Here is a 72,089-nt window from a genome sequence, read left to right as displayed (position 1 = left end):
ATTGTCCATTTTTACCCACTGGGATGGCATAACATTTTGTGTCAGCCCAGGGAATAATGAAAAATTCATTTCTGCTTGTTTACAGACTCGTTTACAAGCTGGCAAAGGATACAAGAATACTCTGCACTGTGTTCTAACAATCTATAAAAAGGAAAATGTAAGACTTTATATCTTTATAAAGTTACTGACAAACATTTTTTTTTTTTTTATAACCATTTCACAATTGCTCCAAAAGGCCAGAGAGCCTTGTATTTGTTGAGCCATTCTTGTTTTGCTGTACCTTCAGGCTCATAAACTTTAAGCATACAGTATGAAAACTTATTTACAGAATGAAAAGATGCATGACAGCATGGATCCAGATGAAAATAAAGATTTAAAGTTAACCATTGTTCAGAGATTGGAGAGTTAACTTGGAGTTATGGTAATTTAGGTTTATTTAATTTAGAATAGTTGTGTATTTTAGATCATTTAGCTTAGTCATATATAGTTTTTTCATCCTTTGAAATGTTGTTAATGATGATGTCACTTCTTAGAGTATTATTGAAGACACAATAAAACAAGTATTACAGCAATAAAATAAACAATAATCCCAAAGAAAATAGTGGTTAAATCCTTCTAATTGGAAAAAAAAAAAAAAAATACATCTGAAATATTTCCTAATAAATTGCTTTTTCATGTAAAATATTGCAGCATCTTGGGCAACACACACTCAAACACAAGTAGTAAAATGATTAAAAACAACCTATTTTTCTTAATTGTAAATAATTATGTATGATATATTAATACTGACCAAGTCCACCATTAAAATTCACAGTGTACAGGACAAAACTTGTGTAAATGGGCCCCCTCACCCCAAGCCCAATAAGTAGGTTATACCCTCATCACAGGGCCTGGGACTATGTTCCTAGTTGTCCCTGGGTGGGACTACATATCAAAAATCACCCCATTTATGTTATGAATAGGTACGTCCTTTTCTTGGAAGCAAAAGTAGACAATCTATGACAAAGACATCTCTCCCTTTTGTGTTGTCTTAGGTTACAGGCTTTTTCAAAGGACTGTCCTTTCCACTGGCTAGCATCACCCTCTATAACTCTCTGGTGTTCGGCTTCTTCAGCAACACACAACGCCTCATTAGCAGATATCGTTATGGTGACGGTAGACACCCTTGCAGCATGCTTGACTTGACCGTAGCGAGTATGTTGACCGGTCTGGTTTCAGTGGGGGTGGGCGCCCCTGTTGACCTTGTCAAAATTAGACTGCAGTTGCAAACCCAACCTGTTCTTGCAGGTAAGTTAGATTCTTGACATTTTAGCACCCTGGAGTCATGCATGGTGTAGGACTGAACATATTCATGTTAACCCTTTCATGCAGATGTCGACTTGAGTAGACAAGATGCGTTTATGTTTTTAACTGAAGAGATGCTGTATTAAACATGATACAGTAATAGCACAGTAATACTCTGTGTATTTAACAAACCAAGGAATAAAATGATATAAAATCATGTGAAAACTTCAATTATTTAAACGTAACTGGGTTTGTTCCCGTTCAACTACCAGGCAGAGAAGAACTTCATACAAATTGCTACTACTAGCAATCAGGTGTTTTCAAATCTCATCTGAAATGAGCAGTGTTGGGAGTAACACATTACAAGTAACGTGCATTACGTGATCAGGTTACTTTTTAAGTAATGAGTGAAATAATGAATTACAAGTAACATGCATCATGTTATCAGATTACTTTTTTTAAGCAATAAGTAATGAATTACAAGTAAAGTCCATTACGTGATCAGATTACTTTTTAAGTAATAAGTAATGAATTACAAGTAACGTCCATTATGTGATCAGATTACTTTTTTGATGTAATAAGTAAAGTATTGAATTACAAGTAATGTGCATTACATGATCAGATTACTTTGATGTAGCGAGTAATGAAATGCATTACAATTAACATGCATTACTTAATCAGATTACTTTTTGATGTAACGAGTAAAGTATTGAATTACAAGTATTGTGCATTACGTGATCAATTACGTTTTTGATGTTACGAGTAAAGTAACACATAAGACGCATTACGTAATCAGATTAGTTTTTTGTTGTAATGAGCAAAGTATTGAATTACAAGTAATTCTTACGTGATCAGAGTACTTTTTTGATGAAGTGAGTACTGTAATGCATTATGTAATGTGCATTATGTGATAAGATTACCTTTGTTGATGTTACAAGTAAAGTAACGCATTACAAGTAACATGCATTACGTAATCAGATTACTTTTTTGATGTAGCGAGTAATGTAATGCTTTACATGTAACATGCATTACTTAATCAGATTACTTTTTTGATGTAATGAGTAAAGTAACAAATTACAAGTAACATGCATTATACGATCAGATTACTTTTTTAAATAATATGTAATGCATTGCAATTAACATGCATTACTTAATCAGATTGTTTTGATGTAATGAGTAAAGTATTGAATTACAAGTAATGTGCATTACGTGATCAAATTACTTTTTTGATGTTACGAGTAAAGTAACACATTATAAGTAACATGCATTACGTAATCAGATTAGTTTTTTGATGTAATTAGTAAAGTATTGAATTACAAGTAATGTGCTTTATGTGATCAGAGTACTTTTTTGATGTAGTGAGTACTGTAATACATTATGTAATATGCATTACGTGATCAGATAACATTTTTGATGTTACAAGTAAAGTAACGCATTACAAGTAACACATTACGTAATCAGATTACTTTTTTGATGTAGCGAGTAATGTAATGCATTATACGTAACATGCATTACGTGATCAGATTAGTTTTTTGATGTAATGAGTAAAGTATTAAATTACAAGTAATGTGCTTTACATGATCAGAGTACTTTTTTGATGTTACGAGCAAAGTAATGCATTACAAGTAACATGCATTATGTAATCAGAAAACGTTTACTTTTACTTAAAACTGCAAATTACGATCTAATAACACAAATACACTTATTTACAGACAAAACAGCCACAACAGAACAACAGCCACAGTAATAGTATGAATTGTAGCTGAAATATAGCTAGTGATGCATAATGTCCAATTTAATGGACAGATGATTAGTCAGAATTTTATCCCAATCTAAAATCAATATTTGGAAATTTAACTCCTTAGATGTTACTTTTTTCTTTTCTTTTCATTTTTTATCTGTCTTTTTTAACTTGGCTTTTCTGACTGGCCGTTAGCCATCTTGGGAGGAAACAAAAATTCCACATACAAGGGTTTCCATTTGGTGGCAGTGTATAGGATGATTAACTAGTATTCACTGTAGTGGTTGATGTGCAACTATGCCATCAAAACCCATGCATAAGCAAGGAAATGGCTCTTTAATTAGCTGTCTACTGTAGTAACCTCTATGCTTGAAAGGGTTAAAGAAAAAAAAATCCTATGTAATGATTACTGAAAGCTAATCATTTACAAGGAAATTAACAATTGTGGAAAAAAATGTCTATAAAAAGACAAAAATACACACACACAGTATTGCTCATGTACTGTTTTGTGTGTTTTCAGAGAACTTTAACCTTGCTGGGAATGGGAGTGTCCCTCTTCGGTCAATGGGGATTCAGTCCCAGTTTATGTACAGAGGGCCACTGCACTGCATTAGTACTGTCCTGCAGAATGAGGGCATTCAAGGACTCTACCGAGGAGCAGGAGCCATGATATTGCGGGATGTACCTGGTTACACATTGTACTTCATACCCTACACATTATTCTGCAACTGGCTGAATCCTGCTGGCAGTGGCACACCTCATCCCTGCTGCGTATGGCTAGCAGGAGGTTTAGCAGGTAAATGACACATGAGATCTGTTCCAAAACCTGGCTTCTAACTAAAGTGGAACCTAATAAGTGACTGATTCAAAGCACTCAAACACAGTAGATTTCAATAGAATTTGATAGTAGCATGTTGCTAAGCTAACAACAATAGTCCAACAATAGTCAATTTAAAATATAATGAACTATTGTTTTATGAATTAAATTATTTCATGAATTATATCTATAATCAACATTTTCTTGTTTGGTCTGCCATCTTAGATGGGTTTTATGAACTTGTCGCAATACATTATAGGATTGCCTTCTCTCCAAAAGATACATGTAATGCTGCCTTGAAATGCATGATCCCCCCACATGCATTGTCACAGTCAGCACTGTGATTGACACAACCAATGAAATCTTCAGAATTGGCTGCGGGGCAGAGTTTGCTAGTTTAAGGGGAAAAAAATCATGCCATTAAAATGTGGCCAGATAGTATCTTAGAAAGGAAACTTTAAAATGCTCTCTACAGAGTTAGTTCACTAGGTTTAAGAGAGATGTTCTTTTCATGCCTACTCTCTTAAAAATAAAGGTTCCTTATTGGCATCAATGGTTTCATGGAGAGCCTTTAAAATCCATAGAAACTTTCCATTGGAAATAAGTTTCTTTATCATGAAAAAAAAAAAAAAAAGCTCTGTCAGAACCTCTGGATGACACCACACTATTTCTCAGCAGTCAGATTATTAAGTTTACTGTTGGCTGAGGAGAGTCCGAGGGTGGATTGTTTTGAGATTTCTCATTGTATTTCCCATGAATTTCTCTCCTATGGTTCTGGGAAGGGCCTGGTTTAACCTAAATATGACACTAGTGGGAGTCAAGCATTTTAAGGATACTCCACATGAGATTTCACTTATGCTGTTGTTCCACAGGATCCATCTCGTGGGTCACCGCCACACCTGCTGACGTGGTGAAAAGCAGGTTGCAAGCAGATGCAATGCAGCAGAGGAAATACAAGGGCATTGTGCATTGCATCATGCAAAGTTACAAAACAGAGGGAATACATGTAAGTTGCTGCGGATGTTACACAACTTTTAAGTAGGGTTCAAAACAAAGTTTTAATGCAGCAGCTGCAGGACTAGTTACAGTAGCTGCTTAATAGTTACATAAGTACAAGTAGGAGATACAAGTACACTGTCAAACAAGTTTGGTCAGGTAACCTGTGCTTCATGTGATCACATCTAAATATTTAAGTCAATAATCTTTGGAGTGCATCGATTTTGAGTATTACCTTTCATGTCGTGTACAATATAGCTGTTTGTGAATGTAAAAGCTCTGTAAAGATCAAAGTGCACGATAAATGAAAAGAGTAATTAAATAAAAAAATTATCGTGATAAATAAAATAGTTATAGTCTCTTAAAAGAAAGAATCTTTGAACAAAAACTGTTTTCACAAAGGTGTAATTTAAGAAATGTGGTTATGTGCAATGTATATTATGAAAAAAAAATATTTTTGAACTTGGAGGCATCAAACCTATTGTAGGAGACCCTCAAAATAAAATTAGGAACCTTTAAAATAACATAATAGTGGCACTTTAATATGAGCAAATCAACTTGACTATATTCATATATGCACTATATATTACACCAATAATTTGTATACTATATATTACAACTTAAGTAATTTTAAGGGTCAGATCAGATAAAATGAATAATAGAGCGCTTATAAAGGTCTGGTGTAAGTTAATTACTGTAAATGTTTAAACATGCTGATTCAGAGTTTTGTGAAATATGAATATAACACTGTTGCTTTTAATTTTTTTTTTTTTTTTTTTTTTGTCAATGCAGGTTTTCTTTCGTGGGGCGACTGTGAATGCTATCAGGGGATTTCCAATGTCTGCAACAATGTTTCTTGGTTACGAGCTTTCACTCCAGTTTTTCCGCAGTTTCTAAAAGACTCAAGCTGAAACAAGCTAATGCACATTACATTCTCCTGGAAATGATTTTAGAGCATTTGTGATTTTAATGGCAAGTAGACTTACATGTGGCATTTATTGCCATATATATAGTGAGTTCATTGTTGGTACAATGAAGAGCAGGGAAGTTTTTAGGTGTTTCTTATATTAAGAAAATAATGAAAATATATATATTTGGTCATATTTGGTTTGCTCAGATATTTTAATATATGATTATGCATTATCTGCATGTGAATGATTTTTAAAAATTTATTTTGCTAAAAATACCTGTCCTGTATATGTACTTTAAAGTGGTCACTATCATGCATTATCAGCTAACAAATCATTAGCCTGGGCTTAAATGTTTTTATCTGCTTTTTTCCATGTGCCTTTAAGATGATCTGCTAATGTAATATCATGCAAATGGGAATAAATCAAATTATATAGTGAACCTGTAATATAACGTGTCTGCCTACTTGTTTGTATGAATCACTTTCAAACTTATATGTATTCTACTTGTGTGTTTAAATGGGATTTTTTTTTTTTTTTTTAGAATAACCTCTTAAGATATGAAGTTTGATCTCAACTGTTTACACTCTGCTGGGTAAAAAACAACCCAAATTATAGCAGTTGGGTTAAATGTTTGCCCAACCTGCTGGGTAGTTTTATTTATCTCAACTATTGTTTAAACATTGCTGTGTTGTTTGCTTAAAATGAACCCAAAATAGGTTGGAAATCAACATATATTAATAAATTTAATGAATTAAGATGTCACCAGTATGGTGAAAAGCTTTAGTTGGGCTCTTGACCTTGACTTTTAATGTTAGTGTTTCTCTGGCAGCTGTAATGTTTATAGGACAGTTGTTATCGAGAGAAAAAAAAAAAAAAAAAAAAAAAAAAAAGTCAAGAGAAATACTGGGAATGATCTGTATTGATGAAATAATCATCAAAATTTTAATTCATAGATTTCATCTCAAGGTTTGTGACTGATAATTAGTGTTAACTAAATTAAATATTGTTTTATAAACACTGAAACTAGAGCAAGAGGCTGAACACTGTTGAGGTAATATTTTTCAAACACATCATGCAAAAAACATTTTGAACTACTACCATGTCTAGACACACAGAGACCTCAAGAATCAGCTAGATTTATACACTGATTCTTGATGTCTCAAGACATGGTAGTAGTTCAAAATGTTTTTTTGCACAATGTGTTTCAAAAATATTACCTTAAAAGGGCTCAGCCTCTTGCTCTAGTTTCAATGTTTATAAAACAATATTTTATTAGGTTTAATGATAAGCCATACTTATAAACCATGGAATGAGATCTGTGAATTAGGATTTTTGATGATGATGATATGGCGTTTTTTTTTTTTTTTTTTTTTTTTTTTTTTACCATAACAACTGTGTTTTATAAAGAGAAACAATTAAAAGTCAAGGTCAAGAGCCCAACTAAAGCAAACACTATTCACCATAATGGTGACATCAAACTTTATTATTTTCAATAAATCATCCATAAATATCTGTTAATTCTCAAAAAGAACTTTTGTGCACTTATGAAAATAATCTGGTTAGTAATAAGTGAAACTGATAATGCTCTATTTGTTTCTTAATCCTCCTCGTCACAGTATGATCTGTTGAGTTTCAGTTCTCATGGACATTCAGTTTGTTTTCACATGTCACATGCTTTCCTTTGTATGTAATTCCCACCACTCCTTGATTACCATCATCACTGCTTTCTGTTCAGCTGTGTTGTTCAGTTACCTTGTTTGTCCATATTAGTCCTTCCTTTTCAGTCACTCCTTTTCATATTGGATTTATTATCTTTGTCTGTGTCTGAGAAGACCTAGAGAAATTGTTGAAATCATGCATTGCTTTATGAAAAAGTTAGTAACTGTATTGCTTTCTTTTACATAATGTGTTATGTTTTTTTTTTGTTTTTTTTTACTACGTAAAGTAGATGTTTTTCTTAATTCAGCTAGATTTAAAAAAATTATAAAGTATTTTAACAGTATCTGCAGTTTAATAAATACAAATAAATTCACGGTCCAGCACTTTTTGTATGTTTTTGTATTAAAAACGTACAACTTTTGAGTAAAACATAGGCAAGAAGGCAAAAGCTTGTTAGGAAAACTTCAGTTCAGTTTACTGAAATCTTTAAGTTGACTGCACTAAGTAAGTTAGTTACCAATACTCAAGTTTTCCAAGTAACTTCTATGTACCTTTAATAAGTGGTAATACGTTTTATTAACTCAAAATGATGAGTTAATTTACTTGCTAATTTTAAGTATTATGTTTTACAGTGAGTAATATTTAAACAATAGTTGGGTTAAATAAAACCGCCCAGTATGTTGGGCAAACATTTAACCCAACCGCAAGGTTAAAACAACCCAATCCCAATAAACTTGGGATGTTTTTAACCCAGAATTGTTTCGAGTGTATCAGAGCTTGTTTGAGTTCATGTCCTTGAAAACACTTTTGATACTTCATATCCTTTTTTACTCAACCTCCACTATCCTCTTATCATCTAAATTGTTACGCACTAAAAATTATTCTTTTCTTCCCAAGTCCTGAGTTGAGCCTTCTTGGTCATTTTTTATTTCTTATTTTTTTGGGTAGTTTTTGTTTTACCCAGATCCTGGGTCAGATGTAACATGATCCCAGGGGTTATATTTATTATATTTACCCAGCCCTAAATAATGTAAATAATACAATTATAAAAAAATATATAAATTGTCATTATTATAAATCGTGGTGTTGCTTCTGATTCACTAGGTGGCGCTGTTTCATCATGTCAGAAAAGTCAGTAGTTGCATGGAAATGTAAAGAAAACATGTTTCCACCAGATGGTGACACTGTATCTAAAACAAACCTGGAGAGCAGTAAACCTTTTCTAGGAAATTTTAGGTTTGAATAATTATAAACCTTATACAGAAACAAAAAGATTTCCTCTGAAAATATTCTGCAATGTCTATGGCACTGCAGGGAAAATATTCTCATTTACATAGCTACAGGAAATATCAGTAACATGTAAATTTATTATTTATAAAATATATTGACATGAATGATGTTTCAGTCACATTTAAACAGCTTGTTTTAAACATGACCCAACCTTTTTTCCTTTTTTTCTTTTTAGCACAGTCCCAGATTTCTCGTAGATGGAGTTATAGCGGTCTCCTTTTGTGTACAGCCAGTGGAGTGATAGATGAGGTTTAAGTGAAAACAGCTGAGGACACAGGCGGCGTCTAAAGCACCGGCCTGCATTGTGTCAACCTCACACAGCTGAATGGCCTCTGCCAAACTCCACCTCCACTGAAAACCAATGCTGCTTTTCCCTAGAAGCCACAAGCAAAACAACATAAGCCCAAGTCAATTAAGGCATAAAGATGCTGCCAAAAACCCTGTTAGTAGTGCTTCAGTAATTATATGCTATAGACTGCATTAATAAACCTCAAATGACATTCTGATTGTATATTGTGTCTGTTTAAAATCCATCCATGTTCATCTAATGCATCATTGTTTGGCTTTAGCTGTGTACATCCTAAAGTTTAATGTACCAAAGGTAATACTTAAGTGTTACTATTCTGAGAACTTCAAAAAAACAAATGGAATAATGATAACGGCAGCAATTAAAAATAGCTCTAGACAGACAGCGTCCTATGTTTTGAAATATTTCTATCTTCGGATTAAGGGATGACTCAGATGTGGGGGCTCAATATGCAGCAGAGATTTAAACTATTATTGTTGTTTATCTTATTAACTTGTTTGCCTGCATGAATATCGACAACTTCACATGTCACTGAATTCCGGAATGTGTGAAACAGCCTAATGATGATGGATCACCTGCTTATCACAATCAGCTGCGTAATGCCTATTCTTTTCCAGGCTTCAGTACAAAGAGGTGATGTGTGTGTGCTTGAGATATCAGACCATCATGTCATAAAAAAAATATTATTTTCTATTGGGACTGATTCATATATAGTGAGCACACAAAGTCGAGCTCTAAAGCAATACATTGCATGTTTCTTACAGGTTCCCTGGTGAGATCTGCTGCTTGTGGTTGTTTGGGCTGTTCATGCACATCATTAATAATGTGTTATTGCCCATTTGTTGTTGAGTGAAAAGAGATGTGCATAAGCCTGTAACAACATATAACGTCTCGGTTACATAGGTAACCCTCGTTCCCTGAAGGAGGGAACGGAGACGTACGTCGGACAGACCGACGAATAGGAATCTCGCTAGAGAGGCCAATCTACTTCGAGTGTAACTAAATGAGCCAATGCACATTGGCATGCAATCATATGCATCAGCTGCTTACCTCGCAGCGCGGGTATATAATGAGCAGCAGGTGCGTTGCATCTTCAGGTTTTCGCTGAGGAGCCGAACCGAGCAGGCGGCAGCATCAGCAGGACAACGCCTGTGGCGACGGGACGTACGTCTCCGTTCCCTCCTTCAGGGAACGAGGGTTACCTATGTAACCGAGACGTTCCCATTCAGTCGGTCACGTTCGACGTACGTCGGACAGACCGACGAATAGGAATCCCTACCAAAGCGCCACAGGAGCTGCCCTCTTCCAGCGCTCTGTCGTGAGCCACCTGAACCCCCTTGCCTAAGGACGGTGGGACCAGGCTCACGCAGAGAGGGTCGATCACTGTTGTTCCCAAAACCCACTCAGTGCGACAATTGGATAACGCTGGGAAAGCGTAGCCTTACATGCGATAAGGAACGCTGCGGAAGCCATATCCTTCCCCGAAGGAGTTATATGGATAAGAACATATGGACTAACCTTGTAGGTTGTACAACATATGGAAGAACTGGGGTGACTCCACTCGATGAGAGATGGGTTCTCCCAGAGGGAAAGACACGGGCTTCGTTTAGGAGCAGCCGTGGAAAAAGCCATATGGGATCCCCGTAGGGTCACACATATGGAACCCAGCCTAAATCCGGTTCTCAAGGATACAACGGAGTATAGGCCTGGCGCCAGACGCTCCGCCATGTCGGCTGCTGAAGGGTAACCGGAGGACTCAACAGGGTCTGCCCGTAGGGACTCTCTGGAGAATAGAATGCGCATGTAGCGCAGCAAGCCGACACTAAGCCGGGGCCTCTCCGTGCCTCTGACCTGAGGCGAGAACACGGGAGGAGACAGGCTCGACACGAAGGCTATAGTATCTAGCGAACGTGTTAGGTGTCGCCCAGCCCGCAGCTCTACAAATGTCTGTTAGCGAGGCGCCACGAGCCAGCGCCCAGGAGGATGCCACACCTCTCGTGGAGTGGGCATGCAACCTGAGCGGGCAGGGCACGCCCTGAGCTTGGTAAGCCAGGGCGATGGCATCCACTATCCAGTGGGCCATCCTCTGCTTGGAGACAGCCTTTCCCTTCTGCTGGCCTCCGTAACAGACAAAGAGCTGGTCTGAGGTCCTGAAGCTTCGAGTTCTGTCTAAGTACAGTCGCAAGGCGCGAACTGGACAGAGCAAAGCCAGGGCTGGGTCTGCCTCCTCCGAGGGCAGCGCTTGCAGGCTCACTACCTGGTCCCTGAAGGGAGTGGTAGGAACCTTGGGCACATAGCCAGGCCGGGGTCTCAGTACCACGTGGCTATCACCAGGCCCGAACTCCAGGCACGATTCGTCGACCGAAAATGACTGCAGGTCCCCTACCCTCTTGATGGAGGCCAATGCCACCAGCAGCAAAGTCTTCATAGAGAGAATCTTTAAGTCTGCTGACAGCAAAGGCTCAAAGGGAGCAATCTGGAGTGCTCTGAGCACCAGAGTAAGGTCCCAAGAGGGTATGGAGGGGGGACGAGGAGGATTTAACCGTCTCGCCCCCCTAAGGAACCTGGTGACCAGGTCGTGCTGACCAACAGATTTGCCATCTATGTGGTCATGGTAAGCGGATATGGCAGCAGTATGGACTTTGAGGGTGGAGGGGGACAGCCTACGCTCCAACCCTTGCTGCAAGAAGGAAAGCACGACTCCGATCGAGCATCTTCGGGGGTCTTCTCGGCGAGAAGAACACCACTCGACGAACAAGTTCCACTTCGAGGCGTAAGCACGTCTCGTAGACAGTGCACGTGCCGAAGTGATGGTGTTAAGTACCTCAGGGGGTAAGTCACCTAGAACCTCCGCGTCCCGTCCAGGGACCAGACATGGAGTTTCCAGAGGTCTGGACGCGGGTGCCAAAGAGTGCCCCGTCTCTGAGAGCGGAGGTCCTTCCTCAGAGGGATGGGCCAGGGAGGGGCTGTCGCGAGGAGTGAGAGTTCTGGGAACCAGGTCCGGTTGGGCCAGTAAGGCGTAACTAACAAGACCTGCTCCTCGTCCTCCCTGACTTTGCACAGGGTCTGTGCAAGTAGGCTCACTGGGGGAAACGCATATTTGCGCAGGCCCCGGGGCCAGCTGAGAGCCAGTGCATCTGTCCCGAGTGTTCCCTCGGTCAGAGAGTAAAACAACTGGCAGTGGGAGGTTTCTGGGAGGCAAACAGGTCTACCTGAGCCTCTCTGAACTCTCTCCAGATCAGCTGAACCACCTGGGGGTGGAGTCGCCACTCTCCGGGCAGCGCAGCTCGTGATAGCTCGTCGGCCACACGGTTCAGCACACCGGGGACATGAATGGCGTGAAGCGACCTCAGATGCTTCCGACTCCACAGGAGGAGATGGCGGGCGAGTTGCGACATGCGACGGGAGCGTAGACCACCTTGGCGGTTGATGTACGCAACGGTCGCAGTGTTGTCCGTACGGACCAGTACATGCTTGTCGCGAAGCAGGCCTTTGAGGCGGCTCAGCGCAAAGCGTACTGCCAGCAACTCGAAGCAATTGATGTGCCAATGCAGATGGGGTCCCGTCCAAACCCCTGACACTGCATGCCCGTTGTACGTGGCACCCCAGCCGGTGGCAGAAGCATCTGTGAACACCACAGCATGCCGGGACACCTGTTCTAGGGGCACTCCTGCCCGAAGAAACAAGGGGTCCGACCACGGGCTGAAGGTACGGCGGCACTCCTGAGTGATTGGCACCCGGAACGTGCCGCGTTGCCACGCCCATCTCGGGACTCGGCCGTGAAGCCAGTGCTGAAGCGGTCTCATATGAAGCACACCGAGCGGTGTTACAGCCGCTGCAGCCGCCATATGCCCCAGGAGCCTCTGAAAAAACTTCAGTGGGACCGCTGTCCTGCCATTGAACGTATTCAGGCAGTTCAACACCGACCGAGCACGTTCCTCTGTGAGGCGTGCTACCCGTTCGACCGAATCCAACTCCATACCGAGAAAGAGATCCTCTGCACTGGGGCGAGTTTGCTCTTCTCCCAGTTGACCTGAAGCCCCAACTGGCTGAGGTGCCTGAGCACTAAGTCCCTGTGTTCGCACAACTGATCCCGAGACTGTGCTAGAATGAGCCAGTCGTCCAGGTAGTTGAGAATGCGAACACCCTGTTCTCTCATGGGAACAAGGGCTCCCTCCACGACTTTCGTGAAGACGCGGGGAGACAGGGCCAGCCCGAAGGGTAAGACTCTGTACTGATATGCTCGACCTTTGAACGCGAATCTCAGGAATGGCCTGTGTCGCGGAAGAATCGAAACATGAAAGTACGCGTCCTTCAGGTCGATCGCTGCAAACCAATCTTGGGGACGGATGCACTCGAAAATGCGTTTCTGCGTAAGCATTTTGAACGGTAGCTTGTGAAGGCTCCGATTCAAAACTCGCAGGTCCAAGATCGGTCGTAACCCGCCGCTTTTCTTGGGTACAATGAAGTAGGGGCTGTAGAACCCTGACCTCAAATCGGCTGGAGGGACCGGCTCTATCGCGTCCTTCGCCAGTAGGACTGCGATCTCCGCACGCAGAACAGGGGCATCGACATCTTTCACTGAAGTGAAGAGGACGCCCCTGAACTTGGGTGGACGCCGGGCGAACTGAATCGCATAGCCGAGCCTGATGGTCCGGAGGAGCCAGCGAGACGGACTGCGGAGCGCTAGCCAGGCTCCCAGAGACCGCACCAGCGGCACCAAGGGGACAACCGGCGTACCCGCCGCGGGGCAGCGAGGTGGAACGCAGGGACGCGGCCCGGGAGGCTCTCTGTGTGAGGCGGCCCGAAGCGGGGTCACAGTGTGCTGTGCAACACTTACCTGCTTCCACGGGTGGACAGAGGGAGCAGTCGAGGATTTGCTTACCTGCTGCTCGCTGCTGTCCGCTGGCGACAGAAGAGGTGGATTAGAGTGGTGAGGTTCTAGCCCTCCCACTGCTCTCCGAGCCCTCTTCGGACCCGGAGATGAAGGAAACTGCTCTTTTATTGAAAATTTGGGTACCGCTGGTTGTTGAGCCAGCGGCGGAACAAAAGGAAACAACAAAAGATTCTCCACCCGGCCCTCCTCCGGGGGAAGGAGCGGTGCAGTCACCACCTCCTGAAGAGCAGTCCCCTCCATCTCCGGGTCGCCCGTCCTAGGGCCGCTTGGACTTGGCCTTGCCACCCTTCTTCTTGGGGGGTGGCTGGACGGGCTGGGCACCCCGCCCGCGACTGGCTCCACGGCGCCACTTGGATGGAGGCTGCTGCTGCTGGGGCGCGGGAGCGGGGGCGGCTGCAGGGGGGCGCCCTCGGCGACGGGTAGTCTGAGGTGCCGCCGGCGGTGGAGGTGCAGCAGCTGACCGCCTCGGCAGGATGTGACTGATGGCCTCAGACTGCCTTTGTACAGCCGAGAACTGTTGGGCAAAGTTCTCGACCGCGTCGCCGAAAAGGCCGGTCTGGGACACGGGGGAATTAAGAAACCTGACCTTGTCGGTATCCCTCATGTCCGCAAGACACAGCCAGAGATGGCGTTCCTGGACCACCATAGTGGACATCGCACGACCCACTGACCGCGCCGTAACCTTCGTCGCTCGAAGCGCGAGGTCTGTCGCGGCACGAAGTTCCTGGAGAACTTGTGGATCATGACCACCCTTGTGCAGGTCCCTCAGTGCCTTGGCCTGATGGACCTGCAACAACGCCATAGCGTGTAAGGCAGAGGCAGCTTCCCCATAGGCCTGATAAGCCTTGCCGGTAAGATCCGACGAGTACTTACAGGCCCGGGAAGGGAGAGACGGCTCCCCCCGCCAGGTGGAGTTAGGGCACAGTTGCATAGCAACGGCCCGTTCCACAGGGGGTATGCGCGTGTAACCCTTCGCTGCCCCGCCATCAAGGGTGGTGAGGGAGGAGGACCCACCGACACGGTTTCGGGCAGTAAAGTGTGCCGTCCACGTGCCTGTGAGCTCCTCATGCACCTCCGGGAAGAAGGGCACTGGGGTGGGGGGCTGAGAACCAGCCCTGGCCACCCCGAGATACCAGTCATCCAACCTCGAGGGTTCGGGACACGGTGGAGGATTCCACACGAGCCCGACCCTGTTGGCGGCCCGGGAAAGCATAGCCATCATTTCCGGGTCCGTGTCGGGCACAGTTGTCACCCCCGAAGGAGGCAACTGCGCCGACTCATCCTCCCCAGAAGTATCAGGCTCACCCTCCGATGCAGCGATCGACATCCGGTCGTCTGGGGGAGCTCCGAAGGAAACGGATGGTACACACCTCTGGGGTGGTCCACCACGTTCCGCGGGCAGCTCTACTGGCTGCGGAGCGCACGAGGGGGGAGGGTTTCTAGGGGGTTGGTTCCCCGAAGGAAGCGCGCTCACCGTTATCCTCAAGTCACCAGCCCCGCCGCTCGCAGCAACCCTCTGAGGAGGATTGGAGCGAGGCGTCGGGACCGGGACTCCACCCCTTTGCAGAAAGTGGAGTCTCGACCGCAACTCTGCGATGGTCATCATCCCACAATGGGTACATGACTCATCCACAAACGCTGCCTCAGCGTGCCTTAAGCCCAAGCACGCGATACAGCGCTGGTGACCATCCCGAGGCGCCAGGTAACGACTGCATCCAGAAACACACAAGTAGAACGACATCTTTAAAAAGACGCGAACTACTCGTGTTAGCTCTTTCAAGGACTGACTCTTTTAGGTGCTGAAGCACGCAGGGGAATAGCCGCTGCAGCACAGACAGGGAATGTGCAGCCTGTCGTGTGCACTCTCCTTGAAGGCGCTCCTCTTACCAGCTGTAACAACAGCTTTTTAGCGCTCTAGGCGCACCGTTTCACCAGCCGTGAGAACGGCCTTCACGCTGATTACAGCTTTGCTCAATCAAACAAAAGGCAAAAACAAAAACAAAAGGAGAATCGGCCCCGCTGCTGCGCTGTCCGCCTGCACCTCGCAACAAAGAGACGTCTTGAAGAGAGACTCGTTCACCACACTCGCTTTCAGTAGCTGTCTTCATGGAAGGTTTGGCTCCGAAGCGAAAAGCTGAAGATGCAACGCACCTGCTGCTCATTATATACCCGCGCTGCGAGGTAAGCAGCTGATGCATATGATTGCATGCCGATGTGCATTGGCTCGTTTAGTTACACTCGAAGTAGATTGGCCTCTCTAGCGAGATTCCTATTCGTCGGTCTGTCCGACGTACGTCGAACGTGACCGACTGAATGGGAACTGTTATCCTCATTTGCATTTTGCTTTATTATTATTGTTGCAGTTATAGAAATAATAATAATTGCTTATTATAATATATAAAAAAATATTATAGTATTTTTATTTAATTGATATTATTATTGGATATTAACAAATAAAAACAAATATTATTAATAACAATGTTGTACTACTACTACTACTACTACTACTACTAATAATAATAATAATAATAATAATATATATAATAATTATTATTGCAACACCCCAACAACCACCCAGCAACTGCCAACCAATCAAAATGTATGTATTTAGAAATGATTATCATCATGTTGTACAGTTCAAAACACATCTAAGTATTGAAAGTATACTAATAAGTTACTAACACACAATGAAAAAGACTCACAAAGTGACATAGTGTTGTTGAGGGCCAAATGCACAGCAGATATTAAAGGGATAGTTCACTCAAAACTGAAAATTATCCCCTAATTTACTCACCCTCAAGCCATTATAGTTATATTTAAAAATATCCTGGCTCTTCCTGACTTAATATGTAATGGCATTGAATAGTGCCGAGTTTTTGAAGCTCCAAAAAGTGCATCCATGTCTTCTTTATTAGAATATAACCAGAAAATACAGTACATTTCTATGCAGTATTAAAAATACAAAAAAAAAAAAAACAGCTTTTATAGGCTAAAGTGGCAAGTATTTGTTGACCTCCCCTTACACTTGAGCAATAGCATGAACCATTAAACCTAAATGGAACAGACAAGGACTGGAAGGCCAATAAAACTTTCAAAATATGATGAGAAGTTTCTCAGAGTTTCATTTTTGCGAAAACTTAACAATACCAGGTCACACTAAATATTGATATTTGCTTAAAGAAACAATTTTGTTCAGATTTTGTGTGTGTGTGTACATATTTGTAGATATTTCCTGTATTTTCTGTTTGTATCGTAATAAAACAACTGAAAAATAAATATGAATGTTCAATAAAACATCGCTAAAACCACAAAGCTGGTGTTGTCCTAAGACTTTTGCACAGTACTGTAACTCAGATTGTGTTCGGCTGAAAGAATAAAGTCATAGGCTATACACCTGGCTTGAGGGTGAGTAAATTATGGGATCATTTTCATTTTTGGGTGAACTATCCCTTTAATCTGTCCAAAATAAGAAACACACCTCTGCAGACATTTAAACACATCATAGAGCCTGCCTAATTAAATTGCATTAAGTTGTGTTTTTGTATCTATCTATTTCCTGAAAAGTCATGTAGCAACTGTTTGACCTTGTAATGAATTCAACCTTCAGTATAATTTTTATCTCTGAAGGGTCCCTAATGGCTCATTCATTGATATATAAGGATTATGATTTCATTGTGGCTCCATTACAGTCATTGTTCTCTTGTTCCAGACGTGATGTCATAAAACCAAATGAAGCAGATCTCTGAAATCAGACCCCATATGGCTGGTACAAATTCTGCTTTGTTTGAACTGATTGCGTTGCTCTGTGTCGCCTGAGCACCTGTCAGTAATATTTGTTCAGGTCTATGTACAGGAGGTAATGAAGGATCAGTAATCACTGTACACAGCACTTTTACAACAAGATCCTGCTGACCTTCAGAAAGAAAAAACAGTAAAGTCTAAAATAGCTGAATGCACATAATGCCACGTTGCTGACAGATAGTGTCACTGAACATTATGAATGTGTATTGTTTATATTCAACACCATTTCAGCACCTTTATTTGTGAGGCTGTGTGTGTCTGCACAGTGAGAGGGAGCATGCGAGGTTTTGGAAAATCTTTGTAAAATATCAGAAAGAATGAAAATTACAGTTTGTTTCATCCAGGTAATTATTGTAAAACAGTCTTAAACCAGAAGTTGCATGTCAATATTGTGATGCATTTCCAAGTGAAACAAAATATTGAATAGAGGGCGGGGTTTTACTTTAGCGCATCACCTCTCCATCCCTCACTCATAGCAGACTGACGGTTGGAGGGGAGTGGTTAAGGATAGTCAACCCAAGCCATCAAACTGACGTCATCAGAGAAGGAATGTCATTCCAGAGCGGTAGCAAATTTTCAGATTTTGATTAAAGATTAAAGATGCATGTTACTTGTAATTTGATGCTTGTTACATCAAAAAGTAATCTGATTATGTATAATACATTACATTTAATGTGTTTATTCGTTACATCAAAAAGTAATCTGCTTATGTAAGGCATGTTACTTGTAATGTGTTACTTGTAAAATCAAAAATGTAATGCATGTTACTAGTAATTCATTGCTTGTTGCATCAAAAGTAATCTGACTGTGTATAATACGTTACATTTAATGCGTTACTTGTTACATCAAAAAGTAATCTGATTTCATAATGCATGTTACTTGTAATGCGTTACTTCTAACTTCAAAAATGTAATGCATGTTACTTGTAATTCGTTGCTTGTTACATCAAAAAAGTAATCTGATTTTGTAATATGTGTTACATTTTATGCGTTACTTTACTCATTACATCAAAAAATTTATCTGATTACATAATGCATGTTACTTGTAATTTGTCGCTTGTTACATCAAAAAAAGTAATCTGATTACATAATACATGTTACATTTAATGTGTTACTTGTAACATCAAAAATGTAATGCATGTTACTTGTAATTTGTTGCTTGTTACATCAAAAAAGTAATCTGATTACATAATACATGTTACTTGTAATGTGTTACTTGTAACATTAAAAATGTAATGCATGTTACTTGTAATTCGTCACTTGTTACATCAAAAAAGTAATCTGATTACATAATGCATGTTACATTTAATGTGTTACTTGTAACATCAAAAATGTAATGCATGTTACTTGTAATTCGTTGCTTGTTACATCAAAAAAGTAATCTGATTTTGTAATATGTGTTACATTTTATGCGTTACTTTACTCATTACATCAAAAAATTTATCTGATTACATAATGCATGTTACTTGTAATTTGTTGCTTGTTACATCAAAAAAAGTAATCTGATTACATAATACATGTTACATTTAATGTGTTACTTGTAACATCAAAAATGTAATGCATGTTACTTGTAATTCGTTGCTTGTTACATCAAAAAAGTAATCTGATTACATAATACATGTTACTTGTAATGTTTTACTTGTAACATCAAAAATGTAATGCATGTTACTTGTAATTCGTCACTTGTTACATCAAAAAAGTAATCTGATTACATAATACGTGTTACATTTAATGTGTTACTTGTAACATCAAAAATGTAATGCATGTTACTTGTAATTCGTTGCTTGTTACATCAAAAAAGTAATCTGATTACATAATACATGTTACTTGTAATGTTTTACTTGTAACATCAAAAATGTAATGCATGTTACTTGTAATTCGTCACTTGTTACATCAAAAAAGTAATCTGATTACATAATGCATGTTACATTTAATGTGTTACTTGTAACATCAAAAATGTAATGCATGTTACTTGTAATTAGTTGTTTGTTACATCAAAAAGTAATCCGATTACGTATAAAAGGCATACATGTTACATTTAATGCATTATTTTACTTGTTACATCAAAAAGTAATCTGATTACGTAATGCATGTTACTTGTAATGTGTTACTTGTAACATCAGAAATGTAATGCTTGTAATTTATTGCTTGTTACATCAAAAAATAATCTGATTACATAATGCATGTTACTTGTAATGCATTACTCCCAACACTGCTCATTTTAGAAGAAATTGAAAACACCTGATCATCTGAAAACATCTATAAATCAATGTAGATTTATTTATTAAGACAATGTAGGTTTTCTTCGAGAAGAGAGTTTAATGTTTCTATTTTGAACAATCAGCTAATAAAGGTAATTCAAAGTACTCTGGTGGTCTGGAGGGAGCATGAGCATTTTCTACATAGTTTGAGTTTTCACACAGTTGTAGGATATCTCCTCCAGATCTTTGATGGAATCACATAGTCATGACATCTAAGGCATGTTCAACTTGTACACTCTAAGAAAATGCTGGGTTAAAAACAAAGTTGGGTTCAAATGGACAAACCAAGTGATTGGGTTGTATTAAAGGTGCTAAAGAGGATCTTTTTTGTCGACTGAGAAACCAAAGACTGTTAGTGAGTTTTTGAAATGAGCGCATGCGTAAGAACAACAACAAATTTCAAGGGAACGCCTCCCAAAACTTGTGCACGAGTATTGGAACACGAGTGTTTACCACCGGCATTCGCTGTGTCGTGTTCGTGGATTCATTATGTCGGACTCACCGCAGGTAACTCATAATCTGCAGTTGTTACTCCTGTCTCCTGACAAAAACATCGCATGCGGTGCCTGTGGAGTGTGGAAAGTTACTGGAGCGCGCAGCCGCGCACGTCTCGCACAAGGAACGTCACGGCAGTGATTGACAAGCCAGAGGGCCAATCGTTTGCGTGATGATCGCGTAAACAATTGGCTGATGTTTTTAAGGCCCTACCTCGTGCACAGATGATGTATATTAATATTATTCCTTTCAGTGCACCTAATAAATAGTCTTTTATCAGTTAGTAAAGACAGTTTGTGTATAAATGTATAAAACAAAACATCATCTTTAGCACCTTTAACTCAGATAAATATTTGCCCAACCTGCTGGGTAGTTTTATTTAACTCCTCTGTTGTTTAAAAATGACTGTGTTGCTTGCTTAAAATGAACCCAAAATATGTTGTAATTTTATTAATTGGTTTGTTAAATACACACAATATTACTGTGTTATGTTTAATACAATATCGCTTCAGTTAAAACATAAATGCATACTGTCCACTCAAGTGGACATCTGAAAATCTCTTTAAGAAATATGTGTAAAAAAAGATCTTGTCTTTCATGTCTTAAGAGCAATAAAAACACATGACTGAGGTTGACATAATTCATGCATGAAAGGGTTAATTTAGACTCTACCTGTCTCGAACAACACAAACTGTCATTTGGCGCAGTTTGCTTTAAAATGACATTTTAAACAAAACACTGAAGTTCAATTTTGATATCTTCATCTATAATTAAACAGTAATGACAGTAGTGTTCTGTGCGGACGCGGCATACTGTTGCTATGACTACCTCTTCAGGCGAACGCGACGCGACGCGTTCGCTGGCGTCTTTTCGGCGGTGCGCTCTGACTAACTTCTAAATCTAACTTTGGTGTTTATTGGAAGGTTTGAAAACCCGACTGAAACGTATGCACGCTTGTTTTAAAGAACTATACGTACAACGCACCTTTTGTTTGTACTTTTCTGAAACCTGCTCATATAATGCTGTAGGATCAGTTGTTGATGGCAGAGGGTGGAAGAGGGGCGGGAGGCGGCAGAGGGAGAATCTGACAAGAGAGAGAGAGAGAGAGAGAGAGAGAGGGAGGGAGGGGGCGATTCGATACGGAGCAGCACATCAGACGCTGAATTCAAAGCAGTCAGGACCACAGAGCCGCCACCTCGCTCTCTCACATCGCGGAGGTTTGTAAATGTTCGCTCATCGCATGCTCTCTTTTCTCCATCCATTTGATCAGACTCGGCGCGCTATTGCTGTTGAATGCTGCATGTTGCTGGTGCTGAACGCTGCCTGCCATGGTGCAAACTCGGCGATGGAGAGGGTTGGGCACGCAGGGTAAGGCGTGATCTGCCAGTTTCAGCTCCATGTTTGCAAGAAAAGGGCAAGTGAAATGTGAGTTGTCAGGTGTTTTGAGATGTGTTTTCAGGTACGCGTTAGAGACAGAAGCGCGCGCGATGTGCATGAGGAGAGATACATAGAGGGAGAGATAATGACAATATGCGCAGGTGCAGCAATTGATGAATCTGTCAGCTGATGGACTGCTTGATTGCATTGTATACCGGTGGAAGGCAAGGCCGAAAACAATTGAATAAGATGATTCTACTGTTGATCTTCTCTGGTACAGTGAGATTGAGCTTCAGAGATCTTCTGGGTGTATGAGAAACCAGTATGTGAGACTACAACTGCCTTGAGCTCCATAGCCTGATATATATAGGACAGCTCCTTCCCTATATATGCTCTTACTGTCCATTGTATTGGTTCATTATGTAATTCTTCAAACATGAATACTTAAAGGGTTAGTTCACCCAAAAAATGAAATTTCTGTCATTAATTACTCACCCTCATGTCGTTACAAACCATCTTTGGAACACACAAATTAAGATATATATATATTTTTTTAATTTCCCATAGAAAGCAACAAAATGAACACATTTAAGGTCCAGAAATGTAGTGAAAACATCATTAAAATAGTCAGCGTGACTTCAATGGTTCAACCTTAATGTTATGAAGCGACGAGAATACTTTTTGTGCGCAAAAACAAAACCAAAATACTGACTTGGTTCAATATGAGCCGGCGTTTGGAGGTAAACACGGAAGTGCTGGACATAAATAGCGTAGGAGAATGACAGGGGAGAGATGAATTAAGTTATTTTTGTTTTGTTTTTGTGCACAAAAAGTATTCTCGTCGCTTCATAACATTAAGGTTGAACCAGTTTTAACAATTTTAACAATGTTTTTAATACTTGAATGTGTTAATTTCGTTGCTGTCTATTGAGGATTATTGTGGATTTCATCAAAAATATTGTAATATCTTATGTGTTCTGAAGATGAGCAAAGGTTTTACAGGTTTGGAATGACATGAGAGTGAGTACTTAATGACAGAAATATCATTTTTGGGTGAATTAACCCTTTAAAACATCTAAACTGTAATTCTCTGTAGAATGAAAATGTAGGTACAAGTTTATAATCTGTTTATGGTTTATAAGTAACAAGCTTTTCAGAGCCAAAATAAACAGACTGCATAGGCTACTTATTACTGTTCTGACAAACTCAAACTGTGAGACCACTATGTCACAAATGTAAAAATTATAATAGCAATTGTGAATTTAACCTCATATTTTTATCTTCAAATTCTGGTTCTTTAAACCATGAGACTGATATTGACTTAAATTAGGCATGCATCTTTTTCATTAATATGAATTTAAACCATAAACAATACAGTGTTGTTTATAGTAGTGGGGTTAATTTGTACAATAAATGAGTTTATCTTATCAAGTGCACATTAAGTAATTTATTTATGTTCATATCTGGGGTTGCTGAGATCCCAAACATAAGTACCGCAATGAAGTTTATAATCAGTTCTCATAAGATAAAATGAAAAACCTGATGCTTCAGTGTTACAGTATATGTTTTGAGCTATTCAAATGGGTTTTGCATGCAGCGCCACTGTTCTTATACACGTGGAGCAGTAACTGTAGCTTTCAAAAGAATTCCCCCTGATTGGACGCCGTAAATGCACATTTCTATTTCTTACTTTTGGCCCCAGGCAAGAATGGGAATTAGGCCTAACCCTTGGCCGTTACTCATGTGCTGTGAGAGTGAAAAGAAGAGATAAAAGGAGCGAAAGAGAGAATGCATGAAATGGATGTATAGTAGCGGAACAGATAAGATCGCGTTATTTCTGCTTCACCAAAACGTGTAGACACTTCATTTAGATTGGACGTTCATACTGTAATGCAACTTTGCAAAAGAAAAGTACAGTGGTGTATGCACCATTTTCCTTAATGTGTTATTATTCTGGATAATATTTAACAGATTTTTATGCATAATATTTTTGCTTTAGATATGGCTGAATTAAAAGCCTCAGAAAGCAAAAGAATTTTCACTTAAAGTGTTTCATTTTTGTGCCACTAGCGTCATTGAATAGTCAGAAAATTGGTCTGCCTGCCATTAGCCAGTTTTGAAAGTATTTTAATACCAATAAGGGAGAAATTCATCCAGGCATAAAGTTGATTCATGACTCTTTAAGTCAGTCATATGGACACATCTGTCTTCCAGCATGAGTGGAGGGAGCGTCTCTGAGAGGTGTTGTTGGTGACAGGTGTGGAGTGGCGGTTTTGAAGCCTCCGCTGTGTGTTTGGTGCTGAGAGTCGTCAGGAGAGGTCTAGCTGCAGGGGAGAAATCAAGTGCTGAATTATTTATAGCTGTGTCCAACCTCCATCAAATTGCATTGTGAGGCTTTATGATCATATTCTTTTTTGCAGGCTATGGTTCTGTTGTTACCATTGAAATGCTCTAAACTTCTCAGTATTCTGATAAAACAGCTGCTGAGCAACGACCAATAGGTGTGGAGTGACAGGTTACCTGGAGCTTTTGTCTCTTTTGTGATTAATGATACAATGGTTTATGAAATTTGAAAGATTATTTTTACTTCAGATAATCCTTTAATTAGCACGACTGTTTTTTTGCATGCAATAAACACAATGGATAAAACCAACAAAAATCGAATACTTCCTAAAAGAATAAAGCTTGGACTGCACCTGGTCTGATTGGACGGTTTTGTGAACTAGATGTATATGTTGCCGTGTCAAGCTGTGGAAAGATGTTGGAGAGGTTTATTATAATTGAAAAGTCCTTTAATCTGGCTAAATGGTCTGAAGATAATGCTCTTTGGATGAAATGCTTGCAGCAAGTATTTCAACTGAAAGCTTATCTCTCTCCTCCAGATTTCTATACTCCCTCTGCATGGTTAGCCACTTGGCAGACGTACAAAGACAGAACACACTTCAGACTCAAGGAAGAGGCCTGAGTTAGCTGAAATGGACAACCTATTGGTCAACAGCAGTGTTGTACTTTTAAAAATAATGCATTACAATATTGCATTGTCGTTACTCCCTAAAAAAGTAACTAAATGTGTTAGTTACTTTTTATGGGAAGTAGTGTTACATAATGTTTCATCTGGGCTGGGTTTGCTTGTTTGTTTTTTTTTTTTTTTATTAAAATATTTTTTTGGCAAATGCAAAAGCCCTTTCACACCAAAGGTGAATTGAATGAGCCTCAGGCTGACGGAAATGGAAATTCACGTCTGTACAGTAGAGGGCGCAGCTCAAACAACCCTTCAGCTGTGCTGACTTTCTGGGGTGTGTTTCCCAAAAGCATCATTAACACTCTGAGGTCTGAGGGTATTGCCGGCGATACCACCGCGTTTTTTTTCTTACCAGTGTGAAAGAGACTCCGTCAATGTTGCACATACAATTAAGAGTTATACACCATTTTAATCTGTTGAATATCTTCTTTTATTTGTGTACACTCAGAGTAAAAACAAAATGCTGTGCTTTTTGTAAAATAAAGAAAACTAACATGATGCGTGATCTGTCGTCTCCCTCTGAACAAAGTCCAATCTGATAGTTCTCAGGAAATGAACTGTAACTTAGTGAATACTATTCACAAAAAAATTTGACTTATGTCTAAAGAAACGTTGAAATGTCAGGTTTTCAATCGTGCAAGTCATATCGAAAACAAACATTTTGTGTTTATGTAATCTGTATGAAAAGAGAGTCATGTCAGAAGTCAGTGATTCAGCTCATTATCTGCTAATGCGGCCACGCCCACGGAGCCAGCGCTATTCAGACGCAAATTCAGTCAATACATGCATTCATCGTCTCAATCGTGTATTTATTGTCTTGAAAAGTGTTTATTTGGATGGTAAAGCCATGGTTAGCAAACTCTAGAAGACATGCAGTTAGTTCCTGGTTCTTCTTCGTCTTTATATGCATTTGTGGCCTAAAGGTGTACAGAGCGCCCTCTGGCTGCAAGTATGAATTGTATCCAGCACTCATAGTGATGATATATAGAATAAATATAGAATAAATATTACTCCTCTGTATAGAAATTTGACATAAACATATAAGAATCCATCAATATTTCTCCAAATGTGCATGCTTTAAGCTAAAAGCCTATATGAAATGCCATAGAGGTAACATAATTGTTCAGACACTTTGCATCACAGAAATACATTATATTTTAAAGAATATAATAGAATACCATTATTTTAAATTGAGCTGAGACATGATTACAGAGGGTTTTTTCACACCCTACCTGACTCAAAGGCCTCATTAATATAAAAGTCATTTCAGGTCATTATTATTTGATTCTTTTGTCTTCTCAGGTGTAAATGGCCCATTATTCATGATCATTCACGCCTCCATGCATACTGTGTTTCTTGACAAAAAGTGACTTACAAAAACTAAATCAATATATTGTTTTATATGTAGGCAGCATAATTTTTTACATAATTCTGAAGCAAAAACTCTAGTCTACAACCTCCAATACCCAGAAGTCTTATGAACACAGATTTAATATACTTTTTTGGCCTTATTTCAGTGACTTTTTTGTTTTTTCAATAACCACGCATAAACATTATTCCTTCAAAAACACAAACTTGTACATACATGTTCCTCACATATTATGGTAGCCTAGTTTGTGTTGAATACAGTGTAATGACACTTGTGTCATTAATGTGTTTATGAACAAATGAAAAAAGCACAAATGTCAGGGCTTGTCAAAACTTCTCCAGGCCCCAAATCAGCCTCAGACTCCAGAGGGTTAACCAATTATGGTTGCAAGTTCAACGATTTGGCTTTTCCCATAGTTCCAATGAACATTTGCAAATAGCATCGCAAACATAGCTGGAACTACAGCTCAGTGAGATGCATCTTGTTAAATGACATGGATTAATATAGATAATGCTCTTGGGGACAATATTCAGTACGTTCTCTATTCTTTTTGAATATATATATATATATATATATATATATATATATATATATATATATATATACATTTTAACCTATATATTTTAGTGTCAACAATCAGCTCCATTTTTGAAGTGTGCGCATAGGCATAAATGCGCAAGGGAACTGCGGAATATGACGTATGAGGGAATGCCATGTTTGTTATCGCAGCATTTCTCAGAGATCGCGACTAGATTGATAAGCTGAAGTTATTACTCCTCCAACTGCGATTGATGTCAATAATGACGGTTCTGTATTGTTGAACCAATATGGTGAGGTGCGACCATGTTACTACGGTTCTGGGAAACAGTCATGGCTAGTTGGTTAGTTGGCCATTTTTGCTTATTAGTATGGATGAACTGGATCATCGAAAGTCAGCAGCAAAGACATTGCTTAATAAAGTGAGATTAAATACCTAAAGTATATTTGTGTTATTAAAGGATTAGTTGACTTTAAAATAAAAATTTACTCAAGATTTACTCACCCTCAAGCCATCTTAGGTGTATACGACTTTCTTCTTTCTGATGAACACAATCTGAGTTATATTAATAAATATCCTGACACATCCAAGATTTATAATGGCAGTGAACCAGTGAGTATGAGCTGAAGAAAGAGCATCCATCCATCATAAACATACTCCACATGGCTCCGGGGGTTTAATAAAGACCTTCTGAAGTGGAGCGATGCATTTGTGTAAGAAAAATATCCATATTTAACAAGTTATAAAGTCAAATACGTCAGTTTTGTTTTTTCATAAGTTGATTGGTTGACTGCCATTATAAATCTTGGATGTGTCAGTATATTTATTAATATAACTCAGATTGTGTTCATCAGAAAGAAGAAAGTCATATACACCTAAGATGGCTTGAGGGTGAGTAAATCTTGGGCTAATTTTTATTTTAAAGTCAACTAATCCTTTAATAACACAAATATACTTTATGTATTTAATCTCACTTTATTAAGCAATGTCTTTGCTGCTGACTTTCGATTATCCAGTTCATCCATGCTAATAAGCAAAAATGACCAACTAACCAACAAGTCACGACTGTTTCCCGAAACCGTAGTAACATGGTCGCACCTCACCATATTGGTTCAACAATATAGAACTGTCATCAGAAGGTCCGTTCACTACCATAAAACTTGTGTGCATCAGGATATTTATTAATATAACTCCAATTGAGTTCATCAGAAAGAAGAAAGTCACCTAGCCTAGGATTGCTTGAGGGTGAGTAAAGCTTGGGGTAATTTTCATTTGAAAGTGAACTAATCCTTTAAACATTTAATTATTGCAGGTTTGCGTAAGTTTGTATTTCACTGCTTTTATTCATTTTGAGGAATACTGAATCTGTTTTAGTGCAAGTCTGATGAGTAAATGCATGCTCACATTTAGTCTAGAACTGCAATAAGATCATGTTCACAGCGCACACAACACCTCTGCACTTACTCTCAGCATGAGGACAGGAGAGGCATCAGTCAATAAATGGGAAAACAAAGTAACTTGCATTAGTTACTTGAAAAAGTAACTCAGACATTTGGTTGTAAATTTAAAAGTAATGCATTCATTTACTAGTTAATTGAAAAAAATAATCTAGTTATGCATAACTCACAATACTTTTAATGCGTTAACCCCAAGACTGGTCAACAGATATGCATTTTTAGTGCAAAACCAATATTTATGTGTGAACTTGAGTACTGAGGGATTGTGACTGTAGAATAATATAATAATTAAATGGGTTTAAGAATTGCTGAAGACTTTTATAAACTTCAATAAATCAAAAAATATTTCTTGGCCCCCAATGAAGCTTATTCTGCCCAAGAACATCCCACTTAGAAAGGAAAAACCATCTGTCTGACATGTAAAGCAATGACTAAACTCTAATCTCGTTGCACAGGTGGTCCAGTGTTTCACAATATGTAGTATACAAATTTATCACAAGATTGCACATGAAAATATTGTGTGCATTCAGTGCAACTGTTCCTTTTTCACAGCCATCTGTTTGTAATGCACTGTTGGAATACAGCACAATGGAAAGTGTGAATCAGATGTTAAGCAGTGCTGTCAGCAACAATACAGTAATGTGTATATGACATGTTAACTTTAATGTGACAAGAGCTAATTGGCCCCCATTGGAGAGGGGGTTCCCATGACCTCTTGTGTGAGCCCAACCCAGCACGCGATGATAAGCTTTGACAGTTACATAGCAGGAGGTCAGTGGAAGTAGATGCAGACCCTGTTCCTCAAATCAAGTGTCTTCAACTGCTCTCACGCAGCAGGGGGTGTTTTATTCATATGGTGGCTTAAGTGGGTCAATGCTGACTTTTGATACATTTCCGTAAAATATCAGATTTTTCTTCCGTATTAATGATTCCCATCGATGGGTATAAGCTGTACTTTGGTTGTACATTGAAAATGTTTTGATTTGCTTCGTTAAACCTATGAAACAGAAATGACAACTTTAAAATATATACTAAACATATAATTTTACTATATATATTGTAAAAAATACTGAAAATTTGTGTGGATGATACTTAAAGGATTTTTGAATATTTCCTGATAATTTACTCACCCCCATGTCATCCAAGATGTTCATGTCTTTCTTTCTTCAGTCGAAAAGAAATTGAGGTTTCTGATGAAAACATTCCAGGATTATTATCCTTATAGTGGACTTCAACAGCTACCAACGGGTTGAAGGTCCAAATGTCAGTTTCAAGGACTCTACACAATCCCAGACAAGGAATAAGCGTCTTATCTAGTGAAACAATCTATATATATCAATCAATATATATACTTTTTTAGTACAAATGCTCATCTTGCACTAGCTCTGCGATGACTGTAATTTATCAGGAAATTTGAATTCTGAAGTGAACTAATCCAAAGACAGATATGCTTTCTGTTTTGGTGGCATGCTTGCAAAGTCTGTAGATATAATTATGATCACATAGTGACTTAAAGTAACATAAATTTGTATACAAAGTAAAGCATTTTATATGTAACTTCAAGTTGTAACATGTATTTAAATGATTAAAATTACAATCGTATATATTATTTTTCATTGCAGCCAAAGCAAAACATTGTTTTTTTTTAATATTTATACTATATAGCTTTTTTTCAGCCAAGACATTAATGTCTATCTATACAGACCCTGTTTTCTGAGAAAAATATCCCACTGCCCTGATAGACCTCTGAGGATGCCTTTTCATCCGGCTCTGTGGCATACATTTATTCTGCAGTGTTTTTCGTAATATAAACCTGCACCTGTAGAACAGGACACATGACTGTGTAAAAGTAGGATACATTGATTTGCACTAGGTCTGTGTTTTGTTGTGCTAATAAATGCCGATTCCCGGCAAAATGATTCCAGGCATGATGTATTAATATACATGCTGAGAATGAACAGATTGCTTTCCTGCTCCTGTGTGTTGGGATGGACCTGTATAGTATTGTAGCCAGGCCCCGTGCCTTATATTTAATCTAATCGTGAGTGGTGTTTTTCTGTCAGAGTCACTTTGTAAACTAGGCAGAGCTGCTCAGAGTTTAACCTAATTACCCTTCATGCCTTGCCTTCCTGTATCCCTTCCACAACCTCCCACATCTTCCCTTTTGCAGGAAGCGTATCAGTTCCTTATTTACTAGTAGGTTGAAACCGTTTGGTTTGCTGTTACAGTTGCGTAATCAGTGCTTTCAATTTTTATGTTATGACAATTCAACAAAATTGTGGCATATGGTTTAAAGATTTTATGCTGGCAGATTTCCAGGCACCAGATTGTATGCATGGTTTCATACTTCTACAGGATCATTTGGCATATTCACTGCAAAAATGCTTTTTTTTTAAATCAAGTAATAATTGAACCACATAGTGGCTTGGCAAACTCAGCAGAAATGTCACAGAATAAATGTAACTGGTGTAAGTGATCAACTCGCCATAGGCATCATGGACATACAACTCAACCGAAAAATATTGTTCATTTCATGCTTCTTTCTGGCTGCAAATGTCAGAAACTATTAAGTAAATAACTTCATTTCAGCATGAGAATTAAAAAATTAATTAATATATTGTCTGTATTATTATTGCTTTACTCAAGATGCACATTTTTGTTTTCATTTTGAAATTTATTTTATATTTTGAAACAGTAATTAATGGTCATTTGTAATGGTGTAAACCTCAAAACATGTCTTTGTAAATGTCAGGCGTGTTTATTACCCTCAAGTATATGGTGTTCTTGCAGCTTTGGGTTTTTATTAAAACCAGGAAAACATCCTCATTCTAGAGGACACGAAATAAGTGGGACAGATCTACTCACCCATTATTCTCTCTGTAATGTGACCTACTAGAAGTTCTCTCCTAAATTACTTGGAAAAGTTGGTTCTACAATGTAATTGCAAAATTGCCAATCTAAACTGATTGTCTGATTAGAATACAAGCAGTATTTGTTTTTGTTTATGTTTTTGTTTTTGTCATCGAATGCATAAATAATAAAATAGCTCAATCAAAAGGTCTTGCTACCTTTATGTGCAATCGGAAATTTCCTATTTCCCACCCACACAGCAGGAGACTCCTAGGCGGATCCACATTCAAGTCGCCAAACCCGCGTGACTGTCACATTCGTTTTGGCACCGCCCAGAGGATCAGCTCTGCCTCCAGGCGCAGTGCCCAAGGAAGTCGACCGGAAGTTGAAGTCAGCCGGGTGCCGCCATCTTGTAGCAGAACTTCACTTGCGTTAGCATCCCCATTGACTCCCATTCATTTTGGCGTCACTTTGACAGTGAATAACTTTACGTCTGAGGCGTTTAAAGACTCCATTTGTCCATTATTTATTTCCAAAGATACACGACAATGTATAAAGGGCTCCATTACCTTCTATGTTACATTATGGCCCCGTAGAAACAGTTTTTGTAAAAATAAGCTAACGATTGCGTCATAACCACTCGACTCTCTGTCGCACAGAAGAGAAGTTACCGTACAGACAAGAAGAGAAGCTCGCAGGCAATCGGGGAGACGTCAAGAGAGAAGCCTACTGGCGTTACATTTTAAAATACTATACAAACTAATTAATCAGAATACTTACTCCTGCTCACTCACGCCAAAGAACTCCCCGCTCAAGCTCGCCGTCTCTGCAAGATTAACGATGGCAGTTTGCACGCACAGCTACTAGAAGATTTACATCTGTCAGACAGGTTGCTGACGTCATCAAGCTTAGTTTGAGTCTGCGCGTCAGAAAAGGAAGTGCTAAAAATCGCTAAAAATGGGCTTCACTTGTCTCAATTGAGTTCCAATGGGGTCGCTGTGTCCATTTCTTTTACTGTCTATGTCCAGGCGGCGCCGTAAATTCTACTGTCAATCAGCGAATCCTGAGCGGACCCATGTTGGACGCGCATGCGCCTTTACTGTAACTGTTGTATCAATTTGCGGGTCCCAAACGTTTGCCGTGTGTCCACCTAAGCGTTTTTTCCAGCTGCTAGCGTATTTTTTTCAATTGTTTTCAATGGGAACGCCGCGTTTTTTAAACGCCGAGAGCGTAACGAGGCGCTGTGTCCACCAGAGCGTTTTAGCCAGTTGAAAACGGTAGGCGCTCTGCTTAAAACGCCTATCTGTGAGCACTTGAGAGCGCTTCTGCAGCACAGCGTTTTTTTTCCGTTGAGACGCTTTGTTGCTATGATACGGAATATCCGCGTCACTGTTACTTATAACTGATTTTGCAGGTAATTTGTTTCAGACTTAAAATGTTGACACAATGTGAAATTACTTTGCTATGTATTTTCGGAGACCAGCAATGTTAATTTCTCATCCATTTTGTTCCGCTCTGTTTGTTGATGTTGTTGTACAGCAAGAATGTTGTGACGGTTGGCCGGTGTAGTATTTGTCCCACCCCTCCTCCACTCTGATTGGACGGCTGGCTAAAAAGTGACAGTGATGAGCGCAGCGTTTTACTCAAAGTTGAACATTCTTCAACTCGAGGCGACCAGTAAAAAACGCCCAGCTCTCAGCGCTTGAGCGTGAAAAAGACGCACAGCGCCTCGTTACGCTCCTGCCATTTAAAAAACGTGGCGTTCCCATTGAAAACAATTGAAAAAGTACGCTAGCAGCTGGAAAAAAACGCTCTGGTGGACACACGGCCTAACGGCCGTATCAATTTGCGGGTCCCAAAGAAAGTAAGGTTTTAATCGCGGATGCGGAGTGGATGCAGATCCGCAATCCGCCTTCATTGCGGATCTGTCACTGTGTGCAAGTAGACGCCGATACGGGTCCGTTCGCGGATACGGTCCGGATGCCGCTATACTTCTTTTGCTGTGTGGGCAGTTCTGATATTGTGATTATGAGCTTGTTGTATTCAAGTGCTTTGTTGTTGGAAAAAACAGGAATCATGGAGGACACTTGGTTTATTCTTGCCTATTTATTGGGAAAATCCTTATTAAAGCCAAAATAATATATAAGGCAAGAATTTAAAAGGGGAACTATTATGCCCGTTTTACAAGATGTAATATAATACCCCTTTTCCACCAAGGCAGTTTGAGTGCTGGTTTGGAGCCAGAGCCTAGTTTCAAATCAGTTCTTTGTCTTTCGACACACAAAGCACCAGATACGAACCAGAGAAAGTGGTTCGTAAGTAGCACCAAAACATTGCTGGGCTAGAAGTAAGAACCGTTTGCGTGAGGGACTGGGGGCGGGGTTACCGTGACCAACAAGAATCTTGTGACCACCATTTTTGAAATAGCAGCTAATTTAGCAAATAGCAGCTCGATTGTAATCACCATCTATATACAAATTACCGCGAGCCGTGTTTGGATGCTGATGTAGGTTCGCAAATCCATGAGCATCAACAGTAGTGAAACATCCGCGATTGTTGATAGAAGGCTTGTTTGAGATGCATCGGAGCAGCGCGGACCGATTCAGATTTGGATTGTTCTCCCAGAGCTTTGATGTCATGCGCCGATCGATCTGTGAGAAGCCGATGCATCTCGAACAAGCCTGGTGTGTTTGGTGCTGCGGCGCTGGAATGGCGTTCCTTCTCTGATAACGTCAGTTTAACGGCTTGGGTTGAAAACGCGTAAACCACTCTCCTGCAACCGTTAGTCTGCAATGAGCGAGAGATGGAGAGGATAAGCTCAAGTAAAACTCTGCCCTTTATTCACTACGTCACAACGCTGGAGAAAAGTCATTTGCAACTTCCGTTTCACGCGGACTTTAAACACGGAAAAAGTTTGATTAAATTCTATATTGGAACTCAATTCAAGCTTGTAGAAATGAAAGTGTAAATATCAATGTTATACAATTAAGTAAAACCTACTCAACTTTTCTGATACTGGTGTCCCCATCATGCACTGGGGCATGAATAATTAATAAGGTTGTTTTTTTGCTGTTTTCCAGCAGTTTTATCATTTCTTTTGTTGTTAGGTTTAGTAACTTGCCATTAGGAGTTCATTTTCTACTCAAAATGACACATTCATATATTCAAAAACGATCCATCGAATGTTACTTTCATTGTGTTTTGTTAGGTTTGTGTTAGGTTGACCTACTACTTCTGGCGAGATTCTGAAGGTAATATTACCTGATTCTGAAGTGTCTGATAACCGCTTTACTATCCCATGAGTCCACGGGAGAAGATTTGTGAATGGCAGCGAAGCGAATGACAACATGCCAAATGTAGTACGTCTGCATTTCATTCATACTATATTAATACTTCATGGAATGCAGTGTAGTTTTTTTTATCAAAATAACTTCCCCTCCCTCTTGCCTGGACATCTTTTCTCTGATGATGTGTTTACTGGCGTGGCGGCGGGACAACCTGTCATTCACATGAGATCAACCACAATAATCCAATCAATTCCCAATGGACAAAATCAAGTCCTGCCCTACATTTTTTCTTGTTTGAGAAGTGTTTAAATGTACTAAAGAGGATGTTTAGTTTTATACATTTTTGCAATATTACTTGAAACTGTCTTTACTAACTGATATAAGACTATTTATTAGGTGCACTGAAAGGAATAATATTAATATACATCATCTGTGCACGAGTTACGGCCTTAAAAACATCAGCCAATCATTTACGCGATCATCACGTAAACGATTGGCCCTCTGGCTTGTCAATCACTGCCATGACGTTCCTTGTGAGAGACGCTCCAGTAACTTTCCACACTCCTCAGGCGCTGCATGCAATGTTTTTGTCCGGAGACAGGAGTAACAACTGCAGATTATGAGTTACCTGCGGTGAGTCCGACATAATGAATCCACTAACACGACACAGCGAATGCCGGTGGTAAACACTCGTGCTCCAATACTCGTGAACGAGTTTTGGGAGGCGTTCCTTTGAAAACTTACGCATGCGCTCATTTCAAAAACTCACTAACAGTCTTTGGATTCTCAGTCGATGAAAAAATCCTCTCTATCACCTTTAACTCAGATAGTGAAGAAAAGACTTACAACTTACAATTCATGGCGACTTTAATGAAATATATATAAAAAAAATAAAAAACATAAAATTTTTTATCAAAGAACAAGAAAAGACGATGAGCGCGCTGATATTTCCTGAAGGTTTTGGTGCTTTTTTGTCATCATTCTGCCTTCAAGGCATCTTTGTGGATAAGAAACTGTCTGTCAGAAATGTTTTAGAGTTTTAATGTGTTTTAAAGTTGTGTATCTGCACTCAGTCCTGCCTTTAAGCTGAAAGCTCTAGGGTTGTCAGGAAAGTCAGGAATCTTTCCTTGTCCATATCTATTGATTTGAGCTGCCCCCAGGCGTCTTTTACCTGAGTCATTAAGCTGTGGCTGAAGGTAGCTTCCAATAGGCTTAATGGATGCAATCAGGGACCATGTGTATCACTTTAAAAGGATCTGTAAGAAGAGAAGAGAGGATGTGGACAGAATCACAGAGAACTAATCTTCACTGAAGTCATCATTCCACTGCCACAGAGACAATCTACCAGATACATTCACAGTTTTTTACTTTATTTAACAAGTTGTTCATTTGCCCAAGCAAATCAATTGATTTGTGAAAGCATGTTCAGAGAAAAACATCTTTCGCATACAGATCTGCTGTGATCCAGCTAAAGTGTTTCCTCACAAGGCATGTGAGAGTCTCTCATAATTGCTTTTTTGATTTAGAGGCATATTATTGCTGGTTTTTGTGGAAAAGTACAATTTAATAGGACCCAAAACCCATAAAAAGCCTCCTATTATTCTTACCAAAGCTGAGGCAAGGTCTTCTTCAGAGAGGTTTCCTGTACATGTGCAAAAACCATGTTTCTATTCATGCATTATTGTGTTGCATAATTGTGTAAAGTCTTTAATAGGAAGAGTAATAATTTCATGCCTGGTTGGGCAAAGTCTCAGCCAGCTCCATCCATGCTTTAAGCAGCTATGTTGTTTCCCTGAGACCTTTGATTTCAAAAATCCACTACAGTATTTAGTGCAATAAGCATCTCAAATTAATTGTCATGTTATCGAAACATTTTTTTGTGCAATTTTCTGTTTAGGAAATCAAACGCCCTGCAGTGATCTTGTAGTTTTCCACTGAAGTAGAGCTTATGTAAGGATCCACTAATAGCTTCAGAAAGTACATGATCTTCTTTATCTTCAGCATTAAACAATACAACTATCCTTTTAGAAGATCTAAAGGAGTTTCATAATAAAAAAGTTTCTCCAAACTGTAACCTTGAGGCTTTCATTCTAATCCCATTATATCATTATATATAGAAGCTCAAAGATGGATGAGATGCACAATCAGAATCAGAGCATCATTTCTCCTTGACATCTTCCCACCATTATAGTGCATTGTGAGATTTCAGATGACATATATACTTTTGCTGTCTTGTTATTTTACAAATCTCCACATTCGGATATCAGATTATCATATAATTTACGTTCACCAGGATGGATGATTGAGCTGGATAAAATATGGCTTTATAGGAGATGACAGAAAAAGATTTATAATTAGATGCAAAGCAGTGCACAATAATGCAAATCATTCCTAGCAAATGGTTATTGCAACACTTTTTTTTCAGTCTATCAATTCACTACTCATGTGAAAACACTCTGAAGACAGTTTAATGGAAGCATTTATGTACAAAACACTGGCAAGACTTAGTTGTGTGGCCATGATAGAAGTGGTTGGTTGAAAAGAACTGGTAAATGGCACACAAACCCGACCTCAAGGTCACAGAAGGATGCTAATCTGACATGGTTGGTGTTATCACACCACATTTTGACTCTGGAAAGGAAGATCAGCCATTGCATGTAAGGATGGGTCAGGATCACTCGTTTTTTAGCTTGGGCAGAGGCTATTTACACTAAGTGAAAATAGCAGTGTTTTCTTTGCACTAATGCAATTTGTACTAAATGTAAATAGATGTTAGATGATGTTTATATAGTGTAAATAGCGACCGATACTATTTGTAACTCAGTGTATTGTAGTATAAAACAGTATGCAATAATATATTGAGTGTAAATAATTATGTTTATTAAAATCATTAAATGGATACCCTATACCCTATAAACACTTTTTTTCCCTACTATTAAATACCCATTAGGCACTTTATTTCCACTTTTTGAATATTTTCTTCATTTTCATTTAAAATATCGCCTTTCTGATCTGATATGCGATGGGAAAAAGGTAAAGAATGAGTTAAAAAAAGGCAGATTCGAACTTGGGATGATTGCGTCTAAACTTACCACCACCTTCTTTATTCTCCACACCACTGCTCCTGTTATTACACGGGTTTCTTTTGTAATTTTGTCTGGTTCAATCAGAAATTGGTGGGTGGGGTTAGTACTGGTTTGGACCCCATTTTGCATTCAGAACTGCTATAATTCTTCATGGCATAGATTCAAGAAGGTGCTGTAAACATTCCTCAGTGATCTTGGTCCATATTGACATGGTATCATCACACAGTTGCTGCAGATTTGTCGGCTGCACATCCATGATGTTCCTCCACATCCCAAAGGTGCTTATTGGATTGAGATCTGGTAACTGTGGAGGCCATGTTCAAAACTGTCATGTTCAAAACCAGTGTGAGATGATTTGAGCATGGCATGTTATCCTGCTGGAAGTAGCCATCAGAAGATTTGTACACTGTTGTCATAAAGGGATGGACATGGTCTGCAACAGTACTCAGGAAGGCTGTGGCATTTAAACGATGCTCAATTGGTACCCAAAGTGTGCCAAGAAAATACCCCCAATATCATTACACCACTAGCAGCCTGGATCCATGCTTTCATGTTGTTTACGCCAAATTCTATCCTTAATATCTGAATGTCGCAGCAGAAATTGAGACCAGGTAAAGTTTTTCCAATCTTCTGTTGTCCAATTTAGGTGAGCCCATGCACATTCTAGCTTCAGTTTGCCATTCTTAGCTGACAGGATTGGCACCGGTGTGGTTTTCTGCTGCTGTAGCCCATCTGCTTCAATATTGGATGTGTTGTGCATTCAGAGATGCTCTTCTGCAGACCTCGGATATAACAAGTCCTTATTTGAGTTACTGTTGCCTTTCTATCAGCTGAACTAATCTGGTCATTCTCCTCTGACCTCTGGCATTAACAAGGCATTTTCACCACAGAACTGCCTTTCACTGGATATTTGCTCTTTTTCAGACCATTCTCTGTAAACCTTAGAGATGGTTGTGCGTGAAAATCCCAGTAGATCAGCAGTTTCTGTAACACTCAGACCAGCCCGTCTGGCGCTAACCATGCCACCTTCAAAGTCACTTAAATCATATTTGTACTCCATTATGATGCTCAGTTTGAACTTCAGCAGGTCATCTTGACCATGTCTACATGCCTAAATGCATTGAGTTGCTGCCATGTGAATGGCTGATTAGATTTTTACATTAACAAGCATTTGAACAGGTGCAGGGTTTTTGCTGGGATCAAAAATGGTCTTCGGTGGTGACAGACATGGTCATCCACACAAACAGTAAAAAGTGCCCTACCCACATGATCTGTGAGCCCGATACTGACAATAAAGTACCCGTCACTATCACTGTAATTCTTTCTTGCCCTCTTTGCAAAAAAAAAAAAAAAAAAAAAGTGATTTTATAAGAAAAGATGCTTTTTTTGCTAAACCTGAAAAATATTAAAAAGTAGCATTCAGAAGTTCTATTAACTAATAATATAATTTTCTACCATATACAACTGAATGCAACTAGCTAACAACAACTTGCCTTGTTCTGGTTTCACCTCACTCCAGTCTAAACTAACTGATTTTATAGTTAAGCCTAATTTACTACACATTGTCATTTAAATAACCTGAAAATATTGTGGATTATTAAGGCTAATTTTATTAACCACTCTTGCTAAACGGGGTAAGCACACTTATGTTCTCATTTCAGAGTTGTTCGAGTAAATGATTCATGATAGACCGTGTGGACAGATCAGTTGTTGTCATGATTCATTAAAATGAATCTGTTCAAATGAGTCATTAGGTTGTGAATTGGACATCAGCGGACGTTGACTCGTTGCGTGCCAATCGCGACTGTTATTAGGACATCGCAAAAGATTGGATAGGATTTTCTTTTTGTTTACTGAAAGTGTGGTTTATGTCAGCTGCACGTGCAGGGCGCCTGTCAGAGAAGATGAGGTGACGTTCTTTTGAGCACTATTCACACCCAGCGGATATTCAGGAAAAACATTCTCCGAATGCGCCTTGTGAAACATGGATTCGGTCTTACGAACTTTTAGCATTGTGTCAATTGATTTAGATTATTATGTGTGAGGTAGAGAGAGTGCAAAGACAGAGAGAGCTCGCGCGCACGAGGGAGGAGCTCTGCTCGTTCTGTCTGTCAGTGCAGCAGTCGTCTCCCTCCTTCATTTTACATTTTACAGTTGAATGGTGGCTAGAATGGCTCCAGGTTCAAAGGTCACTACGGAATGGATTAATCTGCGTTATTTTATCACATTATTTTTTCTCAGAATATTTAATCGAAATTAACGCGTTATTTTGACAGCTCTAATATATATATATATATATATATATATATATATATATATATATATATATATATATATATATATATATATATATATATATATATATTATATATATAATATAAGCATAATAGCATGTAACTATTGCTTTGAATTCTTTTTTTTTTTTTAAAAAAGAAGTATAGGATTATAAAATATTTCTACCTGGATAATACAAGAAAAAGATGTTATAAAAATTTAAGAATTGTTAAAAAAAAATATTGTATGCTTTAATCAAACCGAAACATGCAGTAATTGGGGTAATCCATCCTTTAAATTGAACAAAATAAACGTACTTTTACTGAAGGGAGATGGAAAGATGAGGGGGTGGAGTGTGGGGGAGTATGAATGAGGCTATTGGAGCGGCAGACAGAGAGAGAAACAGAGAGAGAGAGAAAGAGAGGTGGTTTATCGGGACCCAGTGAGCTTTTCGATGTTCCAGCTATTCCAGCAAGTAGGTTTTTTATCGTTCAGTTCGGAATACTTCAAGAACAAATAGCAAAGGTCAGTAAACTGGTAAGTGGAAGCAGATTTATGTAAGCAAATACATTACTGGCTCCAAACAGTTAAACATATGTAATACCTGTTTACTCAATGTTGTTTTTATTAATCTAACTGCTGTTGTTTAGTATCGAGTCTTGTCTCTTCAGAGTTGTTTGGCTATCATGTAGGGTTCTGGTTTGTTTTAGTTGTGCAGCTCATTTTGTTGTGCTTTGAAAAGCTGAAAGATGTTTTTTTTTTTTTTTTTTTTTTGCATATGTTATGGTCAAATGGCCATGACAAACCATCTCTAGGAAAGCAAGCTTTTGTAAAGGTTCAGACAACTCCTTGAGATGAAATCTTCAATAACTCTGATAGCGTTAATGTCACGGTGTAGCTGGAAATGTTCAGTGTGTTCCTGTAAGCATTAATTACTTTGATTTTTGTGAGTTTTCAGAATTGACTGTGAATTTATTTTGAGCACCTGCTGTGTGGGATTTGTTTAGAAGCACATAATAACATAAACTTGCAGATATTATGACTTTTTATGTTAGCTTTATACAATTTCAGCTCAAATACTAACAGACGCGATGGACGAGGTTGTATTGACAATATAGTGATCGATATTATCTAACTGTACTCTCAGTATTTCTGATTTACGTTGCATGCTGATCACGTTTATTCACTTTTTTTGCCCAATAGGTGTGAAGGATTCATCAGGACACAGAAGACTGACACACTGTAGTGGACCGGCAGAATCAGGATCACGGCAAGACTAAATGCAACATCTTCTTTAGCTATAAGAGGACCAGATATCTGAGTGCATCATGGATTTTGTGATGAAGCAAGCACTGGGCGGTAAGTGTCATGTTATCAAACTGCCATATAACTGGCATATTAGTCTCAGTTTGGTCAAGACCAAGAATCAGACTGTATTTTTGTATATGTTGCATTCATATGGTTCATTATTGAACTTTTATTTTGACACACATTTGGCAGAAATTGATGACGATGAGAAATTTTTCTTCAGTGTAAAATTAAATTAAAAACAACAACATTTATTGATAATTAAATAATTGAAACATTAACATTACATTAAAAGTATTTATTAAAGCAATAAGCCCCAAGAAGCCGTGATTTATTACTGAGAATTTATAACAGCTGAGTTAGGCACGGCGCGGAGCAGAGCTGTTATAAATTCAAACCATGGCTTCACAGGTTTTATTGCTTTAATATAAATGGTTACCACACAATACAAATATTAAAGCCAAAAAATATGTATCGATGCAACTTTCATGAAGTAAAATCATTAAAAGCCTTCCTTCCACTGAAAAAAATAGTCCCTGACTGTGAAAAGCAACTGAAGTCACATTTATTATGGCATTAGATGGCGACAAAGATTGTCTTTATGACCGAATCACTCAGTCACAAAGACTTTTATATTGAAACTTGTTGTGAACACGAAACAAGATGCAAATAACAAACGCTTTGACTAGCGCTGTCAGTGTCAGCAGGGCACAGGAAAACCCATTAAATGTTAAAAGGACAAGATCACAGCGGATGTTCAAACAGATTTTTTTATTATGAACTGAGGACTGACCTGAAGGAAAATGCTAAATCTGAATGCAGGTAATACACTCGGTCACTCGATATCTCTCTCACGATACTCTTTTACATAATGCTTTAATGAACAAAATCAATTGAGAACTACGTTGCTAAGACAGACGTAGCAACATAAACATTCAGTGGCGCATTAATATGTAATGCGGTCAGCTGTATATTTTCAGGAATTTTACAACGGCATCGAACACGCCTCAACCAATCAGAATCAAGGGCCGTAACTCTCCGTTTTATAATAATAGAATAATACCAGTTAATTTAGATGTTGCCACATTAAAATAAAACTGTTTCAAATCGCCTGTTGTAAGCACAGGATATGCCTGTTATTATACATAATGTAGCTCTATGTTTGGTTCTGAGGACTATTATCAGTTTTTATATTTATATAATTATTATTATTTTAAAATATTTATATATATATTTTTAGCATGTGACCAGGAACTGATGACATTTTTTTTCACTGTAAAATATGATCAGGTGCAATTAAAATAATATATTACATAAAAACCAGCAGTATTTATTGATAAGTATTACATTAGATTATTTAGTATTACAATTAATTTAGAAGTTAACACTTTAAAAAAAAAAAATCTAGCTAGTAATTGAATGCAAGACAATACATCAGCAATATGTTTTTGTAATTCATAGATTTTGAACAATAATAAAACAAAGTGGTTATTGATCTGGTTATAGTTTACTTTATTTGACATTTATTTGTTGTGTGTAAATAGATTCGCACCGTCCCATTAATATAACTTTGTCTAAAGGTCACTGAGCCCTTAGATCAATTTCATGATTTGGTTTTATCAGCTGAGTGACTATGGGCAATAAAACGAAATGTATTTCTCCCCTTTCAATTCCCTTGAGTGGGCCAGATGTAGCAGATTGACCTTCTGCGTGAGGTTTCTTTAAGAAACACAGACTGTCTTTTCACTGCACGTTATATTTTACACAGTTCCTTTGGCGTTCCACATGGATGTCAGATTGTGACTAACGTAAAATGAAATATGAAAGGAATAGCACTTTTAATACATAAAAAAAAAAGCTTTAATATGTAAATGTGCCCTAAATTTGATCCTGACGTCTAAAATCTTCACCAAATGTGGTGAATTTTACGGCGTTTGCAGCATAGACCTTATAAAATGACATAGCTTAAATTCTGCTCCATAGAGGTAATGGAGCATGATTTACTCATGAAAATCATCCATTATTAAACAGACTTTCCCTAGCTAGATTTCTTCAACCCTTGCAAATTATTCAGAAGCATATAGAATTCCTTCAAGATCCCACAGAGAAGTCACCCCACGCTGCCCTCCGCGTTCAGCAGACGGTAAAAAAACAACCTTTATGTTTATTGTCTGTTGGTGTGAAAGACTTTTATTAAAGAAAGATGGAAACAGAAACAGGCATAAAATGTAATAAAAATGTGCTTCAGGACAGCTCTGCTTACTAACCGATAAGGCTGTTGCGTTCATGTGATATTATAACAGGGCATAATCACACCAAATATCTCCAGATACACTCACCAACCTCTTATTAATCATTCACAGATACTCTACTGTAAGATATTTCTTTTTGAGACTGCATTAAAGGCTAGCAGTGCTTATAAAATACAAGTGACCTATTTTACTACTACTACTTTAGTGTTATAAAAAAAAAGTAATTAATATGCTAATTTCCTAAGCTCTGATAATTCACATATCATTAAGAATTAGGCTTTTTCCAGAGATACTGGAATACAGTTCCGGCCGCTGCGCCATCATTATCCAGAGCCCAGATTTGCTCTTCCATCCATAACCATCACTGCTGTTCCTGCCAAGTGCTTTGATGTAAAGCCATGAAGAATCTGATGGAGGGAAGCAGTTCTTTTGTTATGTTAACCACCCTCTGTGTGGCTTTAAACATGACAACAGAAGTACATTCACTGGCCTACATCTTGCTTTAAGCTCTCAGGAGCGGCAATTGCTTTGTGTTTGTAGAACAATTCAAGTGACATGAAAATCTGAAGAAAAGTCTTTATGCTGTAGCGTGTCACTTTTTAAATACTTTGTCATATCCCAGTTTAATATGCATATTCAAATATAATTAAGACATCTGTAGATTTATTTCCCCATAAAGTGTGGCTGTTTATCATCATCAAAACATTACTGTTTGTTGAGCATCCCGAATAGCCTGACAACAGCAACATTGGCTCAACCAATGGTGTGAGTTTAGGGCAGGGCTATCAGTTTGATCGACCAATGGCAGAAGGGAGGATCTAATCATGAATTTTGTTTAAAAAAAATTTGGTCGCACAGAAATTATACACCGAGGGGCTGTTTTTCCATTCCACTGCACCACTTTTCCATTGTTTTTAATGTAAACCAAAGCTTCTTAAGCAGTATTTTTGTCTTGTTTTCCAATCTTTTAAACAAGATAAATTTTAAATCAAATGTTATTGAGTTGTTGGTCTTTTTATTTAAAGGAATCAAATAATTAAAGGGTTACAAGGGATTTAAGGGAATAACAAAAAAAAAAAAAATATATATATATATATATATAAACTGTAAAAGTTCCAGGTCTATTGTAGTTATGAAGTTATCAATTTAAACTATTTGAAAATAATATATTTAAAATATATATATATATATGCACACATTCACTCTTATTCGTAAGTCTCATGAAATTCAGTTATGAATAACATGAATTGTGTAAATAATAGCATATTTTCAATTAGAAACAGTGACTTTCATAAAAACGTTTTGTGTGTGTCCCTTTAAATGCAAATGAGCTGCTGCTCTCGGCCCGCTTTTCATGCTTGGTTTGCTCAACAACAACAACAAAGCTGGAGAATCTCACGCAGCCAAAATGAGGATTGTCAGTAACGGTGTTCAGCCTTACATTGTTCAAACCGGAGTCGACACTGATGGAGAGACTCAGCAAGAAGTTACAACTTTTAGAATGAAACTGGACGTTTCTGAATGTTTAGTGGATAAATGTATGTAGTTGCTGTGGAGTTGATTCAACTCATCCACTAGCATGTGCCGTCATGTTCATCTGTTGTGCAAATCCAGTGTTGAATTGACCCTCGTTTGTGAAGCAGTCCGGCGTAAAATGACGGCATGACAACAACACTCTACTACAACAACTCTTCCTCTTCTCTAAAGCAGCCCAACATGGCCCCGCCCCCTTTGTTGTGTGATGTGTTATGTAAATTTTAGGGTTAGAGATGTCACTAACCTGGGAAGAAGCCGTTTGTTGTAGTCCTTAAACAGAGAATTCTGTAAAAGAAAATATCAGGGTTAGAAAGTGAATGAAATCATACGGTCCTTGTGCACCATGGGCATCCTGCAGCATGACACATACAAGCACTTTATTGTCAGCTCAAGGTGTCCTAGACATACACACACAGACAGTTAAAGGCCACTTAAAAAGTACACTGTCATTCCTTTCCCCTTCAGTTTCATATGGAAGCAATTAAACGCATGTGAAGGTAATGCATAGACCTTGACGTTGGATTTCAAATGCATACTCATGCATAATAAATGACTGCCATTAATAATAAATGAGTGTACAGTTGCTTGTAGAGACACATTACGCACAGCCATTATGCAAATGATTAATGACTTAAAGCAATAGTACAGCATTTGCAACCAAATCTTTCAGCATGTTTCTGAGACCGTCTGTACCAATTTTCAAACACAGCTGTGCTTTGCATTTTAAAACATATAGTTGAAGTGAACATTGAGGTATATGCAAATATGGGCATTGCTTTAAAGTATTTATTACTGCATTACCCATAATGACCTGCGGCTGTTGTTTGCTGAAACCAAAACATGATGTCGAATACACAGCGTGATAAGTAGAGTCGCACCATTTAAACAGATGGCAGTGAGAGGAGTGGCTCATGCATCATTCTGGTGTCTCTGTTTGCCTTCATCATTTTGGCTCCAGTATATCATCATGTTAGGAATTGTGCAGTGGAAAACGTGATCAGTCTCTCTGGAAATTGTGAAATATATATATATATATATATATATATATATATATATATATATATATATATATATATATATATATAAAATTGCACTACCGTTCAAAAGTTAGGGGTTGGTCAAATTTTTGTCAAAGTGTTTTTGAAGTGTTTTTGAAGTTTCTTATGTTCACCAACTCTGCATTTAAAAACAAAAAACAAACAAAAAAATCAGTAATGTTAACTAAACAGTAAATGCTTTCTATTTTAATATATTTTAAAATGGAATTTTTTCCTGTCCTGTGATGATCAAAGCTGAATTTTCAGCATCATTACTCCAGTCTTCAGTGTCACATGATCCTTCAGAAATCATTCTAATATGCTGATTTACTGATCAAGAAACATTTCTTATTATTATCAATGTAGAAAACAGTTTCAGCTGCTTAATATTTTTGTGGAAACTGTGATACTTTTTTTTTTGCATTATTTGATGAATAGAAAGTTCAAAAGAACAGAATTTATTTGAAATAGAAATCCTTTGTAACAAATGTCTTTAGTGTATTTTTTTAATATATTTATTGCATCCTTGCTGAATAAAAGTATTAGTTTCTTAAATGTCTTACTTTTATATATATGCTTTTGAATGGTAGTGTAAATAAATAACAGCTCTCTGGGAAGTCTCTATATATCAGTTTCAGCCATTGAAAACCACTTGTAGGTGACTTCTTGTCAGGGTTATTTCTATGTCTGTTTAGTTTTAGAGAATCCCTGATTCTCCCATCCCTGCTAGTCCCATCCAGCTCGAAGGCTCCTGTGTCTCCAGATTTCCCGCCCAGCCTCCCTCTCCTGCCTCCTCTTCTTATAACAGCCAGTTCCTCAGCCCCGCCTCAGCTCCCTTCAGTCTGTCGGCTCTCCCTCTGACACCTCTCCACTGTGTGGATTTTCCTCTGGTCTTGCGGTCTCCAAATCTGCCCAGTAAAGAAGATCCCCTGCTGATCCTGTCACTCCACCTTGGCCTGTTAACCTATTGGCCCCACCTTGGATCCTCCCTCCCTTGGCTCCACCAGAGACCATCGTCCTTGCAGCTCCACTGGGCTCCAACGGGCTCCCTTGTCCCTCTGGCTCCACCTTCATCAGATGTCGCCCTGCCTGCGCTATGGACTTTCGAGTCATCCACTGTGCTCCGTCTGGTTCCGCCTTCCCTTCGGCTCTGCCTCGGTCCCGCCAGCTCCACCTCAGTCCTCAGTAGGGGTGGGAATCACAGAGTACATCACAAAAGGATACACGATACATGGCTCACGATATGGATAATATCATAATACAGCAATTCTGCGATAATCAATATATTTCTAGATATTCTAGATATATTTCTAAATCCTATAATGATACATCACAATATCTGTCTAACTATGAAAACAAAAAAGGTTGTGCAGTTTTTCAGACTTTGGACTTAAACATGGCTGGGCCGTCTATTATTTTACTCACACTGCTGTCCACCATCCAGTTAAAAACCTCTTTTTCTTGGGCTAGTTAACTTTTGTTCACGTTTCTCTCATTTTTTGTTGAGCACCACCTTGAGGATCCATGAAGTAGCTACACTGGAAGCATGGAAATCTATTTAGAGAGCCTTATTTTATTAATTAAAATATCAATATTTGGGGCCAGCATATCGATTCTCGTATCACAACGATATATTGCCCTATCTATATTTTGTCCCACCCCTAGTCCTCAGGCACCCTGGCTCCACCCTGGATGCTCGTTGCTGCGGCTCCGCCTCCAGGACCATTGGTGTCTTGCTGGCTCTTCGTCTGCACATAGGGTTTCAACTTCCACCGGCCTTGTCTCCACCAGTCACCCCGCTGGTGTCAACACCCAAGCCTCTACCATGGCTCCTCCCACCCTCGAGTCCACTGTGGGCCTTCGTACTGGCTGCGCTCTGGGTCCCCGCCTGGCTCTTCCTGCTCCTGGCTCCTCCCACCGTCATTGACGCCTTGGTTTCTCCTACCATCACCTTCTGTTTTCTGCCATTCACCTGGGGGGTTGTGGTTGGGGGGGCATAATGTCATGGATATTTGGGTTATTTTTGGTTCTGTTTTCCTTGTTCCCATCTGCCTGTGTTCCCTATCATTGGAGGTTGACCTAGGCTGAATCCAAAATCACCTCCTATACACTCAAATAGGGCATTATTTGAGGGGACAGCCATTTATAGTGGTGCCCGAAACCATAGTGAACGTTATCGAGTGCACTCATTGTATCCCACATTGCACCGCAGTGCAACCGATTGTACACTCAAAGGCTGTCCGAATTCGCTCACTCATTTTCATTCACTCTTTCAAGTGTATTAGTGGACTAACATAGAGAATAGTGATTGAGGGTTTAGGAGGCGATTTCGGATTCAGCCCTAGCTTCCGAGTGTGTGTTAGTTTGTTCCCTTAGTTACTGATTATAGTGTCTAATTGAGTTCTCTTATTACCATCTGTGGATTTGTACTCCTGGTTCTCTTCAGTTCTCTGTCAGTTCTTGTTTATGGTATAGCGATTGTGTTAATCTCATGTGATCTCCTACATGTTTGTTTTGTTTGAAAATATAGTTTCTCTGTTGGATTCTCCTTCCCCGTGCGCTTATTACAGCCAGTAACACTTCTATGATGGTAATAGGATTTCTTCGCTTTTGCTTTCTTTGGCACAGGGGCCACCAAAGACATGGGGAAGATGTTAGGTGGAGAGGAGGAGAAGGACCCTGATGCCCAGAAGAAAGAGGAAGAACGGCAGGAGGCGCTGAGACAACAAGAGGAGGAACGGAAAGCCAAACATGCTCGTATGGAGGCAGAGAGAGAAAAAGTCAGACAGGCCATTCGAGATAAGGTACACGTTTCACATTTCCCATCCACTTTAGCTTCTTGTGACAACTGTATAGACTAGAAGAATTGGTAAGCATGGGATCATTTGCTAATTGCTAATCAATTTTGAACTAAAGCAGGATGAAGCCGTTAAACCACGATGATGGGACTTAATGATTAATGTGTGTGTGGGGATAATGCCTCAAATAAGAATCTCCATTACCCTTTAATGAAATGTCACATTTGCAGGAGGTCTTAATGTCAGTTAATTACAAATAATTGAACAGCTCCTTCTTAAGGGAGGAAAACAGAGTTACTGTTAGCCGAGAGTATCAGGTCATTACAGGATCGTGAATGTAGCAATAAGAACCAGCATGAGAACATCTGGACAAGACGTGATCATATTCAAGCCTAAGTGCCTTAAAAATGTATCAGAACTGGGTGACTTGGGTGATAAATATTGCTGGCTCTTTGACAAATTGCCTGATCCTCTTTTGTAAGTCGATTCAGATATAAGCGTCTGCATAAATCTAAATCTAAATAGGACAATTAAATCCTACAAGATACATGTTTTGATGTTTCACTTTTAGAATACATTATTAGCAGTGAAAAGCATGTATGTATAATCATGCCTTTAAAATATAAAATAACGTTTTATCTTGAAACTATAGCAAACCGCTAGAAATTTAAAACAAAAGAAAAAAATAATTAATTAATATTCATATTAATTAACACCAAATGGAAATCTACACAATTTCATAATAGTTATATAGTCAAATAAGCAATGTCAAAAGATGATGTCGCTACCATTTACCATAATCCATGTTATTGATAATAATGATAATCTATGTTTTATATATTTATATAAATATAAACAGTGCATTATATACACCTCTGCATTACATATTTATAATTAGTCTGTTCAAAAGTTTGGGGTAAGTTAAATTTTTTTTTAAAGAAATTCATACTTTGATTGAGAAATGATGCATTAAATTGATCAAAAGTCACAAAAAAAATCTATTTCAAATAAATGCTGTTCTTTTGAACTTTCTATACATTATATAATCCTGAAAAAAATGTATCATGGTGTCCACAGAAATATTAAGCAGCAAATGTTTAATCCACAATCTTTTGAACAGTAGAGTACATTGTATAGTATAGCAGAATATAGCATATAGTTTATAATATTATACAGTATATAGTATAGTATATAGCATATAATATGATTTTCCTAGTCATGTCAATAATTTTGCATATAGATCTATGCAATTCATGGTACTTTACCTAATCTCCCATGAATAAGATATAGGCTATACAGTAGGCCTACAGTACTATGAGAAATGGCGTCATTTCGACATTCTGAATATATATTTTTTCCTGTTGTCTAATTATCTTGATATATTTTATATATGTTTATATAGTATGGACTAAAGAAGAAAGAAGAGAAGGAAGCAGAGGAGAAAGCGGCTATGGAACAAGCGTGTGAGGGCTCCTTGACTCGTCCCAAAAAGGCAATCCCAGCAGGCTGCGGGGCAGATGACGACGAGGATGAGGAGAGCATTCTAGACACCGTTCTCAAATTCCTGCCGGGACCTCTGCAAGACATGTTTAAAAAGTAACAGACACAAAGCTGTTTCTGGAAGAAAATGGGTGAGGGGGGATTTTTGCCAAACAGGTGAAAGGCTTTTCACTGCCTTGACGGAATTTTATTTCTACGGATAGAAACACTAATCATAACCCGACAACGTTTGGTCTTTTCACTGCCATTCAGGTTCAAACTGTTTACACTTTCTAAAGATATCTCTATTTGTTTACTGATCACCAGGGTTTCTGATACTTAGAAAGTTATCTGCCTTAGGTACTCAATGATCAGCCCCACATTAACGGCACATTCCAGGATCTTGATACTGAGCTCTGGCACTGGGAATATGATGGTTACTTGGATTTATTGATCTATTTCAAACACAGTGGGGTCAAAGCATTTTAAAACAGTAGCTTGATATAATTATTCCTTCTTTCACAGAAAACAACAAAAATGTCAGTGAAGTGCAGCTGTAATGCTTTTCGTAGTATGCATGAGGTCGAAATCTTACTATAAGATTTGCCATCATTGATACGTTGGCATTTGTAAAAATGGGAGACGCTGATAAACCGTCTTAGTTGTGCCACGTTAGACCACCTGAATGCAGCCTGGCAGTTCTCATTTGTCTGTGATGTATTGATATTTATTTTATCTTTGTTGTACACTCTTAAACAATAAAGGTTCTTTATTGGTATCGATGGTTCCGTGAGGAATCTTTAACATCCAGGGAACCTTTTCAATGCACAAAAGGTTCTTTATACTGGAAAAAGGTTCGTTAGATTCTAAAAGGTTCTGCACACTAAGAAAAAAAAATGGAACCCTCCATTTGGAACCTTTATTTTTAAGAGTGTCGTGTGAAATAGAACTTGATTTGACCACAAGTAATATTCACTTTTGCCAGCAAAAGATCAGGAGAAGCTCAGTATGTACTAGAACTGTGACAAAAACACAGTTTATATTTTTACAAACTGGACGTTTACAATTAAGAGTTATTCAGGAAGGTTCAAGATCTGAAAAACATACAGATGAACTTGAAATACAAGATTCTACAGACTTTTTAGTATGTATTCAGAAGTCAGTCACTGTTTCACCTCACATTTTTCACTGCCAAAACACACGACAATCAGAAATTAAATGGTCTCATACAAAAAAATTTAAAGTAATAAATTGCCATCAAATTTTTATTAATATCTGCCTCCGCTAAACATTACGTAAAGGTCTGACGTGATTTTTAATGAGCTTTCAGGAAAAAAAAGTTGGTGACTGTTAATGTTAAAAAACAAGGATGATAAATGTAGTACTGTTGCAGAAAATGGAGGCATGATGTAATTGAAAAGAATCATTTATTAATGAAAATATATACTAAATTCAATCACAACAGTAAAAAATACCAAAGGGAGAATTATACAACTTAGTAAAGATGTGATTGGTACACTCTAAAAAATGCTGGGTTGTTTTAACCCAAAATTGGGTCAAATATGGACAATCCCTACCGTTGGGTTAAAAATTTAATTAAAAAATTTAACCCACACTCAAAAAAAAATGTTAGTATGATATGTTAGATTTACTTAACTTTTTTTATGTCAACATGTTTCACTCAACTGGGTTATGTTGCATTTAAATAACATTATTTATTCAGTAAACTTAAGTTTATTGGGTCAAATCAATGTCATTTAGTTGAATCAGGTTAATTTTGTCCAAAACTATTAAGTTTAAATAGAACATTTATTTACTCTCAACTCAAATGGATCAAGTAAAGTGGTTGAAAAGAATCATGTTGGATTAACTTCACTTACTTAAGTAAACTGAACAAGCATCAAATGCCTACGTAATTGAAACATGTTCTTTCAAAATGAAAATATTGAGTTGAGCCAAAATGCAACTGTTTCAAGTCAGTTTAACACAATGCATTGAAACCTAATGGTGTTAAATGAAAATGATCTATTAAATAAACTGAACAGTATCATAAAAACGTTTTTTTGACTCAAATTTGGGTTGAAACCAGCATTTTTTAGAGTGTTGACAGTTCAAGGCATGTTAAATGATCTATTACAACAATATGATGATATTTTGAGAAACCGTTAATATTCTGATCAACAACAATCATTCCTGATGTGAAACTATACCAACATGATAATGCTAGCTCATATTCTGCCCAAAATATTCATCTCACTGTTAGCAAATTCGGATGTGGGGTTGCAAATATGATGAAGTTTTTATTTCAGTCATCAATGTCTTCATGTTTTTAAGCATTGCGTAAACACTGCCATTTGATAAACATGTTGGACACATATTTTGCAGGGGGGGGGGTTAAATGTTTACATAACTGTTTATGAATACTGGGGTAAAGAGGCAAACTCATTTTGTAAAGTAATGCTCAAATGGCTATTGTATTGCATGGTGGGAAATATAAACCTATAGATAAGTTTTCATTTTGTTGATTACACAAAGTTAGTACTTGTATGTTTTCCAATCAGTCAGATTGAAAATGTGTCCCTTTTTAAACTCTGTTAGCAAACGATTTAACAACAGGAATGTATTCGTACCCATTAGGCTGTTCTGTGATCAAAATGCTTTTAAGATTGTAAAGTTTGTTTAAAAAAAAAAAAATCTTAGTAAGAACAGAATGACATACTTTAGAATAACACATGCTACTCTCAAGTAGACTTTAATTTTAGCAGTACGGAGGTAAGTTTTTTTTTTTTAATTAAATTATAAAGAAAGAATGAGATTGACTTTTTAATTTTTGTAGTGCTGAAAGGTTTTTCACTAGTCAAAGCCATATTGTTAGACTGCAATAATTAATGAAAAAATAATCATCTTGTAGTCATGCATCTGTTACCTGTAAAAAAAAAAAAAAAAAAATGTTGATATCTATTTAACTCTTCATAGTACATGTCAGAAAGTGTATATACTGAGGTATATGACATTTCCGTGTTTCTACGTTCTCAATGTAAGTGTGTATTTATGTGCGTCTGTACCTGTTTGTGCTGTAAAATGTTACTTCATGTTATACCTGTTGATGTCTCTAATGTACAGTCTAAAGCAGGCTGTGTCCACTGTCATGAAGATGGTGGAATCGGGATATGGGAGTCCTAATGTTCCTGTATGCATGCAGATAAACTTTGCATTAAATACCAAATCAGAACGTCAGGTTGTACCTGTTTATGTATCTCTGTCCCTGCAACAAAAGCTGCACCCTTTATCCAGGGATTAGTTCCCATCTGTCTGATGGGATATGGTGAATTATCATCAGGCCTATCATTCAGGTTGTTTGGTACTGACAGAACTGAGAGGTCATTTCAAAACCCTTGCTACTGGGTCTAAACTAGGCTCATTTCTAGTCATTTATCATTTGCAACTTGATCTCAGACTAAAAATGTGATGATATAGTTGTATTTCCAATATACCTCTTGGCATAAACATTCATGCAGTGTGTCCTGAGCCACAATGCAGTGGTTCATCCCTTCAAGTCCCCCCAAAATGTATTCGAACACTTTTGGTTGTACTCGAACATGTATGAATGTCATCGGAAGTGGCATCTGAAAACAATTGATTCTAGACCTAATATTGTTTGATATACATTTAATATTTTGGGTAACACTTTATTTTTCAGTGTCCTTGTTACATGTAGTTATGCATATTACATGCAAGTAACCCTAAACCAAAACTTGATGCTGGGTTAAAAACAAGCCAAGTTTGGTGGGAAATCGACAAACCCAGCAATTGGGTTGTTTTAAACCCAGCATTTTTTTTAATGTATAAGTACTAACCCTGAACTTATATAGGTACTGAATCCTAAACCTAACCATAACACACGTAGTTGCCTTGTATTGTCCACTATACTTTCTTAGGTAAGTACACTAGTCCACGTACTGTAAAATAAAGTGCAACCCCAACTTAATCCTAACCCTATAGTGAGTACATGTAGTTAATATTACTAAGTACATGAAAATAAAGTGCAGCCATATTTTATTATACAACGCAAAGAAATTTGTACATTGCGGCTCAAGTGTTCAAATACTTTTTGAGGAGTTGTTTGATTCCCCACAGAATCAAAACACTTTAGGTTTCAATTCCCACTTTATTGATACATTCATCTTTTCATATATGTATCACAGTCATATTTGGAATTTTAATTTATGTAATTTTTATTACATGAATATTACATAATAAACTGGGTAAAAGGGCTTACTGTGTTGGTGATTCTGTAATATTTAAGATGCTATCGGCTGTCCAGCAGTAGAAAAAAAATATATAGATTTGAAATTATTTTAATGATGAAATCTGAAGCATATCTTTGGTTGATCATATCAGTTTAATCACTTTATATTATACCTGAATGTTTTCCATTATCTTAGGTATTGAGATATTATCAGTGCTACTATTGTCAAAACTCAAACTGCTTTTTAAAATATTTATTATCTGGGTTGCACAGCGACATTGTTAAAGGGTTAGTTCACCCAAAAATGAAACTTATCCATGATTTACTCACCCTTAAGCCATCCTGTATGACTTTCTTATTTCAAACGAACACAATCAGACATATATTAAAAAAATGTTGCTCCTCGAAGCTTTATAATGGTTGTGCCTGTTTTGAAGCAAAAATAAAATGCATCCATCCATAAAAGTAATCCATACGGCTCCAGGGTGTTAATAACTCAGACCTTCTGAAGTGAAGTGATGCATTTTTGTAAGAAAAATATCCATGTTTAAAACTTTACTAACTTTAATAGCTAGCTTCCGACAGATGGCTGTTTGCCTCGATTTGCTGCAGAAGAGTAACTTCTGACCCCACACAATGACGAATGCAGAGGAGAGAGCAAAACAAAACACCGGTCACGAATTGGAAGTCGTAGGAATGTTGGAGGATTTTGATATAAGAGAAGACGAGCTTGAGTTTGTTGAACCACGAGAGGCGTCTAAGCTTGTGATACTCCAACATACTGCGGATTCATAAAGTTTTAAATATAGATATTTTTACAAAAACGCATCGCTTTGAATGGATACATTTTATTTTTGCTTCAAAATGTTGTCCCCATTCACAACCATTATAAAGCTTTGAGGAGCCAGAATATTTTTAAATATATCTCTGATTGTGTTGGTCTGAAAGAAGATAGTCATATAACTAGGATGGCTTGAGGGTGAGTAAATCATGGGATAATAAAAACATAAAATATATAAAAGCTCACTGAAAATCGGCTGATCAATATGATAAATACACAACCATCCAATCCAGAAATATCTAACATCCTAAAATCCCAGCCTGTGAAATCACATGGGGCATTTTCAAATTTAACCAACATATAAAAGTGTAATGATGCTCTAATTTGTATCTGGAGGCAAACAGTGTCTATGTTAAGGGCTATGTTTCATATTTCCACCATACCTTTCACTTGGGTTGGACTGAACACTTGCACACTTTAATTTACTTCAGGAATGGAGTGAAATATTTGGAGTGAAATTTTCATTCTTTGCCTGCAAATGCATGATACTCAAACATTATCGCTTTTTACTGCCCATTTTATGTACGTGCATAAGAAAAGAATTCAGATTGATCTCTGCAAATATTCAATCAAATACATTCATTTACTGTGACCTTGACCACGTGCCAACACTGTCAGCTGGAGAACTGTCAATCTGCAGGCCATCGCTGGTCTTTTTGTTTCAGCATAGCAAAATATTAATCATTTTGTATATTAGGTATATTTAGAAACATTTAATCAGTACATAAACATGCCATTTATATAGGTTTTGAATTGCATGCTTTCACATTGTGCCATAATTTTGTGGCTGTTTTGGGTGAAATAATGAATGCACTTATTCAGCTGAGCTAGTTTCTGCTGTCAGGGACTTGAATGAATTTGTAACAGTTAACTTTAGCTTAAAATAGTTTCTTAAACATCTAATTACTGGTATATGATGGAAACAGATTTCTATCCTCTTGCAGTGTGTTTAAGGCTTCTTTAAAAGCAATTGCAAACCATATAGAAATGTAACGTTAATCAACTGTTTACTGCATCTCTGATAATTTGTCATGAACTCTGGATCAGAATTAACAACTATTCTGTCAAAATTAACCTTCATCTAGCTTCATCTGGTCAGAATAGTATGTTTAATGAATTTCTTAAAATTATCTTATGAGCACACTAGTGCTGTAATGAGGCTAGTTTGTGAAAAGATTAGTTTGGCTACAGATCATGCTGAGGCACAATCTTGGTTGTGTTATTTATAGCTAACAAAATTATACTTCCGATCTTAACAGACTTTCATGTTTCAAACTCATCTAGTTGATAAGTGTGTTATGCTGTCAGCACCAAGCAATACCATTTCTTTTCATTCTATTCATGCATAGTAATTTTGTTTTACTGTGTTTGAAAAAGACTTAAAGGTGCAATGTGTACATTTTAGGATCTATTGACAGAAATGCAAATATACATAACTATGTTTTCAGTGGTGTATAAAGACCTTACATAATGAAACATTATGTGTTTATTTCCTTAGAATGAGCCATTTCTATCTACACCATGGGTCCCCTTATATGGAAGTTGCCATTTTGCATGTTTCTACAGTAGCCCTAAATGGACAAACTGCTCTACAGAGCGTGTTTGATTGACTAGCTTCTCTCTGCTGTCTCAGACGATGACATCTGTGTCCTGTATTGGCCACCGTAGCTTCTCTATATTGCAATTCGCAACCTCACCACTAGACGCCGCTAAACTTTACACACTGCACCTTTAAGAGCTTGTTTCGACCGCCTCTCTCCATTATTGTACACTAATTCCTTTTCACCATAAATGCCTGTCATATGTGACTATGATCATTTTGAAAGGCTATCAGAAAAAAAATAAAAAGTTTGTTGAGAAGCATTTAATCATCAGAGGTTTTGATCCATGGTACGAGTTTGGAGAGTTTCTTATTGCATGTTGTGTAATAAATATTTGTCAAACCAAATCACTGTAAATGTTACATTAATAAACCTAAATGAAGTACCATTTTTGGAAATGGCAAATAAAAATGCTTTATGAAAATGTTTTTGTGAATTTAAATGAAGAGCTAACTCTGTCTAGCTCTAAAAAAAGGGAGTGTTAGCAGATGGACGTCTCATATCTTTGCCTTAAAACTCTCATTCTGACAGTAAAGCTCCCACTGATTTCCTGAAATGTATTAGGCAAGGTTATGACTGAATTTCATGAGCAAATGCTGACGTGGAACTTGCTCACCGAAACCCACTCACGTTTATATATATATATCATGCTCCTATGAGACTGTAAGACTGATGACAGGTTATGTGTTTGTTACTTCATATGCTTGTCCCACTTCTCAAACTTTGTTTTAGCAATTTTCTGAGTTATTTTTCTCTCTTACACGCTAACGTTTTCAAAACAATCTGTAAGTTACATATAAGGGTCCCAGAACCCATAATCTTCCACTGTTGACCTGATTTAACCTCAAAAGGTTCTCCCACTGTAGAGAAGAGCGGGATAAGTTGAGCCATTTTTTTACTCATGTGGTCCTCAAGATAAGGGAAAATGAGGCAGAAGTACAATGAAAAGTAATTTCCGGATGTTTCCTATCAATTTAAATAATCCGAATGCATCTATGACAAAGGGTTTGAAAAATATAGCTTTTTATAAAAAAGTTTTCTCTTGGCTCAATTTACCCCAGGTTAGGGGTAAGTTGAGCCGAGTCAGTGGGTAAGTTGCTAATTTTAATTAGATAATTTACCTCTTTTAAAAACGAATTTAAAAAGTCACATTTCTTTTCTTTAAATTAACTTAAACAACATAAAACCAAGCAAATGTTTAAATGTTTAAGCACGTATCAAACTGCCACTGTTCATTTCGAAACACTTATGACGTAACAAAGCCTTGTTTACTGAAATCACGTGACTTTGGCAGTTTGAAACACGCTCCAAACCACTGATTCGAAACAAAAGATTTGTAAAGCTTCAAAACTTCATGAAGCAGTGTTTTGAAATCGCCAATCACTAGATATTGATCAGTGATGCGCGGGTCAATGTATAAACAACCCGCACCCGACCGACGTTTTCAACTAACCCGCCCGCAACTCGGACCGCAAAAAAAAGAAGAAGAAAATATTGTACCCGACCCGCTTCCTGACCCGCATTTTTTTAAAAGCAGTAAATGCTCATTGTAGCGTCATTGGGCCATAGACGTAAGAACCCCCCATCAGCCTCCCTGGCCAATAATATCCGGCCTGTGGAGGAGAGAAATATTTCAGGACCTGACGTGGTGCCCTCAGAGGTGCAGCGGCGAGAGCAGGCAGTTCTTGAGGCGGCCCATCATTTTCCATTTCAGCTGTCAGATGCATATTATTGATGAATGCGATGTTTATGTTTCGACCCTGCTTAAAGAATTAGCCTAATCAGCAGGTCAACTGAGAGAAGGCCCACTTTTGGAAAAGTGTGAAAGCCCTTAGGAGCGCAAACCGTTCTTTTTCTGAATGTTGTAGTGTTATGTAATAAAGGCTTGATTTATTCATTTATTTTGTTTCATTTTCTTAACAATTAAGATGCTGCATGTGTTTATCCAGTCTAATCGAAGTGCGCGTCTCTCCCCCGACTTTCCCAACAAAAATCCCGCCCCCTCTTAGAAAATACATAAAACTGACATTACTGAGCTATATGCGTTTAAAAGTAACGTAGCCTATTAAAATTGTATGATTTCATTGCTCAGTTCAACGTGTTGGGAAATCGGGCATTTTGTCCCGCGTCAGCATTTATTCAAAAGTTAATAACGCTCAACATTCAAAAGGTAAATAAGGATTTCTCATTTGTATTAGTAGGCTTGGCTATTTCGCCATGTGAATGCCCAATTGAAGCTCTCACAAGCACAAAATGCAGGGATAGAATATGTTAATAAAGTATTTATTAACGCATTTTAGACGAACAAAAACAGGTAGGCTAAGCCAAAGACTGAGGCTACAATAACCATAAATAAATGTTCACAAATACCCATGAAAGTAAAACTGAAACCTTTATTAAGTAAAACTGAAAATTACAAAGGTTTAATTGGCATCTTTATTTCAAACGACCCGACCGACCGCGACCCGAATATCATTAAAAATATTTTTGAATGACTCGTAACCGCGGGTGACCGCGGGTGACCGCAGGCACCCGCTCATTTTGGATCAACCTGCGCATCACTGATATTGATGAATAAAGACATTATTTTTGGCACACAAAAAGTATTCTCGTCACTTCGTAACATTAAGGTTGAACCACTGTAGTCACATGAACTGTTTTAAATACCTCTTTGGTAGCTTTTTGGGCATTTCTGGGCATTGTAAATTATCTTGCTGTCAATGGAGGCTTCACTGAGCCATCAGATTTTATCAAAAATATCTTAATTTGTGTTCTGAAGATGAATGAAGGTCTTACAGGTGTGGAACGACATGAGGGTGAGTAATTAATGACTGAATTTTCATTTTTGGGTGAACTATTCCTTTAATTTCACCTCACCTAAGAGATATCCCCATTAGATACCCAATCTTTCCTATTCCTTATCCCAAAGGTCACTGTCACATTCATGTCTTGTTCTGTTCCAGATTTGTTCTCTTTTCATTATCACCATTTGTCCTAGTTCTCATTTATTATTAGTTGTCATGGTTGATTAGTTACACACCTGTTCCTGTTTCATTGATTATCATCCTTTGTGTATATAAGCCCTATGTTTCTTCTGTTCATTGTCTTGAGTGAACGTTTGTTTTGTTGTGATATTCTAGGAGTTTTTATGAAAGTTTATACTGTTAATGATCATTCTGAGTTACAAATCTTTTATTTGGATTATCCACACGCTTTACCGTGACAGAACACAAGACCGAGAGAAGATTTAAACAGCAGATAAAAGTTGGATATACCTGCTGTTCGCCTATACTCTTGCTTGAGGATATTGGATTGATTTTGGTTGATAATGAATTTAGAAAGTAATTAGTAATAATTAATGCAATACTATATAGTGAGAGTAATTAGTACAATAATCTAATTACACTGTTGAAGATTTTTTGGAGTAACCCAACACTGGTCAGGATTGCTAAGTAAAAGTTTGCAACAAGAAACATCCTGACAAGTAAGAAATGTAGTTCAATCTGGATATTTGAACACAAATAGTGCAGGAAAGTGTCCAAGCATAAAATATTGCTCCTGCATGTGAATTGCAAATTTTAATAATTTGAAAGCTGTTAAAAAAAAAAAAAAATGTTCAGAGAGCATGAATTGTTGAACAGCAAAGGTTACTGTGGAGTGCTAATAAATTGCATGTCAAAAATGTTTTGTTTCACATCGAGTCCCATAAATTACTGAAGCAAAGACTGAAAGACAAATTGGAAGAGTAACGAAAGCCAATAATATGGCTGGTGGAGAAACTAATCCATTAAGACCTGAGGGACAGAGAGAGTCTCATAAGGGACCTGGAAGCTCTATCTATTGAAATGGAAATTAAGGGAGATAGGAAAATGTGTCATGTCATTTTAGCAGAGAAAAGCAGAAAGCATTTCACTTCTGCCTCTTCATTTGTGTGTTTGTGTGTGTTCTGCTGTGGTTTAACCAATGGAGTTTTAATGGCATATGTAGGACAACGTGAACACAATTCCACTGTTACATGAAGCATAGAAAAATAGTACTAAAAATTAACAATGCATACTTTCTGTAGATCATAAACATAATAAAACAATCACAAATATCAATAAACACTCACATTATCCTCCTCATATCAGCAGTTCTTATAAAACGCTATACATTTAACAGATTCATTCTCCCTCGGTCAGAGATTTCATTTATTTGATCACTGGCTGTTCATATAAAAAGATACTAATATATCTGAGTTCATTAATTGCAAACACTCCCATCATCTGATTTTATAACCATCTTGAAATTATGACTCATTCTTATTCATTATGCAAATGTTAAACAATTTTAGAACTAGTACAACATCAAAAATTTAAACATCTAACAAAATTAAGTAGAATACTAGATGTTCTGCATGTAAAATGCAGCATTTTCCATGAACCAAACATCTTTAGATATGATAAAAGATATGTTGTGTGTGTATAAAATGGATCAGAGAAGCTAATCTAAATAACTGTTGAATAAATTTAATGTCCAAGAAGAATCCTCTAGTTTAGCACCCCATCAATACGTATATGTAAACAGTTCAATTTTCTACCATGTTTATTATTCTTCTTCTTTTTTTTTTTTTTTCATTAATGTTCTGTAACCGAAGTTAGTAAACTGCTAAAACACAGTAATGAGCTGCTTCCATATTTGAATTGTAGCCTACTGTAATCATGCAATGCAAAATGGTCCTCTGTGGATGCAAATTATTGTAATTTCACATGAAAATCCTTTATAAGAAACTTCAGTTTAGATATAAGATCTATTATTCAATCATAATGAAATGTTTAGACCTGACAAGATGTGCTTCCCCTGTTTTTACATCCTTTATAAAAGTGGTGGTAGTTCATTCTGAGAGGTGTTTAGAGCTCACAAGATGCACTACAGCTATCTTTACATCCTTTATTGAGGTTTTTACATCTTTTTTTAAGGTGGTAGTTCATTCTGAGAAAGAAGCTCATATTGTTAGATTAACATGACAGCTTAAACTACTGATAGCACATCCTCAGCATTTAGGACAGATCGCCAGAACACCGGCAAGAAGCCGAAGGCATTACCTGCTGAGCTGGCTTTACCGTAAGAGGAGAGAAAACACTGGACTTCAAGCGTCCTGTATAGGAGAATTCCGCAGCTTTATGTAGGATTTTTAATGTCACATTCAAATTTTAGAATGCACTTGGAATTTAAAGTGTTTTATCTTCATTAATTGCCATGATGTAAATGAGAGTGACTGCGAACGAGCTGTTCACTTGTATGCTCTTGTTACATATTGGGTAATGATTTTTTTTATTATTATTGAACATGATAAACATCATAATGGTAGCCTATTCAAATAAATGAACAATAAAGCAAGGCACTTGGGGAGAAAAATAAAAAAGGAGGCCTACACTCTAAAAAATGCTGGGTTAAAAACAACCCAAGTTGGGTTGAAAATGGACAAACCCAGCGATTGGGTTGTTTTAACCCAGCGGTTGGGTTAAATGTTTGCCCAACCTGCTGGGTAGTTTTATTTAAACCAACTATTATTTAAAAATTGCTATATGGCTAGCTTAAAATGAACCCAAAATAGTTGGGAAATTAAAAACCAGATGCAATTAGAGACAACAATAATAGACAAAAGGTGAATGTTTATTAATAAGCTTTAATATTTTATTAATATAAATTTAATAGTTTATTAATATAAATTTATTAATAAGCAATTTAATAAATGTTTTTTGTTTAATAATTATTCATTGAACATTAATAAATGTTCATTTCCAACGGTTAATTTTAATTAAGCAATACAGTAATTTTCAAACAATAGTTGAGTTAAATAAAACTATCCAGCATGTTGGGTAAACATTTAACCCTACCGCTGGGTTAAAACAACCCAATTGCTGGGTTTGTCCATTTTCAACCCAACTTGGGTTGTTTTTAACCCAGCATTTTTTAGAGTGTATACAAATTAAAAAGAGGGGTCTTGTCATTCATCTTCCAGTAAATGAAAGTCTCTTATAATTCATATTTAAATAAGAAATAATTACAAATAAAATTAATTACAGAGAAATAAAGTTTTGTATTCATACACTTACATTTAAAGATTTTTCCCAGAATCAAAGCTATATTTAAAAAATCTTTTTCTTTTTTTTTTCTCATCCAACAACGTTCAATATAGAATCAAATGTAAGCAATGATTGGACCTTTGTTTCCAATCAATAATGCATCTTCCTAGTAATTATTTGAACACATAAAAGAAAAGATGATCAGACGTCAACAGGACAAAAAATAGGCCTGCATTTGATTTGTTCAAACAGTTAAATCCTAAAAGTCTTAAAAATCCACTCAAAGGGTGCATACCATTAAATATTTTGTGAGTATTTACTTTCGAAGCCACTGGAAATCTAGCTAATGGATTCACGATTCAGTTGTGCATCAAATTCGAAGACTGAAACTAAGTGTTATATAACAGTTTATAATATGATAAAAAATGGGTAACACTTGAGGAGGGAACACATATTTACTAGTTGCTTATTAGTATGCATACTACTAGCTGTTCATTAGTAAAGCACGTATTAATGCCTTATTCTTCATGACCATATTCTAGGTCACTTAACCCATACCTAAACATAACCTCTACAACAACTACCTTACTATCAATAAGCAGTAATTAGGACTATATTGAGGTAAAACACCTAGTTTATAGTAAATGTGTGTTCCCTAATCTAAAATGATGAACAACTGCAAGATAAAAAGTAATAAATGCATTTAAATCATCAACCATAAACAAGAGGATGAATATAATGGTGATGAGCCAAAGCCTGGAAACTGGACATCACAAGGAAATGGCCTCTGCCTCTTAATGAAATGAAATGTAATTAAGCATCAATCGAAGGACGCCTGTAGCAGCGTGTCATAGGAAGTGGCAAAGTGAGACATCCTGGAGCCTGCTGAGGTGAATCACCGGAGACGGGTGAGGACAGCTGCCACCAGCCAGACTGGAGGCTCCTTCAGTGGACACGGAGGACGGGCGTGCTGTGAAAGTCTGTCACAGCGGAGAAAGATTAATGACGGGGCTGTACCTAATCTCACTGGCAAACTATTCCCTGCTGACTGGACACGGCTCCAAGTCTACAGACTACTGCTGACCCTCCACCACACTGCCATCTCAGAGAAATCACCACTTCAGCATTTATTAAGATTTGAAGAACAAAGATCAGAATAGCTGAACATGATTTCACCAAGTAGAATAAGTTTCTGGATCAACATCCTTGTTGATCCTGGAACAACTTTCCAATCAATCAGATTTGAGGGATTTTACAACAAGGGCTTCTACATCGTTCTTATTCACCTTTCATTTCCCTCTGATTTTAGGGATAATGGGTAGGGTTAGGTTTAAGGGTTATGTTTTTGGACAGGAATGTTTTTCCAGGATCAACTAAAGGTGTTGATTCAGGAGCATGTATTACTTGGCAAAATCATTAGCAAAATGATTTTTATCACTACAGTGGACAGCTAATTAAAAAAGCATTTTCTTGCTTATGGGTTTTGATGGCATAGTTGCACATCAACCACTACAGTGGACACTAGTGCATCATTCTATACACTGCCACCAAGTGGTAAGCCTTTGTATGTGGAATTTTTGTTTCCTCCCAAGATGGCCGACGGCTAGTCAGAAATGCCATGTTTCTCCAGAATATCCATCCATTCTTCTATCCAAAGAGAATCTTGAAGGTAAAAAAAATGTAATATCCAAGGAGTCATTTCATTATTAAATTTCCAAATATTGATGAAGCCTTGATTTCACCGAATCGTAGGAGGTGTTGTCTTCATGTCTACAGCCAGTGGAAAATAATCCGACAGGACTCAGGCAGAAATCATATCAAAGTCCCTTTAAGACAAGTCATTTCACTCGGTGGCCATCTTTGAAATGCCTCTCGGGCATCCTGGGCATCATGCAATCTCTTTGAATGGAGAAACATCAAATTCTCCAAAAACTGTTTGCCAACCTTACGATTAAATTTCATATTTGAAATCACCAATGAAATCTAAAAACCACCAGCTCATAAATTTAGTTTCTAAACGCTCGAATCATGACAAAAAACAGTATTTTTCAGGCTGGATCAAGCTAATGCGCATGCGCAGACCTAAATGCGCGTCTCTTTGGAGGCGCGCGTCTGACTGTTTCTACAGAAACCGGTGAATCTAACGGCCGCTGAAGTGACGCGATGACTTTACCAGTCGGTGATTGGCTCTTAATTAGAAGGCGGAACTTATTCCGCCATATTGAATCTCCCATTCAAAACAATACGAGTGACACGTCTTGTGTTATTCTATAGTCTTTGATCATATGCATGAAGGAGCTAATGTATTAAAGCTTTATTAACATTACTGTAGTATGAAGCAGGGTGTGGCTGAAATCTGCTGGAGCGTTTGCTAATGAGAGACGAGCGCGACACGCGGCTCGAGAGCAGTGGAGTTTTTATTATGGCGCAGACGGGCTCTTTCGCTGAGTGTGTGGAGTAAAGCAGCGCTGTTTATCATATTAGATACATTTGTGTGTTGAAAGTTATAATGCTATTCAGCGTTCATTCGGCGGCTGCTATGAATGCGGCTGCACACTGCAGTGAGCTAGATCGATATTAGGCATGGTAAAACATAATTGTGGTAAATCAAGATTTAAACAGTAAGACTTACTGTGTTGAGCTATATAACATGATTAGTATTCTGTCGATGAATGTATCCAAACAGTTGCTCGCCGGTCTAATAAAACATGTAATATATTAGAGTATCTTTGGTGTTTACATGGTTTCAAGGGTAACAAAGGTATGACGTCATAGATAGTCGACGCACGGTCCGTGTCCTGGTTAAAATTGCTTATTTCTCTGGATTTAAACATTCCTGGAAACATTTGGGACAATGTAAGTACAAAAGTCAACTATATATATAATTCCCAAAAATCGTACATATTGTGCCTTTAAATTGGACATCATGCATCACTAGCTATATTTCGTGTACAAATCATACTGTTGCTCTTGAAAATGCTTGAAAAAAAAAGTTACCTGCATGATTATGTAATGCATGTTACTTGTAATAAGTTAATTTACTCATTACATCAAAAATGTAATCTAATCCCGTAATGCACGTTACTTGTAATGTGTTACTCCCAACACTGCTTATTTCAGATGAGACTTTAAAAACATCTGATTGCTAGTAGTAGCAACTTGTATGAAGTTCTTCTGTCTGGTAGTTGCAATTTAATTGAAGCTGTATTATATATTTTTTTGTATATATTTTATAGTTTTCACATCATTTTATTCCTTGGTTTGTTAAATAAACACAGTATTACTATGTTTTACAGCATCTCTTCAGTTAAAAACAAACGCATACTGTCTACTAAGTGGACATCTGAAAAATAAAAAGTTCATGGCTTGTTTATGCCCTAAGAGCATTAAAAAAATCTTGACAGTGGTTATAAATCATGCATGAAAGGGTTAATATTTTCCAGCAAAGGATTTTGAGTTTACCATAAAATCATAAACACACAAAACATGTCATATGGATTTTAAGTCAACCATACTTTATGAAACAATTTTCATTAAAAAATACGTTTATTTCTGTAAAAAAAAAAAGAAAAAAGAGGTAAACATAAAAATTCCTGTAATAGACAGCAATGCCATGCCTTGCCTCTTTGAGCTTATGATGCCCTCTGCTGGTCACTTATAAAACTAGAGATACGAGACATGCGTTTGAACAAAAGAATGTCAAGATTCCTAAAGGCAAAATCCACATTTCCCCCCCCAAAATGGTCAACAGCATGCTCTGAAAGTGAAATGATTTTCAAGTCCTCTACTCAGATGTGATAACACCACTCAGACCAGACCACTAATCCATGTCTTTCCATCAATTTTTGGAAAAAGACTAACATTCTTATGTTCTAAAAATGAGCTGCAGGCTGTAGTTATTTATACTTGTGATTTAGACCTTGATCATTCAGGAACACATCAAGAAATATGAGAGCAGAACACCACAGTATCTTTGAACTATTTACAGCATTTGCTTCAAAATAAGTTGAAATCCAATACAAAGTAAGTCAATCGAACAAACTATTCATTAAACCTCAAAAGAGGCCGGAATAAGCTTGGGGGAAAAACACTGGTCCTCAAGAGTCATTGGGAAGTCCAAAGAGCTTGACGGTCCCTGCCTCTCGGTTGCTGTCATATTTGCCCTCTTTGTCGTCGCAGGCATACGCCAGCAGCGGTCTCTTCGGATGCCACGCTACAGTGAAGGTTGGAGACTCGCACTGAATCTCCCACAGCTTCTCACCTACAGCAATGACACCAAACATGAATCAGCGGGTAAAACACAATTCAAGCTTTCATGATCATTTCAAAATGCTTCTGCTCACCTGTCTCTACTTCAGCAATGTCAATGAAATGGTCCTCCGAGGCAGACGCCAGCATTTTACCGTCATGACTGAAACTAAGCGTCCGCACAGGCCAGTCTAGTCTATAGGATTCAAGATATTATAAAAACATCACTTTATACAATATAAGATTAAAACATATTACAATGTGTTTGCCTGTCAACAATTAACAATCAATATAATAATGTGATATTTTGCGTGGGGATATTGTAACGATACACAATACATAGTTTTACCATAAGCTATGTGCTCATAATGCAGAAAAATAATAATTTGATAATTGTTCTTTGTAAAATTGCTTATAACAAATATATTGAATTGTGTGCAAACATTATTGGACAACTGTAATTTCTATTAAAAACATGAGGGAATATATTAAACGTGAAATGAACAGACTGAGAACTTTATTGTATATGATTAAAAACTTGGACAAAGTATTCTTTTGGGGACATTTGTAAGTTAAAGTAAAAAGGTAATAAATCATTATATATTTTGTAACAACATTAATTGCATTAAATCATTTAAATGTTTCAGTTTTGTTTGGTCCATAGATAATCATAAACTAAATATACCATAACATCAGCCCAGTGTTATTTCAGTTTTATTAATATACTATACTGTATATTACTGATATACATTATTAACATTTTAAATTAGCTTTTATTTTTTATATTTTCTGATTTCACTTTTTTTATATTATATATATATATATATATATATATATATATATATATATATATATATATATAAAAATGTTATATATATTAAAAATTGTATATATATTTATACATATATATATTTATTTCTTTTTTCTGTATGTTTGTGTAAAATATATATATAAATACATACAAAAAAAAAAAAATATATATATATATATATAACATAATATATTTTATTTCAGATTTATTTCAATTCACTTTTTTGTTATATATAAACCAGACTGCATCAACTGACCTAGAAAAGAAATAATGAGATACTAAGTCAAATCTATGACAGAATTTTTAGTCAAAACTAAAAATTATGATTTAAAAATCAAAATTACGATCATCTGACCTGGAGAAGCAGCGAACACACACCAGCTCCTCCACATCCCACAGGCTGACCAGGGCATCTGCACTTCCTGTGGCAAAATACTTGCCAGTGGGATCGAATTTAATGCAGATGCAGTTGGACGGATGGGCATTAATGGACTGTATGAGCTTGAGATCAGGGTAGCTGGAACAGAGACAGAAACATGATATTTGATTTCCCATTATAAAATCACCCAAACGTCCTGCTCCACACACCAGCAGCCCATCACAACTACAGATAAACATACCTTAATATATTGATACAGCCGTTGCCGTTTGTCAGGAAGAACATGTCATTGTCATTATTCCAGGAGATCTCATTGACCTCAAACTTGAACTGCTCCTCAGCACGTGGACGGTGCGTCTTGGCATCGATGAAGGTCACAACATCATCCTTGTTGCCTACAGCAATGGTCTGACCATCAGGACTCCAACATATGTTGATATTCTCCCCTAAAAGATGTCAGTCAGTATCCCACAGATAAATAAATCTCATGAAAACAAAAAGATGACAGGTTTAGAGCTTCACCTTTCGTGCTGACTGTAGCCATGCATTTGGTGGTCCGGACGTCCCAGATGCGGATGGTCTTGTCTCCAGATGCGGTGACGAAGAGATCAGGGTTGGTGGGATGCCAGCACAGCTGATCCACACTGTCTCCATGTCCACGGTAATTGTTTTCCTTCACCTGATACAAGCAATATAGGTTCAAAGGTGAGCAAGATCATGTCTAATAAAACAAACAAACACAGCCAGCCTAAAGCTATCTGAATTACAGCAGTTACAGTTATCATGTGGTATTACTTAAAGGATTAGTCCACTTTTAAATAAACTTTTCCTGATAATTTATTCACCCCCATGTCATCCAAGATGTTCATGTCTTTCTTCAGTCGAAAAGAAATGAAGGTTTTTGAGGAAAAAATTCCAGGATTATTCTCCTTATAGTGGACTTTAATGGTCTCCAAACGGTCAAAATTACAGTTTCAGTGCAGCTTCAAAGAGCTTTAAACGATACCAGACGAGGAATAAGTGTCTTATCTAGTAAAATGATCGGTCATTTTCTAAAAAACACAACTGTATATGCTTTATAAACACAAATGATCACCTTGCGCTTGCTTCCGCTTTATGCATTTTTAAAAAAGATTATGCTGTATGAAGGGTTCTAAATTAACTTTTTTGATCACCAGCCAATCAGAATTTCCACTAGCCACATTTTTTTCCAGTGAAAATAAGAGAAATTATGAGTGCCACTGAATGCATTTGATCATTTAATTAACATTGTTGGCATGAAAAACACATATAAAGTACAATGCATACAACAAAATATGCACAGAAAGTGCAAACATTTAATCTATCATTTGAATCATATCCTTTTCTGCCTCAACTTTAAAAATATTAGTTCCCATCACGAAATTTACTTTTTTTCTTTCGCCAATCCTGACAAAACATGACAACATTTTCATGAGCCTACATTTCGTGCGCGCAGCCAATGGGTGTATGAAACGTCATCGCGTAGCATTACGCCACAGTGTTCATGGGAAATGTAGGAAGTGCTGTCAGGGGGATAAATGACCGAGAACAGAGCCTCATGCATCACCGGCCAAACTGACTAGCAAGTTTTTATTAACACCCGCAAAAATTAATTTTAACCCGCATTTGGCATTGGGTGTTAATTTAGAACCCTGGCTGTATGTCCTACATCTTCCCTATTCAACTTACGGAAAAAAATTTAATTGGCGCTGCATTCGTTCCGTAGGTAGAATAGGGAAGGCGTAGGACATTCAGCGTAGGCTTTTTGAAGAATACGGAAAGCGGAAGAACGTGCACGGTGTTCATTTGTGTTTATAAAGCATATACAGTTGTATTTTTTTTTTTTTTTTAAATGACCGATCGTTTCACTAGATAAGACCCTTATCCCTCGTCTGGTATCGTTTAAAGCTCTTTGAAGCTGCACTGAAACTGTCATTTTGACCTTCAACCGGCCATTGAAGTCCATTATAAGGAAAATAATCCTGGAATGTTTTCATCAAAAACCTTCATTGACATGAACATCTTGGATGACATGGGGGTGAGTAAATTATCAGGAAAATGTTATTTAAAAGTGAACTAATCCTTTAATTACAGGCTAATCAAAGTGACAGAAATCTTGAAGATCGGTTATCATGGATTTTGTTTGTAATATAAAGAACTCTAACTGCTGAAATGTCGTTTAAATATTAATAATAACTTATTATTACTATTTGAACGACATTTCACGATAACTGACTTGTATATTTCCGTGTATACTGCAGATGATGGAGATGATAAACCTCACCAGTCGGTCTTTTTCCAGGACAAACACACTGGCGGTTTTGTCAAATGATCCAGACGCCAGACGTTTTCCATCGCAGCTCCAGGCCACCGAATGAACTTTAGCACTGTGAGCTGGGAACTCTCTGCTTTTATTGTTATTCCTGAAAACCTCCTGCATCTCCTGATAGTACGAGGACGCCATGTTAGCTTGTCATTCGCCGCTTATTTCAGCTGCATCTTTAGTTACTTACTGCCACCCAGCGTACGGGAGTGACATGACATACTAAATCATGTTAAAAGAACAAACTGGTATTTGAAAAACTGATATTATTATGGAAGCCAATTTTCCTCTACATATCATGCTTTGATAAATCATAATTATGATTAATAAGTCATAATAATGACATGATTCCAGCTCTGAATCAACATACACAACTGCCAAATTTTCTATATATTTTTAATCATTATGATCCCTTGTAATAATTGCTTTAATGAGATCATTGTTAAATGATGTTAGCTAACTGCATGATTTATATTTATAACATATAAACATTATTTTGATAGTCAACTCTGATAATTGTTCTAAACTGTAGTGTAGAAAACATGCATTTTCTGTAAAGCTGCTTTGAAATGATATGTATTCCCACATTAAAAAAATACTACTATAGTAAATACTAGTGTTTTTGAACCCTACTATAGTAAATTGTAGTAGTATACTGTATATATTATAGTATTTACAACACTTTGTTAATGAATGCTACAGCATACTGTAGTATTAACTATAGTGAACTGATCAACTGTAATAAATAGTATACTTTAGTTTTTACCACAGTAAACAGTAGTATTGGAGTTTAATATACCCTATAGTTGTAGAAAACTTATAAAAGTAATTTGTTTATATCATAATTGTTATATTACCACAGCAACTATAGAATTACAACAACAAATTAATTCAATTAGCCTACTTTAATATAGTATGGTTTAAAAACACTAGTATTTATTATAAATTACTATAGTATTTTTATGGAAAGCGCTATACAAATAAAAGTGAATTGATGTGAATTGAACATAAAAGTCGACATTATGAGATAAAAATTAATTAAAAAGATGACATAAATAGTCATTATTATGAGAATAAGTTGGAATTATGAGATAAAAAGTTATGATTCTGACATAAAACGTCTATTATGAGAATAAAAATCAACTTTTTATTTCCTAATTACTTTTTAATCTCATAAATTGCATCCCAAATGACACACTATACACTATGTACTTATGCACTACTCATCCATGTAGTGCGTGAATTGTATAAAACCATATAAAAACTAAAACCTATACAATTGTAAACTAAAAACGTAAAACTTTTTATGCATTTTAGCCGTTCATTACATGACAACAGCGTTTTGTGGGCCTGAAAACGCTAACTTTTGAAAATAGGTTTCAAAGTGCACATTTTTGAAAACAATACCATTATTATCTCT

The 72,089-nt window shown here is 37.5% G+C and overlaps 3 protein-coding genes across 6 annotated transcripts in view; 2 read left to right on the top strand and 1 right to left on the bottom strand.

Moving 5' to 3' along the window:
- slc25a48 (solute carrier family 25 member 48) overlaps positions 1-6,208 on the top strand; it is a 7,208-nt gene extending 1,000 nt beyond the window's left edge. The window contains exons 3-7 of the mRNA XM_067366993.1: positions 86-157; positions 1,035-1,287; positions 3,546-3,821; positions 4,715-4,848; positions 5,631-6,208. Of these exons, the coding sequence (XP_067223094.1) occupies positions 86-157; positions 1,035-1,287; positions 3,546-3,821; positions 4,715-4,848; positions 5,631-5,735 (840 nt within the window). The 3' untranslated portion in view covers positions 5,736-6,208. The remainder of the gene's footprint in view (positions 1-85; positions 158-1,034; positions 1,288-3,545; positions 3,822-4,714; positions 4,849-5,630) is intronic.
- Positions 6,209-15,720: 9,512 nt separating this feature from the next.
- On the top strand, positions 15,721-54,421 carry cplx2b (complexin 2b). 4 transcript variants are annotated; one of them, XM_067366810.1, is made up of 4 exons: positions 15,721-16,083; positions 40,922-41,077; positions 48,480-48,655; positions 50,052-54,421. In XM_067366810.1, exons 2-4 carry the CDS (start codon positions 41,047-41,049, stop codon positions 50,247-50,249), a joined length of 405 nt encoding a protein of 134 aa, XP_067222911.1. In that variant the 5' UTR covers positions 15,721-16,083; positions 40,922-41,046; the 3' UTR covers positions 50,250-54,421. The 4 variants fall into 4 exon arrangements, with proteins under 4 accessions (XP_067222911.1, XP_067222742.1, XP_067222988.1 ...); XM_067366641.1 differs by lacking the exon at positions 15,721-16,083 and adding an exon at positions 21,618-21,675; XM_067366887.1 differs by lacking the exon at positions 15,721-16,083 and adding an exon at positions 21,724-21,826.
- Positions 54,422-66,147: 11,726 nt separating this feature from the next.
- thoc3 (THO complex 3) lies at positions 66,148-70,831 on the bottom strand. Its single transcript, XM_067366504.1, has 6 exons — positions 70,631-70,831; positions 68,848-69,004; positions 68,567-68,771; positions 68,302-68,463; positions 67,231-67,331; positions 66,148-67,148 (listed from the first exon to the last, which is right to left on the bottom strand). The coding sequence occupies exons 1-6, from the start codon at positions 70,808-70,810 to the stop codon at positions 66,985-66,987; spliced, it is 969 nt and encodes a 322-aa protein (XP_067222605.1). The 5' UTR covers positions 70,811-70,831; the 3' UTR covers positions 66,148-66,984.
- Positions 70,832-72,089: the final 1,258 nt, after the last annotated feature.

Source organism: Chanodichthys erythropterus, chromosome 1 (assembly GCF_024489055.1).
Source record: "Chanodichthys erythropterus isolate Z2021 chromosome 1, ASM2448905v1, whole genome shotgun sequence".
Classification (NCBI taxonomy): Eukaryota; Metazoa; Chordata; class Actinopteri; order Cypriniformes; family Xenocyprididae; genus Chanodichthys; species Chanodichthys erythropterus.
Note: the sequence above shows the minus strand (reverse complement) of the source record. Positions and strands in the feature narration are given on the sequence as shown.

What these genes read in the sequence shown, in the direction of transcription:
- cplx2b (XM_067366810.1), top strand. Translation starts at nt 41,047, where the DNA reads ATGGATTTTGTGATGAAGCAAGCACTGGGCG. An exon ending in GATGAAGCAAGCACTGGGCG is followed by an intron (nt 41,078 to 48,479) that starts GTAAGTGTCATG and finishes TCTTTGGCACAG; the next exon opens with GGGCCACCAAAGACATGGGG. An exon ending in GACAGGCCATTCGAGATAAG is followed by an intron (nt 48,656 to 50,051) that starts GTACACGTTTCA and finishes ATGTTTATATAG; the next exon opens with TATGGACTAAAGAAGAAAGA.
- thoc3 (XM_067366504.1), bottom strand. Translation starts at nt 70,810, where the DNA reads ATGGCGTCCTCGTACTATCAGGAGATGCAGGAGGTTTTCAGGAATAAC. An exon ending in TGTGTTCGCTGCTTCTCCAG is followed by an intron (nt 67,332 to 68,301) that starts GTCAGATGATCG and finishes TGAATCCTATAG; the next exon opens with ACTAGACTGGCCTGTGCGGA. An exon ending in CATTGCTGAAGTAGAGACAG is followed by an intron (nt 67,149 to 67,230) that starts GTGAGCAGAAGC and finishes TCATTGCTGTAG; the next exon opens with GTGAGAAGCTGTGGGAGATT.